Source organism: Leucopleurus acutus (assembly GCF_964270905.1).
Source record: "Leucopleurus acutus genome assembly, chromosome: 2".
Taxonomy (NCBI): Eukaryota; Metazoa; Chordata; class Mammalia; order Artiodactyla; family Delphinidae; genus Leucopleurus; species Leucopleurus acutus.
This window is the reverse complement of record NC_139143.1, coordinates 79,298,394-79,370,482: the sequence shown is the minus strand read 5'-3', so window position 1 is coordinate 79,370,482 and position 72,089 is coordinate 79,298,394. Positions and strand designations below refer to the sequence as shown.

The 72,089-nt window shown below is 45.8% G+C and overlaps 1 protein-coding gene and 1 long non-coding RNA gene across 5 annotated transcripts in view; both read right to left on the bottom strand.

Moving 5' to 3' along the window:
- Positions 1-2,297, bottom strand: part of LOC309958354 (ETS translocation variant 3) — a gene marked incomplete at its 5' end in the record, with an annotated part of 11,096 nt that extends 8,799 nt beyond the window's left edge. Inside the window, 2 exons of one of the 4 annotated variants that reach the window (XM_082834165.1) lie at positions 113-165; positions 2,119-2,297. In XM_082834165.1, coding sequence (XP_082690291.1) covers positions 113-158 — 46 coding nt within the window. Of the gene's footprint in view, positions 1-112; positions 192-2,118 lie in introns of those variants that run through there. The other 3 variants (XM_082834163.1, XM_082834164.1, XM_082834162.1) reach the window with 3 other exon arrangements.
- Positions 2,298-14,819: 12,522 nt separating this feature from the next.
- LOC309957596 lies at positions 14,820-19,840 on the bottom strand. The gene is made up of 3 exons (XR_014325981.1): positions 19,740-19,840; positions 18,546-18,613; positions 14,820-15,386 (listed from the first exon to the last, which is right to left on the bottom strand). It is a non-coding gene; the product is annotated as an uncharacterized lncRNA (long non-coding RNA).
- Between the last annotated feature and the right edge of the window lie 52,249 nt (positions 19,841-72,089).

The following is a 72,089-nucleotide window of genomic DNA, read 5'->3' as shown; positions in this document are numbered from 1 at the left end:
TCAAGAGGCTGGCAGCCATGGTCTGGCATTTGTGAACCAAACCCAAGTGGAGAGAAAAGGAACCACTGAGGGACATTCCAGGTATGTCAGAAGATGATTAACTTCTGCTCACCTCCACCTCCTTCTGGCTTTTCCACGATGCTACAGCCTGCTTTCATTTTCACCCTCCTGCTGAGAGATACAAGCCACATCAATTACTTTAAGGTGCTATTTATTTATTATCCTCCCAATGTGTTCTGGCACAGCCTTTCCCCAAACTTCTTTTTCCCTGTCTTTCCCTCCTTATGTAACCCTCTTTCTTCCAAACATGTCACCTCCAAACTGCTAATCCCCAAGTCATCAAATGATGGTGCTCAAGTCATCAGCTTCAAAGGCCATAATTATCTCCCACCTGACTTTAAGCCACAAATTGTAAACACTGTTTTTAATATTTGCTTTCTTCCCCCTGACCAGTCCTTCAAATGTAAAAAAGAAAGGGTATGGTGAAATGAGTCCAAAAACGCAGCCAAAACAAGTCAAACAGTTTGTCTTCTATTACTAGACAGGCCCAGATGCCAAGATACACAAGTCTGAGTTCACCCAGATGTACCAGTTTAAAGAAGAGTTAAAAAAAAAAATCCAAAGCCATCTGATTGCCACTCAAGAATGAACATCTGATTTTGATTTACTTTCCTGAATTATGTGAGATGGGAGACGGAAAACTTCTCCCAGTCAGAAACTGCCCCTTCCTCCTTGAAACAACACCCTGGGATACATTAAGTAAACACACCATATGTACAGTTACTCTATACAAACACACACACACACTCCCCCAATTTTCCTTTGAGAAAACATTTTACGTTTTCTCCCTTTAACAGGAAGAAAAAAAAAGCAAGCATTTCTGGGAACCTTCTGTTCAACAAGTGGAGGGAGTCTGGCTGTGATTTGAATTCATTCCACTCAGATTTACAGTTCCTTAATAAATTTCCTGTTCCTAGCAGCAAGCAGCCTGTATCAGTCCATCCTTTAACAAAAAGGAGGGAAGGGTAAAACTGCCAGAGGGATATGCGGGCAGAAGGCAGATCTACCCTCAGCCAGGCAGTTCCCCAGGGTGAATGACAGGCCCTCAGTACCAACATTAGCAGGAGTCTGGAGGCAATGTAGGTGCCTTAGTGACCCTAGGGTGGGGTGGGTACAAATTCCTAATCTTGAAATTTCATCTAACCTAGGATTCCTCTAGATCCTTTGAATCTTTTTTCTCACCATACACATTAAGAAGACCAGCAAGTTTCGGGCTATGAAACTACCAGGGAATGAGGATGAGATACATACCCCAAAGGAAGGAAAAAACAAACATAAACACAGACACAGAGTTACACACACAAGATACACAATAACAAGGCCCCAGAGCTGAGGCAGGAGTTTCCTCTCCCGGCTGCTTCCATCTCCGTGACAATGAGAGAGGAAAAACACTAATTTCCCCACGGCTCCAGGAAGCTGCCCTGGACGCTAACAACTAGATTGCTCTGTCGGATCGCGAGGTCTTTATTCTGCCACCGGAATGCCTTCACCCACCACGACTCTGCGATCCAAACCCCGCTGCAACAATGACTTGCCCAGGAAGCTCTCTCCCGACATCCCAACTCCCCGATTTCACCCATAAAGGCCTCCCTCCCAGGGGCCCGGAGGCGCCTCTCCATGCCTTAGGCAAATTCATTCCGAGGACACTCTGTCCAAGTAGGATCACTCATCTCAACTCTGCAAAGCCCGGCAGGCCTCTCGCCTCCCTCGGACCGCGACCATTCCCCAAAGAGTGAGGCTTGCAGAGTCTGGTGCCGCGGATCCCCCGCTGCAGCTCCCGGTCCCGACTTCCGCAGCCCCGGGAGCCTCCTTTCTACCTGCCTCACGGCCGGGCCTCCCTCACCCCGTGGCCTCGAAGCTCCGCGGAGCCACTGCACGAACACTGCCTGGATCCCCGTCGCCCCTCAGCCGCGGGGCCCCCTCCCTCCCCCGCCCCCCGCACTGGGGGAGGCCCGGCTGGGTTGGTACGTGGCTCGCCGGGCGGCCCCGACCGCAGGGACGCCGTCCACGCCGAAGCCGGGGGTTCTGCCCAGAGGAACCTGGTGGCGAGGCCAGGACTCACCTCTCCCCCGCACGGTCCGTCTTCGGTCCGGTCTCCTCCGCGGCGTCTCCGGCTCCTCCTCATCCACCCCAGCAGGAAGTGACCTCCTCGGCTGCTTTCGTCACTTCCATCCTCAGCGGAGAGGGCGGGGGAGGGGGCGGCGCCCTCCTGCCGGTCTCGCAGCCGCGCCGCACCGCGCCGCACCCAGCCGCGTCTCCCTTTCCTTTCTCCTTTCCGCAGACGCCGACTTCCGCCCGCACCCAGCCCTCGGCGCGCGCTCCTCCCGCTGCGCTGCCCGCGCAGCCACCCCGGCGCGGTGCGTGCGTCACGTTGCGGGGGCACGTTAGGCACGCTCGCGGCGGGCGGCAGGGCGGGATTCGGCGGGACTTGCAGGGGGTAGCGGCGGTAGAGGCCAGCGGGGCTGCTGGGGGCTTTTCCGCCGGCTTGGTGTGGGCCAGGCGCTGACGCGGGGGTCACGCCTGTCGCGGAGGGGACCTCGCAGAACTCACGGGAACGGGCCCAGCGCCGGCATAAAGCTTCCCCCAGACCGCTGAGTGGGGGTCCCCCGTTTCTCCGTAAAAGGGCCCTGCGACCTCCCAGAGAGGAGCGCCTTCACAATGGGAAGAGATACCCGCAGACCTCAGAGGTCGTTCGCTGCCATCTAAGAAAAGAGTCTTTTCAGATACTTACAAAAGAATCCGCGAGGCTTTCTGTGAAGCGCCTTGCTTAGGCATTACACCCTCCACCTCGCTCCGTTAGGGGAGTGTGACGTTTCCTCGCTGACCCCCAACCCCCTGCATTTAGTCTTCATTTGTCCACATCTAAGCAGCTTGCAAGTTTTCTCCCTAAGTCATTCAACTACATCTCTCCTCTCTTTGTCTTCCGTCTTTTGTTTGTGCTCAAGCAGTTATAAGCATGTTATCCAAAGCATTTTTTGTTCTTCCTTTAAGGTTCACTAATGGTAAAGGATCTCAAACATCTACTTTATCTCCACCCCCAGCCCCATATGCCTGAGTGATGTCCAGGCCTGGTTTCACTCCAAAAGGAGAAAAAAGGGAGGAGTGGGGATCAGTAAAGGTGAAGTAAATTAAAATGAGCAATAAGAGTACCAGAAGTGAAATGGAGTTGAAGGACAATTTGGGATAAAGGAGTAAACTTCTTTTTGTACCGCCGTTGTAACAATACCTTTATATCCTGAATGCCAGGAAGAACATGAAACATCACCGTTAGTTGTTAGAAAAGTTGGCTTCCAGTTTTGGGTTTGCCACTAGCCATTCTCCAGTTACTGTAAATTAACTAGTAAGTTGGTCCCCTCTGGGCCTAAAGTTGCCTTTCTTGTTTAAAAAGAAAGGATAATAGCATTGGTGATACAAGGTCTTTTCTAGTGAGAAAATCCTATGTAGGTGAATAAAATGAGCAAAATTTAAGTGCTCTCATAGAGAGGACCACTGTAATAGGGAAGAATACATTACTTTAACCTTTGTATCCTATTGCGTTTGCTACAAGTTAATCACTAAAGGGATGTTGCCTATAACCTTAAATTATACATAATCGACTATCTCTGGGAACTCTGCCTCCCATGTAATGAGCGTTAAGCTAAAATACCTTTCTTTGGCTCACAGGAAACCTCCTGACCAGGTCCACCTGGAAACGGCTGCAGGAAGGAAGAAAATACATCCTGGAAGCAGGACTTTACCCCCCTCCCCTTTTAGTATAAAAGAAGCATGAATTCTAACTCAGCGAAGATGGTTCTTTGGGACACTAGTCCACCATCTTCTCCATCTGCTGGCCTTCCAAATAAAGTTATTCTTCCTTGCCGCAACATCTCATCTCTCGATTTATTGCCCTGTTGTGCTGAGAGCAGTACAAACTTGGACTCGGTAACACTACCAATATTTTTAACTATACCATGAGCTCTTTGAGTGCAGGAGCTTTGCACTTCTGCAACGTTCTCCTTCACCATGGCACTGCTGCCTTCTTCAGCCACTGCAGACAGGCTTCACAACTTGGAAATTCTTGTTCCTGAAATGTGGAGAGCGTGAGCCTTCTGAAAGCTCAGGGGTGGAAATGCTCAGATACAGTCTGGGAGTCAGGACAGGTAATCTCTCTTGAATTCCCACTTGCTCAAAGCCCTCTTTGTCCACTGAATGCCTTCTACCCCCTTCCTACCCATCTTTATAATTGTTCCATATGCCTAAGGATACATTTCTGTTTTAAATCTCACACTCTTAGGTCTGCTCCTGCCACAACACAGCTAATCCACTGCTTCTTAAAAAAGAGAAAAAAAAGAACTCTTAAACATAATTTTTCTTCCAAAAAACCCTTTGTGAATTGGTGTGTGTGTGTGTGTGTGTGTGTGTGTGTGTGTGTGTGTGTGTTCCTTCCCTGGCTCGCTTTTCTTTATTTCTCCCATTTTCATTTATGCACTTACATTCTCCACATCGCAAACTTAGCTAGCCATGTATGTGATATAAATGCTTTCCTCTCTATTCTTTTCATAGATCACTATGGTAGATCTACTGTAATAGATACCATTGTATGTCACGTACATATTTGTTCTTCTTAGTGTGTTTGTCTTAGATTGCAGGCCCTCAGAAGTTAGAGCTGCAGTCAGTAGGTCCCTACAGTGCCCAGAGCAGTTCTGTGTCATCATTTGAAATGCTTAATGATGATTATTTCCTTTTCTGCGAATGTGCTTCTGAGACTGGTTTCTTCCCACCTCCCTCATACTCAAGTCTCCCAGTAAAAATCAGGTAGCCTCTTTTCCCCAAAGTGTGTCCTCACTAAACTTGGATTCAGAAGACTTGAGTTTCCATCTCAGTTCTGCTCTTTGCTAACAAACTGTTTTCTGACTAGCCTCTGAGTTTTGACCTCCTCATCTGTAAGGATATCCTTGCTGAGGACAGAGTGTAACAGCGTCTGTGGAGCGCTTGTCCACTATGAAACCATTTATAAAGGTCAAGGATCCCGATTACTCTTGCTACCACCCCATACCCTACTCTGTTCTTGGTATCAAGAACTCAAACTTTACTTATCTCCTAATTTCACAAACTTCAAGTGGATTTAATGTTTCAATCTTGGGTAGGAATCTAATGGAAAAAGAATTTTGCCTTGAGAATTAGGCTTCTTGAGTTTCTCATCTAGGCACTATTTTATGAAGGCTACACTGAGGCAATACATTTCAATCACTCTGTGCCTTGGTTTCCCCATTTATAAAATGATCATGACAAGAACTTCCAGAAAGAAAAATACTGTAACATTAAGACTATTTACATTGATGAGGTCAAAGACTGAAGGGTATATATGAAATCAACTTATTTCCACTCTGTGTGACTCAGTTTCCCCTTCAGTAAAGTGAAGATAAATGATTATAAGTGAATAAACTTTGACTACATATTATTTGCATTTACCACATTGGACTCAAGTAGCTCGTAAGATTTTGTGTTTTGGTTTATTTTTCCCATTAACTCAAAGTTGTTGTGAGGCCAGAGGAGTTAATGTCAGTAATATGAGTGGGGATCCCCAGATTAAAGGTTAAGTGAGTCCAAAGCAGAAGTAACTTTGCCCAAAGTCACAGCTCAGCCAGGAGGAGCAGAGAGCCTGACTGTTATTTAGCAGTGACTTATGGACTCAAGGACTCTCCCCGATTCCACGTCCATCACAGTCCACAAATACCCCTTTCTCTCATTTCCCTTTTTTAGGTCTTGGTTCCCTCATCTCAAATCAGCACTGTGGAGAGGGTTGTGAGAGATCACGAAGGAACAGAACAGGAGAATAGGATTAACATGAGGAAATGATCACTTAAGCTATTTTGGCTTTTTTTTTTTCCTGGCAGCCTAGGAGAAATTTTCCCCTAACCAAATGTTTGATTGCCAGAATCTTTTTCTTTCTTTCTTTCTTTCTTTCTTTCTTTCTTTCTTTTTTTCCGGGCCACGCCGCATTGCCTGGCTGTGGGGTCCTAGTTCCCGGACCAGGGATTGAACCCGTCCCCAAGACAGTGAAAGTGCGGAGTCTAACCGCTGGACCACCAGGGAATTCCTAGAATTTATTTCCTAGAATCTATTCACTTATTTCAGAAAGCCTGCCAAAGTTAATTGGAGCAGAGGCCTAGATTTCCTGGTCTTAACTTATCTAGGATGTTTTTTTCCAAGACCCTTGTGTATTTGTTCCCCACTTATAAGCCCTGAGCCTTGACCTGTTTGCCACATAAACCTTTTTGCTGTCTTCTGTATTTATTCACTGTTCATATCTGGCTCTCACTGTATTCTCTTTATGACTGTCCACATCATTTGTCATCTGAAGAGGGCAGAGACTGTGTCTATCTAATGCTCATTATATAATGGCTAATAAAAATGATAATCACTGTAATAGACTTGGGGTTCATAGTCTAACAAACACCAGTAATGGTTGTCACGAAAAATGGAGCGAGGCCTCAGATCCTATTAATTAACAGGCAATCACCTTAAGAATATTTTTAAAAGCTTTCCTTTAATAATTGTGCACACATTTTTTGAATGCGTAGAATCTTAGAGATGGAATGAATGTCAGAGGTCATCTATCCCATCCTCTCTCTAAGTGCTACCAGCCTCTCCTGGAACCCTCATGATGATGAGAAGGTCACTGCTTTGCCCAACACCTAGTCAACCTAGATTTTTAAAATATATTGTAAACTACATCATAGCCACAAAAGAGTATATGAAAATATACGTGTATCAGTTGAAGACAATAATAACACAAAGTACCTACAACCCAGGCAGAGAATAGAAATTACCATACCCTAGAAGTCTTCTTTTGTCCCTCCTGATTCATCCAAGTTCAACATTTAGATCACCCTAATTATAGAAGGTTCTTCCTTATATGGAGCTGAAATGTGTTCCACTGACATAACTACCCATGACTCCTAGTTCTGGCCACTGGGGCTACACAGATTAAATTTAATGTTTCTTCCATGTGACAGCCCATCAGCTCTTTGAAGACAGGTATTATGCCTCCCTAAGTAGTTGCTGGAAAAAAACAACCTTAGTTCCTTTTCTCTCCAAATGTGGCTTCAATAACTAAACACAGTCCTCCACAGACCTGGTCTGAGCAAAGTAGAGAGTAAAACTATTCTCCCTCCTTGAGTTGGTTGCTCTCCCTGCCCCCTCTTTTTTTTAAAGGTGGCTTTGGATAGGATTGACTTTTTCAGAGGCCGTAGTACACTGCTGAGTAGATAGTCAAAATTCTCATGGCTTTCTTTTGGGAACTGTTAACCCAGGACTCTTCTGTTAAGTAGTTTTAAAATCTAAATGCCAGACTTTACGTTACATTAATTCTTGTCAGTTTTATTTGGTTGGTTTTGGTCTGTTATTCATTCCAGCCTGTCTATATCATCTTAATTTATGAGAATGTATTATAGTGTAATTTATTGATAGATTGAATTTGGAGCAAGTGTGAAAAAAATGCAGAATACGCTGAAACGCCCATGTTAAACTACTCTAAACACAGTCAAATATTTTCTAAATGCTTCAGAAGTCACTGCAGTGTCTCCTCAATTATTATACCTTTGATCTGCGAGATGCCAGTTAGCGGAGTTGCAGGTAATGGGATTTCAAATAGCAGAGTGCTTAGTGCAGGAGACTCTGGCAGAGAGTTAAAGCCACTGTGGAAAGCAGAGAACATCAAAGCGAAGCTAGTCATTATGTTGGCAGGAGGGAGAGGGGAGTGGGAGTTCATGTACAGTAGTTGGACATCATAAGGAACTGGGAATCTATCATATTTTGGCATCAATTCAGAAGGCGGAACTTCTAGATACATGTACTGCCAGGATATTTTTCTCTCAACAATAGATAATTGTAATGGGCTTGGCTAATGTGCTTGCAATAGTGCATTAAGACCAGGTTCATTGGCACAATTAAAACAAATCACCATCATTATAATAACAGGTCTTGATTTTGCAGCAAAAATCTGGGCTGCTAATACTTTAAGGAAAGAAGAAAAAGTCAAAACTTGGAAGGAAAACACCCTAGCACGCACGTTCTTCTCCTGGCTGTCAGCAAAGCACCTGGGGCACAGAGAACAGGCACCGCAGAAGCACAAAGACACACACAAGTGCCATCTTGTCCAGCTTCTACGTTATGCGGATGCTGTTTGCAGACCAAGTCCTCTCCTGCCCCTGCATGTCAGTGTGGCCCAGAACAGTGCTAGTTTCTCTTACATCCCTTGTGGAAAATATTTTGCCCTAAGACTGCCCCTGAAACACTAATTGAACCTGAACGTTTAAATTGAACCTCATTACTTGAACTGCGTGAAGGAGATGTGGGTCCCTTGGGTCTGAAATAGGGCAAAAGGAGACTGAACTCACGGTTACACAGTCTCATGGTGCCAAACTACACACTGCCTCTGGGAACCTGGTTACTTGTGGCAACTTTGAGTTTTCGCCTCCCTTGCTCCACACACCTTAGCTGCCTGGGTCCCTTCTCCTTGTTGCAGAGAGGGAAGTTGGAATTAGATGGAAATCCTCAGAGGCTTCCTAACATTGGGGAACTGCCACTAAATCAGTCACTTATCCCCACAACTAATGCCATTCATTAGCTAGGTGCCTGGCTCTTCCCTATTCTGTAGAACATGGAAGATCAGATACTTGGGGATCAGTGCTTTGTGGGGAATTGTGACATGATTCCTGCAACTCCACAGAACCAAAATCAAACATCACATAAATAGCTCAGTCTTATATTTGTTAGTCTCTCTTTACTTCTCAGATGAAATTGGTCTAAGCATTATGGGCTCATTGGCCAATCTCAGCAGGATCATTCTCTGTTAGAATAGAATAGGTGATATAACTACCTGGTGATAAAGAACCTTTAGAAATACCAACAGAGCAGAAGGGATGCCCAGTTCTGGAAGACATTTTTCTAGAAAACATAATAACTTCTTAAGTACGTAATGATATTTTTTCAAAGCATTAAATATATTCTAATTTTTAAATATTTTAATTTTTTTATCCATCGATCATTCATTCTACAACAATTCATGCATCAGTCATTATATACCATGCACTACGTCAGACTTTGGGGAAACAAAGCTCATGGAGCTTGGTCTCTTCTGATTGAAATAACAGTTCCATTAGCCATACTCCCTACAGATACTTAAAGGTGTGAACCACAGACAAAGCAAGCCAAATATATGAACAGAGTTTAATGTTGTAATCGAATATAACATAAACAGGTTCATCTAGTTCATTAAACTCTATTTGTTCATTCCTTCAGTAGATATTGGCTGAACACCTACTATGAGCCAGGCACTGTGCTAGTCATTAGGGGTACACAGATGATTGAAACACTGGTCTCTGCTTCAAAGAGCTGAGAACCTAATGGGAGAGACAGACACATAAGCAGACAGCCGTGACACACGTGGGGGAAAAGTGCAACAGACACTTTGGTAACCTACTCAGTAATTCCCAACCTTTTCTTTCTGTCTGGCAGAGCCCTCTTCCCATTATAAAAGTGAAACTGCTTTCCTAGCCTCCCCTTGTAACTAGGAAAAGGACATGCTACCAAATCCTACTCTGTAAATCTACCGGAGGGATACTGGGAAGGATTCTTCACTTGAAAAGCGATATTCCCAGAGGGGAACTCCTATACCTGCATCTCCTTCTGTTATGGACTGAATTGTGTCCCACCCCCACCCCCCCGCCAGATTCATGTGTGGAAGTCCTAACTCCCAGTATCTCAGAATGTGACTGTATTTGGAGATAGGGTCTTTAAAGAGATAATTACATTAAAATGAGCCCATTTGGGTGGACCCTAATCTAATACGACTGGTATTCTCATAAAGAAGAAGAAATTTGAACACATGTATACACACACACACACATACACACACACGAAAGATCATGTGAGGACACAGGGAGAAGATGGCCATTTAAGATAGAAGAGAGACCTCAGAAGAAACTAACATGGCCAACACCATGATCTTGGACTTACAGCCTTCAGAACTGTGAGAAAATAAAGTCCTGTTGTTTAAGTGCTCCCACCAGTGATACTGTTATGGTAACCCTAGAAAACGAATAGATCTTCCCTGAGTTTGGATGTTGTCATAAGTTTGAATCCACTGCAGAAATCTTGCAAAAGGTCCAAAAGAATTGCAGAGATGCTAACTTAGTCCCTGATATCACTGAGCCAATTCAGGAACCATCTTCTTCTGGACTTCTTGTAAAGAGACAATAAGCCCCTATTGTTTAAGCTGCTTTAGGTGTAGGAGTTCTGTTACCTAAAACTACAAGCATTGTGATCGATACATGCAAGGGTAGAGGCATTGTGGTGTGGAGATAGGGTACTGCAGGGAAAACAAGGAGAGTTGTCTAGGTGACAACTAAGCTTGGGTCTTTAAAGATGTGCAGAAAATTAATCAAATAAATGGCCGGACAAAGGGTACTTCAGAAAGAGAGGATCATAAAAAGAGCAGAAGCCACCAGCTATGAGGGAGAAACTTAGTAGCAAGAAGCCTTTGGTGTTGTAGGAATCCAAGTGTGGAGCCAGGAGGGGCAATACTTAACCCGTGGAGGTTGGCAGGGTTTGGATCGTGGAGTGAGTCTTTGATTGCTGCTAAGAGCTATGACTTTCTTCCTGTTGGCCTGGTTAAAATGATGTAAGTGAAGGATAAATTTGAGGGATCATAACTGGAAGTGGGGATCCCAATGGAGAGTTTTATGAAAGTTCAAAAGAGAGAGGAGAAAACAGAACTAAGGTGGTAGAATCAAGATGAAGAGGAGGAACTGATGCCTGAAAGTTGAGGAGACACAGAGTGACCTGCCCATCATTGTGCTGTATGGCAACTAGGCATAGATGGTAAAAGACTAGAATTATAATGTAATGGGTGGGCCAAAACTTTCGTTCGTTTTTTTTTTCCTGTAAGATGGCTCTAGTAGCACTTAATTGTCTTTAACGTCATTCGAAACAATTTTGTTAGATTGTATGTGACAGCTGTCATATCAGCGTGCATTTAAAAAAAGACTAAACAAAATTGGTGAATTTTTGTGTAGCTATTTTAATATTGAAGATGGAAGAAAAAAAGTAACATTTTGGGCATATTATGCTTTATTATTTCAAGAAAGGTAAAAACACAACTGAAAAGCACAAAAAGTTGTGCAGTGTATGGAGAAGGTGCTGTGACTGATTGAACGCGTCAAAAGTGGTTTGTGAAGTTTTGTGCTGGAAGTTTCTTGCTGGACGATGCTCCACGGTCGGGTAGACCAGTTGAAGTCGATAGCGACCAAATCGAGACATTAATTGAGAACAATCAATGTTATACCATGTGGGAGATAGCCGACATACTCAAAATATCCAAATCAAGTGTTGAAAATCATTTGCACCAGCTTGGTTATGTGAATTACTTTGATGTTTGCGTTCCACATAATGTTTTTTTTTTCGCGGTACGCGGGCCTCTCACTGTTGTGGTCTCTCGCGTTGCGGAGCCCAGGCTCCGGACGCGCAGGCTCAGCGGCCATGGCTCACGGGCGCAGCCGCTCCGCGGCATGTGGGATCTTCCCGGATCGGGGCACGAACCCGTGTGCCCTGCATCGGCAGGCGGACTCTCAACCACTGCGCCACCAGGGAAGCCCCGTTCCACATAATTTAAGTGAAATGAACCTTCCTGACCATATTTCTTCGTGCGATTCTCTACTGAAACATAATGAAAATGTTCCGTTTTTAAAACAAATTGTGATGGGCGATGAAAAATGGATACTGTACAATAATGTGGAACAGAAGAGATCATGGGGCAAGCGAAATGAACCACCACCAATCACACCAAAGGCTCGTCTTCATCCAAAGAAGGTGATGTTGTGTATATGGTGGGACTGGAAGCGAGTCCTTTATTAAGGAGTCTCCTTCCGGAAAACCAAACAATTAGTTCCAACAAATACTGCTCCCAATTAGAGCAACTGAAATTGGCACACGAAAAGAGTCCAGAATTAGTCAACAGAAAACGCATCAGGATCTTCCATCAGGATAACGCAAGACCTCATGTTTCTTTGATGACCAGGCAAAACCGTTACAGCTTGTCTGAGAGGTTCTGATTCATCCGCCGTATTCACCAGACATTGCACCATCGGATTCCATCTATTTCGGTCTTTACAAAATTCTCTTAATGGAAAAATTTTCAGTTCCCTGGAAGACTGTAAAAGGCACCTGGAATAGTTCTTTGCTCAAAAAGATAAAAAGTTTTGGGAAGATGGAATTATAAAGTTGCCTGAAAAATGGCAGAAGGTAGTGGAACAAAAGGGTGAATAGGTTGTTCAATAAAGTTCTTGGTGAAAATGAAAAATGTGTCTTTTATTTTTACTTAAAAAACTGAAGGCACTTTTTGGCCCACCCAATAGCTGGGAAGAGAAAGCTGAACTTTATCCTAAATGCCAACCTTTGTCTATCTGTGTCATCTTTAATAAAAAAATTAAAAAAATGTATTACTTATTTCCCTGTCTCATTCAACAGAGTCTACTAGGTGTAAACTAACCTTTTCTTAATGACTCACAGCCCTCATTATGAAAAAGGAGGCATCCTGATGTAGAGGAAAAGGCTGGGTCATGGTGTAGAGAGAAAGGCCTGTGTTAGACATCATAAAACCTGGGTTTGTTCCCAGCTCCAACGCTCGCTGATCTGTGTGACCATGGAAAAGTCACTAAGCCTCTCTGTGTAATTTTTTCTCCTTGGCGCCTACTTCATAGGCTTGCTGCGGAGTTGAAATGAGATAATGTGTGTGAAAGGGCTTGATAAACCATCAGACACCAGACAATGAGGCATTATCATCCTTTTTCTAGAGTGAAGTGACATACAGCACAATGCCGCGTCTAATTTCGAGTCCTGTTGTCCTTTGCTGTTAAATGGTTTGCTGTCTCTTTGCTCTTAAAACACTTCCCTCTCAGAAGGTCTTTCACCCACACCCACCTTGTCCTCCCAGGGCCATGGGTTGGGAAGCCAGAGGTCAGCCTCTTAGAAACTTTGTTCGGTGTAACTCAGTAAGGCTCTGTGTGGAGCGCTAAGGATCTGGTGTTGGTTCAAGAGCTTTGTGTTATAGCTAATTTGGGTGCTTAAAGGCCTTTTTCACTTCTGGATTTGGGGCCTCATTCCACAGAATTGGGGTTGTCAGAGCCTGACTTCCAGCTAAGCGAGGGGTAACTCTGGTGCTTTTATACTGCCAGCTGAACTCCTCAGTTTCCCTCTTCCTGCTTAGTTCTGTTTTATCTCTCTGTAACCAGTTTTCTGTGGTATCACGTACAGATTTCTCCTCACCACTGACTCACACGCCATGGCATAAATTAAGACAGAAACCTTGACCATAACTTTTCAACAGAGAATATTCCTTGCATTCCTATCTTTAAGGATTTGGGGTCCCTGAGTTTCCTCCTCCCCTCTCTTGCCTTCTAATGGGGTCCTCGTTTTAGCATGTTGAGGGCCTTCCAACCCTCACATCCCATAAAGACACAGATGGGTCATTTAAATGGTAGACAATTGGAAGAGTAGATGTATAACCTGGTAATTAAAGGCTGCACTTTTTTTTTTTTTTTTTTTTTAAAGGCTGCACTTTTGAGTTGGAGCATACAAGCTCAGGTGTGTTGCATAATCTCTCTGGATCTCCATTTCCTTATCTGCAAAATGAGAGTAATGCCTTGTTGCAAGGAGTCAACGTAATAATGAATTTGAAGCACTTAGCACAGACTCTGGTACAAAGGAAGTGCTCATTAAATGCAAGGTGGTGATTACTGGTTAGAGAAACTAGTCCTGGGAGACAGTAAGGATAAGATGTACAGGGTCTGAATTCCTTAGGAAAAAAGGAGAAGACAGGAGGTGATAGGAGATGGGGAATAGAGGATCCTAGAAAAGGGGTAGGCGTTTGGGTAGAGTGGGTTCTAGACCATAGGCTGGGTTTTGAATTAGCCAAACTCCTGGGATCTTACCAGGATAGGCTAGGTTTGGGGTACAGAGAGAAGAGATATCCAGGAGGTTGAGGTATTTATTACCTTCTTCAGCGACCTCAGCCAAACCTGAAACTTCAATTTTTACATCAAGAAACTCTCCGTAGGCTTTTTCATCCCAGGTCCCTCACTTCCTCTCCCACACATCCTTCCTTCTAAGTCCCCATCAGCTTACTCTGGGTGGTGGATTAAAGATGGCCACAAATTCTTGGATACTCCTCCCTGGAGAGATGGGATCCATTTCCTCTTCTCCTGAATGTCGGCTGGCCTCTGATTGCTTTGACCAACAGAGTGTAGCAGAAGTGACACCGTGAGAGTTCTGGGCCTGGGCTTTGAGAGGATTTGCAGCTTCTACCTTTTTCTCTTGGAACCCTGAGCTACCATTTAAGAAGTCTGGTCCCCCTGCTAGAGAAAGCATGTGCAAAGACCCTGAAACTACATGGAAAGAGAAAGGCACCCAACTAAGATCAGTCTCTCCAGCATCTCAGGCAAGATACCACACATATGAGAAAAGTCACCTTGGACCACCCAGCTGAGCTGAGCCCCCAGCTGAATACCACTGGGTAACTCCACTCAGTGCCACGTGGTTCCTGACCCACAAAATTGTGAGATATAATAAAATGGCCCTTGTTTTAGACAGCTGAATTTGGGGGTGGTTTATTATATAGCAATAAATAACAGAACCACATAAGCACAAAATGAGGTTTATTTGCAATATTTTGATTGGGCACAAAGAATTTCAGGGATAAAGGGCTCCCTAGGATCTCTCCATCAAAATATTCTTAGAGATCATTATTGGAATATGGAATACAGTCAATCATATCATTATTACTGATTGAAGGCCTAAAGTTCAGTTGACCTGGGAAAGGCAACTGACTGAAACTCACCTCACGCTGCAAGACTCTACTACTCAAATTATTTCATGTTTAGATGGAATAAATGAGGGAAATATTTGGGAGAGGGGGTCTTGCCCTCTCCTCCCACTGACTATTGGAAGCTGGTGGAAGGGATCTGGCGTGAAAGAACAGGAAGGTCTGTAAAACATAGTTCTCAGATTTTGACAGTTTCATTTAGGGCCAGCTCTATTTTCCTACAATCATAAGTGGACAAATAAAAGTTTCGCCCAAGCTCAAGGGATCTTGGAAGGGGCAGCCATGTAAGGTCTGGGATGTATAGGCACCAGCCTCGGCACTCAGGAAAACTGAGTCATGGAGAAGTTCTTTGCTCAGGTAACCCAACATGTCGGGAGTGGAGCTGGAATCAGATCCTGGCTCTCCTGGGCTCTTTTCCAGAAGGATTTTTCTACTGCACCATGATGTTCCTTCACGCTTGTTGCTGAGGACAGAAGCACATTTAAATCATGATTATCTTGCTGTTCTCTGGATCCCTGATTCCCAGATGTTCAGCCTTCTTTTCTGAGTTACCTTCCATCACTCTGAGAAGGTGAGAAGGGGCGGGTGTGTTTCACTGTCTTTGAAAACAGAGCACGGAGAGGTGGGCTTGCACAGAGCTCATAGCTCAGAAAGAGGCATTCCGATGCAGTGGGGAGAATTTTAAAGGGGCCAGGTGTCTGCCCTCAGGCATTTACATTCAAGATGGGGGGTATGGCATCTGCTTCCTCCAGTGGGCGGGGAGGCAGGAGGCCATGACTAAGCAAGGTCTGAGCGACTGCAAGGTGAGGCTGCCCCTGGAATCAAGGAGAGGAGTAGAGAGGCCTAGTCAAGAAGGCCTCCTGGAGGAGGTGATAGGCATGTATTGGGAAGGAGTGAGGGAGAATATCTAGGAGCGAATGTTTTGTGCAAAGTTTCGGAAGCAGAGACAAGCAATGCTTATGTTGAAGACATGATAAAAAAACTACTGGAGATAGAGCACAACCCTTGCTGAGGAGGCAGGAAAGGTATGATTAGAAAAGTGGAGGGAGGGAAAGGGTAGTTAATAATGGCGGGAGGCCTGGACCCTTAGGAGCTCTTTTCTTGATCTCTGGACCCCAGGTATGAGTTGTCTGGTCCCAAGGCCAAACCTCCAGCTCTTTCCAGCTCCATGTACATTCCCAGCTCCCATCTGTGTCTCCCATCTCAGCAATAGTCACAACAGCACCCACGATGGCTGCTCTGCGTTGAGTGCTTACAATGCGACAGGCACTGCATGAAGCTCTTTACGTGCATCTTCTCACGTGGCCCTTGTGGAGACACTAAGGGGAATCTGCTCATTATACATGAGGAAACGATGGAACTGGAAGACAGACCTAAGAGCCTGTTGAGAGAGGTCAGCGAATTGCCCCAGAACTTCCGTGTCACTCATAAGTGGCAGAGCCAGGAAGGAGCCCAGGCTATGTTTTCACTTTCATTTGCGGGGACCTTCTGAGGGCTGGACCCTGTGTGCCTCTGTGTGGGTTACCAACTCACGAAACCCCGCCTGATTGTGTGGGTCACTGCAGAGACACAGGAGGGTCAGACACATTGGGCTTAAGTGCTGTCAGCGGCCCCTGTGCGCCCTCTCTGTCCCACCATTACCCCTCTCCTCCCCTCAAGTAAATCTCTTAGCATCCTCATCCAGGGAGGATAGGGAGGGAGGGAAGGACAAGGAACTGGCACTGCCAGTGGGGAGGGGACAGTAAAGCTGTCCTCTGGTTGATCTATCCTCAAAGGACCCTAGCTCCCAGAATCCTAGGGAGAAGCTTCCTTCAGGTGAGGTTTATGCCTGTCTGCCCGGGGTTACATATTGTATAGATATGCATCCGTACAGTAAGATACGAAGGTGATTAATCATCTAGGAATTCCTGCCTCTTCAATGCCTTTTATATCTCTGTTTATTTAAGGAGCACTTGCTGTGTGCCTAGCAGTCTGCGTGATGGGGGGAGGAGACAGAATAAGTGAAGGGAAAGTTAAGGTTCTTGCACTCAAGGAAGTTTTGCACTGATTGGGGATATACGATTTCTAAATATTAAATAATTAGAAGACAAAGCCAAATAATATATAATTACACTGTCATTTAAATATGATCAAGTGTCAAAATACATGCCACAAATGTGCTATGTGCTGTCTGGAAGAGACGCCAGGGTGGGCTTGAATGAATCAGTGTAGAGGGCTTCCAGAAACGCTGGGCCTTGAATGGTGGGTGGGAATCTGAGCAGTGGAGGTGGTCAGAATCAGACGTGATGTGGAGAGTTGGTGGGGGTGGACATTAACAAGCGTGGTGAACAAGCATGGTGACTGTGTGAGCTTGGGAGGTGAGCAGACAGGCTGAGCCACGGGAGGGTGCAGGGCAGAAGAGGACACTCTGGTGTTGGACAGACTTGGGGGTCAAATTTAACTCTCCAGGGACCTAGCTGCATGACCTGGGGCATTACTTAGCCTTTCTGAGCCTCCTTTTTCTTACAATACGATAATATCTGCCATTCAAGGTGGTTCTAAGGATTAAATGCAAGTAAAGTTATCAACATAGAGCCTGGCACGGAGTAGAGCTCAAAAAAAGAAAAAAGTTAGTTATTATTACAATTATTTTGAAGATAAACTTGCATAGGTGAATATGATCGTTATGAAACAATGTCTTGTATCAAATCCTGGCATCAGTCCTTTTTAGCTGGACTCACTCTGGCAATGTACTTAACCTCCCCGAGCCTCAGCTTCTTCATCTGAAAATAGGGATGACTGTATCCCATACCTCACAGGGGGCTGCAAGGACAAGATGACCTGTTACCTATAAAACACTTAGGAGAGGGTTTGGTACCTAATGAGAGCTGATAAATGTTAGCTATTATTACAGTTAATCCTCCCAAATCCTGCAAGGGTTTTTATCATTCTCCTATTGTTGTTGAGGAAACAAAGGCTCAGAGCATAAGTAACTTGTCCAAGGCCACCCAGCCAGTCACTGGTGAGTCCAGACTGTCTTCCTCATGTCCCCAGTGGAAATGCATCTCTCCAATTCCAGGGCTCTCTGTGCTTCCAGTATAAGACTTATTATAGTGCAAATAACACTGCGGTGACGCCCTCGAGGGCAAGGCCTGGACCTTACTCATCTTTGTGTATCAGCACCTGACACCAGTCAGGCCCTGGCAGGTGATCAAGAATGCTTGCTGACTTGAGATGAAGTGAGGTGACTGGGGTTGGAGCGCTGGAAAAGGCAGGGCTGGATGTGAGCCTGTATCTGGGCTGTCGGAGGAAGGAGTCAAGATAACGCCAGGTTTCCAGCCTGGGTGGGTGGGAGAAGGGTGGACCTGTTAACTGAAAACCGGAAGTTGGGAAAGGCTGATGGCTTGGGTTTGAGAAGAAAGTGGGGAAAGGGGAGATGCAAAGGTCAGGCTTAGGCAGGTTGTGATGGAGAGATGGGGACCCTTTAATTAGGATCCGGGGCTGTGAAAATCCACTGGCGGCTTCCCCACCCCCTCCCCACATGGACTGGCTTGTGACCTGACGTCAAGGTCCCTGCCCTGGACTTGTTACTAATGGGAGACCCGAGACACACCCAGGAAACCACAGGGCTTAGAACACTTACACAGCCACCTATCAGCGCCCAGGAGAGAAAAGGGTGTCTGGCCATTGTGGCCAGATTGAAGAAGAGCCCTGGAATGAGGGGGTGTGGGGAGGTCAGTCTAGGAGAGCTTCCTGGAGGAGGAGGGAGGAGAAGGCTCAGCTTTGGTCAGGAGGGCAGTTAGCTGCAAAGGAGGGAGACAGAATGTGGGATGGGGGTGCTCACTGCAGGGAAGACGAGGCTTCCCGCCCTTGGCTGGGATTCTGGGCCTGGTCCCCTAAGCCGTCAGCAGGGGAGCTGGAGGAGGAATACATCACAGCTGTTGTGAGGGGGCCCGAAGGAGATCTCTAGGGAAACAGGACAAGAATAACCATTCTAATGCCCAGCACCACCCCATGCACGCTGCCTTCTCTCCTGCGGGGGCTTCGCTTTCTGCCACGTGGACACCCCTCACTCTCACTCTCTCCTTCCTCCCTTCCCCATCTTCCCACCCCAGCCGACTGTGAGGGGGGGGAACGGCGGGACCACCAGTCCCAGCGCTTGGGGGAGAGTGGGCCTTGCCAGCTGTCTCCTCCCTCCCCTTAGCCCATCACGATCCCTTCCTCCCGGTTCTGACAGACAAATCGGGCACCCGCCCCTCCCTGTCTCCAAGCCCCCTCCCCCTCCCTCCACTGTCCGGCCAGCCCTCAGCCCCTCCCCTGAGCGGGATGTCAGTGATGCAACCCCAAACCCAGAAGTGAACGGGTGAACGAGGTCCTCTCTCCCTCCCTCTTGGGCCTCTGACCCTGCTCCCTGACGTCCCCCCAGCCCCTCTCGCACCGTGTCCCGCCCTCGCCCCTCCCCCCGTGCCCTCAGCCCCTCCCCCGGCCCCGCTCTGCTGTGGAAGGGCCCAGCAGCTCCCTGCCCTGGCCTGGCGGGTGTGAGTCCCTGGAGGGCAGGGGAAGCTCGGCTTCTGGGATTTCCCCGGCCTCTGGCCAGCAGGAAGTCTTCCTCTGGAGAGGGGAAACCTTGCTCCTGGCCTCGGGCCAGCTGCGGAGCAAGACCAAGGTTCAGGGGAGGAGCCTGTTTCCCTGGTCAGCTGGGGACTCCCGCTGACCTCTGCTCCTCAGGTTTGGGGGTTCAGGCCTCAGAGGCCCAGAGAGCGAGGTCAGGGTGGGGGAAGAGGACGAAGGAGACGCTGGGGACAGTGGGGCAGAGAGACTCGGCGCCGACCCCCACCGGCATCAGCCGTCCTGGCTTTCCCTCCCATCCCCGGCCTGTGGAGCGGTGGGGTAGGGGCTCTCTGGACGTTTCTCCTCTCCCCGCTGGGTGTGTGTGCCAGGCGGGTGTGGCCTGGGCACAGGGCGTTGATAAGGGGCCGCGGCAGCACCGCCCGCCGCAGCCCTGCAGGACCCAGGGTGGCCTAGAGCAGAGCGCTGTGCGGGCACAGTCCGCCCCGGCCTCGTCCTGACACATCCGGTAACCGGGGGCAGGGAAGGAGGGTGCCTGGAAGTCTTTCTCTGGTGCCTCGGTCTCCGCCTCTCGGAGGCTGTGGAAGGTGATAAGCCCTGCGAGTGGGGCTGGGGGGGGAGCGGCCTCCTTTCCCAGGGGCTCTGGCGGGCAGAGGCCCCCGCTCTCCTCTCCGAATCTCGCCTCTGCCCTTACTCCCCGGTTGCCCTGTTCCCGGGCTCCAAATGAGCCCCTGGGGACCCCTCAGCAGCAAACACAACAGGGAGAGAGCAGGAGCCAGCCCCCGGGGAGCAGGGCAGACAGCACCCGTGACTGTGCACATTCCACCCCGCCCCGCCCTCAGCCACCCCTCCCCATCGCCCACTCCTCCGCCCCTCAAAACCCAGGCGGGGTCCCCTTCTCAGAGATCTTCTTGGGGCTGGGCTGTCCCCCCCCCCCCCGGTAGCTTGGGAAGAGGGGGGAGGGGAGGGGGAGAAGGAGAGGCAGGGAGGTTGGTTGAGACAAAGGGGGCAAGCCTGGGTGGGAAGGAGCCGCTGCGTGGGCTGGAGTTGGGGACAGAGCCAGGTGGCGACAGCCCTGCGGAGCCGAGATCAGGGAGTTTCCGGGGATGAAGGGAGAAGCTGCGCGCTGGGCCAGCGGCCCCTGGTGGACAGTGCTGCAGCGGCAGCCACCCAGTCTCCCTGCCCTGCTGCTGTGGCCACTGGGGTGGTCTCTCCTGGACACGTGGACAGAGTGGAGAGCACACCCTGCACAGGACCCAGGCAAGGTCCTCACTAGCAAGACCTGGCTTTGAGAAACTGTACAGGAGCCAGGTTCTATACCAGTGCCCATCGACCCTGTCCACCTCATTTTCTCACCTGACCAGCAAGTGGTGTGTTATCATGCAGTCTTTGAGGGCATGTTATCATGCCCTTCTGGCATGGGCATCGCGAGATTCCAGGTCAAGATGGATCTGATCTGGCTCCTCGTCACCTGTCTGATCTCAGGATCTCCTTCCCCTCTTGCCTGCTCTCACATCTGCTCCAGCCACGCTGGCCTCCTGTTCCTGGAACACACCAGGCACGGTCCCCCCTGAGGGCCATTACAAGGGTTGTCACCTCCACCAAGGAAGCTATTCCTTGAGATGTCCACTCCGTCACCTCCTCCCAGTCTTTTCTCAAAAGTCTTTCCTTGGATGAAGCCTGTTCTGACCTTCTGATGTAAAATTACAACCACTCTCCCAGGCCTGGATCCTCCCTACCCTGCTTTTCCCAGCGCCCTTATCAGCGTCTAACACACTATACCACTTCCTTATTTATCATGACTGTGGTGTAGTGTCTTTCTCCTTCTAATGGAATGATGAGGGTAGAGGGTTTTGCTGGATTCTTTCATGGATGTATCCTAAGCACCTGGAGCAGTGACTGCAACATAGTAGAAATTTGTTCACAGTTTGTTGAAGGAATGAGTGTACCATTGAGGAGGGTCTGGGCTGGGGGCAGACAGGTTGTTATGGATTGAGTTGTGTCCCCCAAATTCATATGTTGAAGCCTTAACCCCCTATCTGATGGTTTTGGAGATGGGGCATTTGGGAGGTAATCAGGTTTAGAGGAGGTCATAAGAGTGGGGTTCTCATGATGGGATTAGTTGCCCTCATATGAGGAGAAACCAGAGAGTTGTCTCTGACTCTGCCATGTGAGGACAGAGCACAAAGGTGGCCTTCGAAAACCAGGAAGAGAGCTCTCACCAGGAAGTGTGTTTAAGCCACCCAGTCTCTGGCTGTTTTTTTTTTTTTTTGGCCATGTGGCTTGTGGGATTTTAGTTCCCCAACCAGGAATTGAACCCGGGCCCACAGCAGAGTGAGCATGGAGTCCTGACCACTGGACCGCCAGGGAATTCCCTCTGGCATTTTGTTATGGCAGCCTAAGTAGACCAAGAAGAAGTTTTGCCCTAATAGCTCCTATTTAGTGAATAGAAGCGGTTGTGCTACTAAAGTAGGGTTTCATCGAGAGGATCACATCGCTGGTGAGCTTTCACAGGTGGGGAGGGCGAGAAGAAGGCGAGGATTGTGGAGAGAATACAACATAGCCTGGCTCCTGCCCTCACTGTGTTCACAAACTGACACCCAATTTACCCGTGTCAGAGATTCTCAGTGTGCTCCATGGGACATCGGTTCTGAGAAATGCTCCTCAAGAAAGGTAGGCAGAGATCAGAGAAGTTTAGGAAATGTACAGACTGATCCCTTCTGAGATATTCATAGTCCCTACTCCAGTGGGAACATTAATTTAAATTCTTCAGTCTGGTGTTTCACAACATGTATGACCATGGGATTCACATTCCTTCTGTCTTTTACCAAGCAGAAGCCCTAACTGTTGTGCTAAATTAGCATTCTGACATCACATACTTTAGAAATGCCGACTTACAAGATAAACCTTTTTTTAAAAAAATAAATTTATTTATTTTATTTATTTATTTTTGGCTGTGTTGGGTCTTTGTTGCTGCGTGTGGGCTTTCTCTAGTTGTGGCGAGTGGGGGCTGCTCTTCGTTGCGGTGCACGGGCTTCTCATTGTGGTGACTTCTCTTGTTGCGGAGCACGGGCTTTAGGCATGCAGGCTTCAGTAGTTGTGGCTCGCGGGCTCTAGAGCACAGACTCAGTAGTTGTGGCGCACGGGCTTAATTGCTCCACGGCATGTGGGATCTTCCCGGACCAGGGTTCGAACCCGTGTCCCCTGCATTGGCAGGCAGATTCTTAACCACTGTGCCACCAGGGAAGCCCAAGATAAACCTTAACACTGTGTGTGGCATCCAAGGCCTTCGTGGTCTCTTCCAGTCTCTCCAGACTAGTCTCAAACGTGCCCGACGTTTCAGCCATTCCACACAGTTCTCTATTTGCTCACAGTTCTTTTAGCTTCCCCTGCCCCCATCCCCCCCTACACTCCTTCCTGGCCCAGCTCAAGTGCTCATTTCCCCAACCCTGCTTGTGTGTATTGTCTACCCTCCATCACTGTGTGTGTCCCATCCAGCCCTGTGTCTCAGTTGCCTTGTTTTGTTTTGTCTGCTGCCCCTCTGGACCTGCTCCTCTCAGGCAGATATGAAGTCTGCTCACTGCATCCCCAGGGCCTGTCCCATGAGCTGCTTCAGGGGACACAGGATGCGTGGAGACAAACAGAAAGGATTCTCACAGCTCTACGTCTGCAGCCTGGGGAAGGGACACCAGCTGCTCCCTCCGGTTCCCCCCCGCCCCTTTGGTATCTTTAGTATCTTCCTCTCCATGGACACCTCTCTGCCCTCAAAATGCCGAGGATTCAGCATCCCAAACAGGACTGGATTTCCCCAAAGGGTAATATTCAAAGATATGTATAGGTCATTCACAAAATAAAAAATACAACCAACTAAGAAACATTTGAGAACATGTTGTAACTTACTAGTAGTCATAGAAATGCAAATTAAACCGTGAGATCACATAGGGTCTGTGATACACATCAAGAGCTGTAAAATGTTCATACCATCTGTCTCATTACACACATCTGTGATAAATCCTAACAAAACCCCACAAATACTGGAAACACTTAATGCCCAACAGTTATCCACAATATTCTTTCTTTTCTTTTTTTTTTTTTTGCGGTACGCGGGCCTCTCACTGTTGTGGTCTCTCCCGTTGCGGAGCACAGGCTCCGGACGCGCAGGCTCAGCGGCCATGGCTCACGGGTCCAGCCTCTCCATGGCATGTGGGATCTTCCCGGACTGGGGCACGAACTCGTGTCCCCTGCATCGGCAGGCAGACTCTCAACCACTGCGCCGCCAGGGAAGCCCTAACATGATATTCTTTTGTTAAGGACTTTTTGATTGTGAAAAATAACACACACAAAGTGTATAGCAGTAAATGTATAGCTTAATGAATTATTATAAAGAAGTACTCAGTGTAAGCACCTAAGGTCACAAGATGGAACACCCCAGTGCCCCAGGAGTTGTGTGTCCCTTAAAAATCACAAGGTCCCCCTCCCCAGAGATAAGCACTTGCTTTTCTCCATAGTTTGACCACCTCAGTAGACATCCATGAACATGGTGGTTTATGCTGCCTGTTTTGGGGGTTCACACAAGTGACGGCACAGAGTTTGTGTTCTCTCCTCTCTGGTTTCTTTCACCCAACGTTACGGGATCCTTTTTTTCCCTTTCTTTCTACTTTACCCTCTTCCTGTCTTCTTTTATTTTGTTGTTGTTCATTTTTTGAAAATTGAAGTATACTTGCTTTACAATATTGTATTTGTTTCAGGTGTACAGCAAAGTGATTCCATTATTTTTTAAAGATTATATTCCATTATAGATTATTACAAGATATTGACTATAGTTCGCTGTGTTGTACAGTAAATCCTTGCTGCTTGTCTATTTTATGTGTAGCAGTTTGTATCCCTTTCCCTTTTGGTAATCGTAAGTTTGTTTTCTATGTCTGCAAGGCTGTTTCTGTTTTGTGTAGAGATTCATTTGTATTGTTTTTTAAGATTCTAGATAGAAGTGGTATTATATAATATTTGTCATTCTCTGTCTTATTTCACTTAGTATGATATTCTCTAGGGTCCAGGAGCCTTTTGCTTGTGTCACCTGGAGCCAGGTGCATACATTTCTGCTGACCAGGTAGTTAAGTTATAGGGATTATGAGGGAGAAGGTATATAAGCTCCTGTCACAGTGCCCTGCACATAGTAGGCATTTAATACTGTTTCACTCTTACCCTCCCTCTATGACACAGGCCCAGCTCCATTTCTAAGCAAGATTCTCCACGCTTCCAACCCCAGCATTGATCTGCTTCCTATCCTGCTACTACCACTTTTTACCACCCCCTGGAATCCAGATTCTATCCCCCTGGCCACCAGGGACAGAGCAGTCTCAGCATATTATCGTCTGCTGTTCACACAGCTCCCCACTCCTGTGAGGGTTCTTAGGATTTTCTTCAAGAATAAGACAGGCAGAGCCCACCCCTCTATCTCCCACCCATCATTCTTCACTAAGACCCTTCACTGACGAGGCAGGGCTGATTCACATTTCAGTAGGTGGATCTTTGCACAAGGATATGGGAAGATTTAATCTGTATTTCGGAGGAGGGTGACTACCCAGACTTTCTGAGAGTTTCTCAAAGAAGTTGAGGCACGAGAATGAAACCTGGAAAGGAGAGTCCAGATGAATGTGTGGGGCAGGAGGCAGGGAGGTGGGGAAGCAGGGAAGCTGCCTGGCTTGGAGAAGGGCAGTGGTGGGCGAAACAGGCATCTGCAGGAGCAGCTTTTAATCCCCCCTCTCTTTCATTTCATCCCCGCTTTAAAAATTACCTTTGTGTCCCCACTGCACAGTTTCCAGTGTCTTGTGCCATTTCGCAAGGTGAGTCTTTTGTGATTACCACCGTGATAGACTAGATCTCAGGCAGGATTCCTGAAAATTTGTATGGGTTAAGGGACAGGTTTTATCAGGGAAACTTACCAAGAGAAGTTGGCAAGAAGAGAAGAGAAAGTGACCCTGGCTCTCTCATCATCACATGGAAATCAGTGTCTGGGCCTCAGTGATTTGCTGGACACACAGATTGGGGCTGTGCTCCAGAGGAAGGACCCTCCTCCCTTCTTACAGGGCAAGGGGTGAGAGCAGCTTTGACAGTGAGGGGACAGGCAGTAAGAGTTAGGTGTCAGCAATTTATAATAGTTTTCTGGGGGTGCAGGCAGCCCAGCGCCAGGGACCTGGGGGACCTGGGACATTTGTAAGCCCTCTGTCCCGGGGATAGAGCTAAGGACCTCATGGGATGTTGAGGGTGGGTGCAGACTCTCCCAGGAGGAGGATGAACCCCCAATACCAGTTGGGATGGTGTCCAGGAAAACCAGAGTATTCAGTTCTGCTTCTGGCTTTCTAGGAGACCTGGGCAACAGGCAACCAGTGTTCACTGAATCCGTGGATGAAGTCCTGTGTTCAGGTTTGAGGGAAACACCAGGCTCTTAGCCCGCAATCACTGTCCCCAGTCCTGAGCCTGCACTGCTCCTGGGTCTGGGCCGTGCTGGGGCAGGGGTGCTGGGGCAGCTGGTGCTCAAGGGGTTAGGTCAGGAGAAGTGGGGCGAGGCAGCCTGGCTGTTAGGACCTCTGGGAACTGGGTGGTTGGCAGGCCGAGCAGCAGAGTTCAAAGCAGGCAGGCGCCTCTGAGCACTGACTGGAGTCAGGAATTCCTTCGGGGGAAAGACTAGCTCAGAGGCCAAGGGGCCTTTATCTTCAGTGATACCTGGTGCAAGAATTCTTTGGTGGTTTCAGGTGGAAGCTGCATCATCCTCACATCCAGGAAGCATTTATTCAGCACCCGCTACCTGAAGGGCCTGTGGGAGGCCTGAGGACACAAGTGGAAAAGGCTGTCCTGGCCTCAGGGCTCCCTTTCCCATGGAGGCCACAGACCCCGCCTGCAGCTGGACCGGGACCAAAGTCTTCTTGCTGGAAGGTATTAGTCTTGCTGCTCTCCTGTGTTTTCATCACGTGGATGTGGCTGTGACACTGGGCTCTGTCCACATTCCCTGGATCCCGCTGGCCCTGCTCTCCTGACCTCAGCCCCAATCTGCTTGGCCCGGCTCTGCTACCCTGCTTGAGGGGCTTCTCCACACCCCTCCGCGTGGCTGGTAGAGTCTTGATCTGAGTGGTGGGTTTACCGGGAACTCACTGCTGCTGGTTTTGCTCATTACCCTTGCCTTGACTCCTGCCGTGAAAGTCCATCCTCTTAGGGCCTGGCCACGCGACCCACCATCCCCCGCATTCACATCAGCCCTCTGCACACTGAGTTGTATGGCTGGAAGGGGCCGTGGAGGGAGTCATTTCTCCCCCACCCCGTACCGTTTGCTTCTCTCCCCAATGCTGAGACCCCCAACCTTACCTGAACCTTACGAGTGAGGAGGGATCTGGGGAAAACCTAGGCAGGCAATAGGCTCACTTACTCCCCTTTTGTCCTTTCCCGCTCAGACTGTCATGCTCCTGGTAAATTTTGATGCTTGAGAAGCTCATTTTTTCCTTTTTAAATTAACCGTAAGGCCATTGCTTTTGCCATTTCTCACATGCCTAAAGCACTCACATGCAGACTCAGGAGGCTGCATCCCACACACAGCACGTTGGACCAGTCTCCTCCAGTTTACATCTGCCTTGGCTTCCATCAGGAACAGAGACCTGGGCCACAGGCCCCCCCAAGCTACATTTCTTTCCATTCCTGCAGCCCCTTCCTCTCCCGGTGTCTGTGTGTGCTCCACCTGCCCCTTGCGGGTCATCCTGCATGCCTCCTCCAAGAGGCCTTCCTGCTTTATTCCAGTTTTCACCTGTTGCTTGCTACGGTCTCCTAGATGATAGAAAATGTACTGTAGCACATACAACCTGCGCTGAAATGATTTCTGCTTATACCTCCCTGCTAGACTACGGGCTCGTCTAGGACAGTGGCTTTGCTTCCTGTCTTTGTATTCAGGGTACTGCACACAATAGGCGCTCATCACGTTCTTTTTTTTGTTTTGTTTGTAGAATGTCGACGTGCTGTTGGAAGGCCTCCTTTCGGGAAATCACTAGCGGCAGTTTGACCTTCAGCCGCCAGGTGGCACTAGTGCCCAGGCGCTGCGCGGCCAGTCGGGAGGGCGGAAGGATGCTTTGAGGGAGGCTTCGGTGCTGGTTGCAGGTGGTGCTGCGAGGTCCGTGAGTCTTTTCCTTTCATTCTCAGATTGAGCACAAGGGTCGAACCAGAGAAACGGGGAAGGGGTGGCAGGTTGATAGCTGGGGCGGCAGCACAAGAGTAAACCAGGATTCAGCTATTAGGAACTAAATCCTGGGCAAAATGAGCTTATTTTGAGTGAGAGATCCGTGATCTGGGTGAGAAATCAGGGGCAAGGTCCCGATGTGGGAGAGGCCTAGGCTAGGAATCAGGGTGGGGGGACCTGGAGGTCCACGTCTCAGACTGGGCTGGGTGAGAATTATTTTGGGCTAAGAGTGGGGCGGGTTACCATTGAGAAGGGAGGACCCTTGAGGACCCTATGTTTCAGATCTGAGTTCTTGATCCAAATGAGAAACTTCTGAGGTGAAACAGCTTCAAAGAGGAGAGTGGGGGAACTTCTGCCTCACCCCTTGAGACAGACTCTGAGAGGTGAAGGCAGATTGCCTGGGGATGGGACACAGGGGCTTTCCTGGGGCTGGGGTTCATTCAGGGGGAAATGCCCAGCTCTGGAGCATTTCCCTGGAAGTAAGACTGCTTTGAAGGACTGAGAGAAGACCGCATGTCAATATCAAACCCAGCTGCCACAATTTCGTATCAGGCACCCTTTCCATCTTCACTTCTTCACCTCTCTGCGCTGGTTTTCTTCTCTGTAGAGTGGGGAATCCTCACCTCTCAGGTCAGTTTGGAGACAGCCTGAGGTGAACGATGGGCAGTGCTTTGGAACCTGTAGGGCACTTCCCACCTGGTTCTCATTTTGAGCACTCACAGCTGGACACCTGCTGGGGTTGAAATCCTGGCTTTCCCTTCCCCCACTGTGTGACGCTGGGTAAGTTACCCAACCTCTCAGTACCTCCTATTTCTCATGATCCCAATGACGAGGTTAATAAGGACAGACCTCATGAAACTGCTGTAAGGATCTTTAAAGTGGCTCCTAAAAATGGCCTTCATAGACTGTTTTCATTTCAAAGTTTCTTCATCTTGTTCTTTTGAATGTTGAAATATTACAAGTGTGCATAGGTGTGGGTACCAATCAGCACCACCTCTATGTATCTGGGAAGTTACATTTGAAAGAAATCTCCTGGAAGGCATAATTATATACTGCACACGTGGCCATGGAACACATCTAACCTTCTGGAACATACCCAGCTGACTGGTTTGGATTTAGGGGACTCTGTAGTCTGCTAGATGGAGGCCTTCAACGTCACACAGATTTCACGTTAACCGTTCCCACAGGCTGCTCATATTTTCCAAGTCATTAGAGCTGAGGCCCCTTTCTTAGGCATGATGCCACCAGACAGTAGCCTGAAGGGGATAGCCAGAAAACTGATTAGCATCATTGAAACTCCCGTGGCAACAACTTGTTTCAAATTTCTTAAAGATACCCTGGAAGAATTGCCTTCCAGAAATTAAAAAGCCCAGAGCCACAATTGGAGCTGGACCCCCCTGGAGATCTTCAGGATGTAAAGGTGGGTCTGTCATTGCAGGAGCTGAACTGAAGGTGGGGTGTTCCTTGGAGAACAGATGCAATAGGCCTCATTTTCATTTTTTGTTTGAAGCAAAAAATACCAAACAGGACTCTTGCCACCTCGGTGTGGTACCTGTCCTCCATGATGACCTTGGGGCTCCAGGAGGACTTGCCACCGTTTCTTCTGATTCTGGGGTCAGTTGGGACCATGGTCTCCTCCATGCCTCTCAGCCCCTCAGTGAACCTGTCCCAGCCTTTGGGACAATCTCCCCGTTCTTTATAAAGACCTGGCTTCTCTCTTCCTCCTGTACAGACCATCCCCAGCCCTTAGGGCTGTAGGCTGGTAGGTCTGGGACTGCCGTGGATGGGTGGTCTGCATTCAGGGAGGACCTGCATTTGGGAAAGGCCTTACGTGACCCTGAGCTGCACAGTAATCCGAGGCTCCCAGCAGCTGTGTGGTCAGCACTGCATTTTCCAGGCCAGGCTACCTGGAACACTTCTTCCTAAAGCTGTGAAATGTCACTCTCCCTATCGGCCAACAAACCCACTGACTCACCTCCATAGACTCCCTCACCCTGCTCACTGCAGAATGTCACATTTCATCACAATCATGGTTTCCCTCCCAATACGTTCCCCACACAGCTGAGCACCACAGACACTACAGTTTTCACCAGTGACCTCAGGAGCTGCAGGTGCTTAAGACTGAGACACTCTCCTACTTGATGGCTGTCTTTCCCACAAAACCTTATCCCTGCCTTAAATCAAAGACGGCTTCTAGCCATTCAGAGTCCCTGATGGGGGAGTGGGAGAGGGAATAAACAAAGACAAAGGCCTCATTGGAGAAATGTATTCCCTACACATAGAGTAGACAGATAGCTATTTTCCACAGTATACCAGGAACTCTTATAAATAAATATGAAATAGACTAACAATCCAATAGAAAAGTGTGGAGAGAATATGGAGGGTCAGAAGAATAAATACAACTGGCCATTTAACAGATGCTAGAATTTTTAAACTTGCTAATATTTAAGGCATGAAAATCAAAGCAATGCGCTATTTTCACAGAGATTGGTAAAATTAAAAAATTAACAAGGTTGATTACTGATTACTGAAGGTTGATTAGGGTTTAGGGAAACTGGCACTCTCATATGCTGTTGAGTTTTAATTTGATGCAAAATTGAGAAAAACTTGACAATATTTATTAAAATATATATGTCTATACTCTTTGCTCCAGCAATTTACCCTTTAGAAAAATTTAAGAAAGATCACAGTAATAAATACACAAATAAGTTCAGTGTAGCATTTTTTTTTTTTTTTTTGGTAATAAGAAACAATCCAAACGACCATCAATAGGGAATTATTTAAAGAAGGAAAGAATGTCATTGTTAGGACAAATGAGTAAACCTAGTTGTACCACCAAGTGAAGATGTCCAAGATAGGCTTGTCAATGGATAAATTTACAAAACTATGCATTCTATGATCTCATTTCTGCAAAAACACATAGGTAGATACACACGTGTAGATAGATACATGCACAGGAACAATCTAGACTATAATTGTAGTGGCTCATTCAAAGATAAGGAATTGATCAGGATTTGCTTTTTTCATTTTATGCAGTGTACATTTCTATGCTATTTGAATCTTTTATAGTGCTCAGTCACTTTTTGTAAAAAAATACTTAAAAAAATTTATTTATTTTTGGTTGCTTTGGGTCTTTGTTGCTGTGCGCAGTCTTTCTCTAGTTGCTGCGAGCGGGGGCTACCCTTCATTGCGGTGCGCGGGCTTTTCATTGCGGTGGCTTCTCCTGTTGCAGAGCGCAGGCTCTAGGTGTGTGGGCTTCCGTAGTTGTGGCTTGCAGGCTCTAGAGCGCAGGCTCAGTAGTTGAAGCGCACGGGCTTAGTTCCGCGGCATGTGGGATCTTCCAGGACCATGGATCGAACCCGTGTCCCCTGCATTGGCAGGCGGGTTCTTAACCACTGCACCACCAGGGAAGTCCCTACTTTTTTTTTAAAGAGCAGTTTAGGTTCATGGCAAAATGAAATGGAAGGTAGAGATTTGCCATATACCCTCTGCCCCCACCACATGCATAGCCTTCCCCATTACGACATCCCACACCAGCGTGGACATTTGTTACAACTAATAAACCTACGTGGACACTTCACAATCACCCGAATTCCATAGTTTACATTGGGTTCACTCTTGGTGTTGTCCATTCTATGGGTTTAGACGAGTGTCTAATGATTTGTCTACCATTACAGTATCATACCAAATACTTTCACTGCCCTAAAAATCCTCTGTGCTCCACCTACTCATACCTCAGTCCCTGCTAACTCCTGGCAAACACTGATCATTTTATTGTCTCCATAGAGTTTTTCATAAATGGATGTTGGTGCTTACTTTTGGGGTTAAAGAAACCAATAAAGAAGATTAATTTTGTAGAGAAATATCACTTAGGCAATTATCATTTACCTGCACAGGTGAACCCCATCTTTCTCTGCTTACAGGAACATAAAGACCAGATTCTCTTGTACCCTACACAAACACCGTATGTGCCATTCAAGTTGCCAAGAACTAACTAGAGGGAACTAGTTTAAAGCAGAATCTGTAGGCTTCAGTTTAATTTTTCTTCCTCAGAGAAGCCTCCCTGCCCTTTCACGGCCCCCCTCTCCACCCCAGCAGCCTGCACTTTCCCTTCTCTGTAAGTGTCATGATATCTGAGAGGTGACTTTTGGCATTTCCTTGTTTGGTGTCTGTTCCCCACTGTGGCGTGGACTCCATGTGGACAGGGAACAGGGAAGTTGTGTTTACCTTGAGTTATGAGCATCTGGCATGTGCCTGGCACCCAGGAGGGGCTCAGTAAACATCTACTGAATGAGTATGGAATAAACACCTGTGAAACAACCCTGGGGACAGATTCCAGTTTTCAATTCCGCTTTCATGGGATCGGCAGTGGGAACAGGGTTTATTTGGGAGCAAATGTTCCTGTGTATGTGGGGGAAGACATTCACACATAAGTCTTGTTGACCTTTGTGGAAACGGTGATGGACATGCTTGAATATCTTTCATGAGCTGTTATAACCAGAAGGGATATGAGCTCAAGGAGGGGTAGCACTTTTTAAAAAATAAACTTCATTTTATTTTTTCGGTACGCGGGCCTCGCACTGTTGTAGCCTCTCCCGTTGCGGAGCACAGGCTCCGGACGCGCAGGATCAGCGGCCATGGCTCACGGGCCCAGCCGCTCTGCGGCATGTGGGATCTTCCCGGATTGGGGCACGAACCCGTGTTCCCCGCATCGGCAGGCGGACTCTCAACCACTGCACCACCAGGGAAGCCCTAAACTTTATTTTTTAGAACAGTTTTAGATTTACAGAAAATTGGGAAGATAGTAGAGTGAGTTTCCATACACTCACATATCTTCCCCTATTATTAACATTTTACACTATTAACATTTGTTACAATTCATGAGCTGATACTGACACATTTATAGTCCCTAGTTATTCCGATGTCCTTAGTTTGCCTTGATGTGCCCTTTCTGTTCCAGGATCCCACCCAGGACACCACCTTACTTGTAGTTGTCATGTCTCTTTCGGCTGTTGTAGGCTGGGACAGTTTCTCAGACTTCTATTTTTTCGATGACCATTTTATTAAAAATTAATTTTTATTGGAGTCTAGTTGCTTTATAATGTTGTGTTAGTTTCTGCTGTACAGCAAAGTGTTGATGACCGTTTTGAATACTGACCAGGCGTTTTGTAAAATGTCCCTCAACTGAGATTTGTCTGATGTTTCTCTCGTGGTTAGACTGGTGTTCGGGTTTCTGGGAAGAAGAGCGCGGAGGTAAAGTGCCATTTTCATCACATATCAAGGGTACGTACTACCCACGTGACTTACCACTGTTGACCTTGACCTCCATCACCTGGACAAAGGGAGTGCTTGTCAGGTTCATCCACTGTGAAGTTACTCTCCCCTCCCCCCCATACTGTCCTCATTGGAAGGAGGTCATTATGTGCCGCCCACACTTAAGGGGGGGGGGTTATACTTCACTCCTTGAGGGTGGAGCACCTACACACATTATTGGAATTCTTCTGCAGGGGAGGTTGTCTCATCTCCATTTATTTATTTACACAATCATTCATTTATATCAGCAAACACTCATTGACATTTATTTTATACTTTGGGTGATAATCCAAAATCACTGTTTACATTTTTTTTTTGGTCAGCTTATTCCTAGTTTGGCCATTGGATGTTCTTTAGCTGGCTCCTGTGACCATCTGACGTGCCCCCGTCATTTCTTTTTTAAGAATTTCCTTACGTTATGGCACGGTGAGAACTTTAGGCTCATCTTGTATATTTCCTGCTTCAGTCCTAGAATCAGCCATTTCTCTAAGGATCTCTAGTTCCATTTATTGGGGAATAGTATTAGGTGTGGTGTGCTTGTTGCTACTTGGGGGTGGTAGAACTTTTTCAGGTATTGCAGATTGAGAGGGGCATTTCTTCTCTACAGGTATAGATTTTAAGTCCTAAGTCCATATAGTCTTATTATTTTCCTGCTTTGTTGGACATGAGTAGACTTTGAGTACATAGATCTGTCAGAAATTCATCACAAACATCTTTAGACGGGAATGAGACTGGCTAAAATAAGAGTCACTAAAGGAACGTCACTTGGCCATCCCTCAAATATGAAACAACTGATATATCAGGCAAAGGAAACATAACATAGAAGAGTCTGTTGTTTTGCTATTGGATAGCTGGTAATAGTTTTCATATCACAGATGTTATTGTAAAGGTCTGTGGATAAAAGCAATCAAGATTGTACTGAAAGTACTGGGCAAGAATGTTGCTTTGGGGCTGGACTGATGTGGATTTGAATCCTTTGACCGTTATCTATCAGCCTTGGATTCTGGACAAGTCATTCTACTCCTCTCAGCCTCGTTTTTCTCATCTGTAAAGGGGATATAATGATCATATCTACCTGATAGAGCTGTTTGAGGATTAATGAGATATTGCACACCAGGTGCTTAGTCTCAGTGCTTGACAAATGGTAATTACTCAGTAAATGTCAACTGCTCGAAATATTGCCGGGGAGCACCCGGTCGGGGGAAAACATGTAGAGCAGATGTCGGGTATACAAGTCCTGTTCAGACACCTGGAAATAAATTTTATTAGGACAGCAGACTTTGGCCTTTCATGTGGACAGCTTTAGGATATGGGTCAAAACTATTTCAAGGCCTAATAAAAACAAACAAATGGGACCTAATTAAACGTAAAAGCTTTTGTACAGCAAAGGAAACTAAACAAAACAAAAAGACAGCCTCCAGAAGGGGAGAAAATATTTGCAAATGATGTGACAGACAAGCGATTAATCTCCAAAATACACAAATAGCTCCTACAGCTCAATATATGTGTGTGTGTGTGTGTGTGTATGACCTAATCAAAAAATGGGCAGAAGATTTAAATAGACATATCTCCAAATAAGACATACAGATGGGGCTTCCCTGGTGGCGCAGTGGTTGGGAGTCCGCCTGCCGATGCAGGGGATACGGGTTCGTGCCCCGGTCCGGGAAGATCCCGCGTGCCGCGGAGCGGCTGGGCCCGTGAGCCATGGCCGCTGGGCCTGCGCGTCCGGAGCCTGTGCTCCGCGACGGGAGAGGCCACAACGGTGAGAGGCCCACGTACCGCAAAAAAAAAAAAAAAAAAGACATACAGATGGCAAAAGGCACATGAAAAGATGCTCAACATCACTAATTATTAGAGAAATTAAAATCAAAACTACAATGGGGTATCACCTCACACTGGTCAGAATGGCCATCATCAAAAAGTCTACAAACAAATGTTGGAGAGGGTGTGGAGAAAAGGGAACCCTCCAACACTGTGGTAGGAATGTAAATTGGTACAGCCACTATGGAGAACAGTATGGAGGTTCCTTAAAAACTAAAAATAAAGCTACCATATGATCCAGCAATCCCACTCGTGGGGATATATCCAGAGAAAACCATAATCCGAAGAGATACATGCACTCCAATGTTCATTGCAGCACTATTTACAGTAGCCAAGACATGGAAGCAACCTAAATGTCCATTGACAGAAAAATGGATAAAGAAGATGTGGGGTGTGTGTGTATATATATATATATACACACACACACACGTATATATATATATACATATATATATGAATGAGTGGAATATTACTCATTCATAAAAGAGAATGAAATAAAGCCATTTGCAGCAACATAGATGGACCTAGAGATAATCGTACTAAGTGAAGTAAGCCAGACAGAGAAAGACAAATATCACATGATATCGCTTATGTGTGGAATCTAAAAAAAAAGATACAAATGAACTTATATACAAAACAGAAATAGACCCACAGACATAGAAAACAAACTTATGGTTACTGAAGAGGAAAAGGGTGGGGAAAGGGATAAATTAGGAGTTTGGGATTAACATATACACACTACTATATATACAATAGATAACCAACAGGGACCTACTGTATAGCACAGGGAAATATACTCAATATTTTTTATTTTTTTAAAATTTTTTTATTTTTGGCCGTGTTGGGTCTTCGTTGTTGCACGTGGGCTTTCTCCAGTTGCAGAGAGCGGGGGCTACTCTTCGCTGCCGTGCACGGGCTTCTCATTGCGGTGGCTTCTCTTGTTGGGGAGCACGGGCTCTAGGTGCGCAGGCTTCAGTAGTTGTGGCTCGCAGGCTCTAGAGCACAGGCTCAGTAGTTGTGGCGCACGGGCTTAGTTGCTCTGCGGCATGTGGGATCTTCCCAGACCAGGGCTCAAACCTGTGTCCCCTGAATCGGCAGGGGGATCCTTAAACACTGCGCCACCAGGGAAGCCCTATACTCAATATTTTGTAATAACCTATAAGGGAAAAGAATCTGAAAAAGAAATATCTATATATAGTGTATATTCTATATATGTACATACTGATATATATAAAACTGAATCACTCTGTATACCTGAAACTTACACAAAATTGTAAATCAACTATACTTCAATAATAATTTAAAAAAACGATTTCAAATCCCAAAATATAGCAACATCCAGGCAGAGCAACTAATGGTAGATATTTTTCCCAGGTGGGGTGGTGGGCTCTCCCCCATTGCTCAGATTCTGATAAATGAGTCCCCCTAGATCTGCCAACCCTGCAGAGAATGGGGAGTGGACCTGCCCGCCCACCCACTGCCACATTCCCCTGGCAGATGGCCCAGGGGAAAGAAAAGGTGAACATAGCACTGGAATAGAGGCCAGCTCTCACCCCAGGTCTTGATGAGAATCAGAGGCAGATCTAAGTAGATGGATGGGTTTGGCCCCCAAGAGTGTCATTGCTAGAAGGGAGAGGTTATCCATCACCCATGTGGGGAATTTTTGAGGAGTTTGGCAACAGACACCAATATCATTTGTGGGGTCCATGACCTCTGAAGGTGAGTAGGGGAGGCGGCGTTCACTTCTTGATGGGGCCGGTGTCTCAAATGACGATTGTGGCAAGGACAGGGCTGCTCTCTCTAAACGGATCCCCAAATGGGATGGAGAGGGCCTGTCTCATTATTGCACTGGTCTTATCTCTGATTGCTATTTTGGTTGGTGAGTCATTGTGAAGATGCCACGCGCTCAAAATTCCACCCCAGAGACAGCAGCCCTAAGGGCAAACATTTACTTGATTACCCCATGTTAGGGACTGAATTGTCTTCCCCCCCAAATTCAGATGTTGAAGCCCTAATCCGCTATATGACTGTATTTGGAGAGAGGACCTTTAGGGAGGTAATGAAGGTTATCTGAGCTCAAAAGATTCGGAGCCTAAACTGATAGGACTCTTGTCTTTTTAGGAAGAGGAGGAGACACCAGAGCTCTCTCTCTCTGTCTGTACAGAGAAAAGGTCATGTGAGGACACAGTGAGAAGGTGGCCATCTACAAGGTAGGAAGAGAAGCCTTACCCAAAGCCAACTCTGATGGCATTTTTATCTTGAACTTCTAGCCTCCAAGAGTGGGAAAAAAAGTATCTGTTGTTTAAGCCACCCAGTTTGTGGTAATTTGTAATGGCAGCCTGAGCTGTCTAATATGCCCCGTATTTTTTCCACTGCATGTGTGAAACAATTGCATTTCTTGTTTTGTGATCTGTTTGCTCCTGTCCTCTGGCCACATAATAAAAGTTACTCTGTTTATCCATTTGCTTAGGTTTAATGGCATTTCTTTCTGGTGAGTGAAGAATTTAAAATCCAGAAATGAGCTGGTGAAGGAATTAGTGAGTATCTATCCTCAGTTATTTTCTATCCCCAAGGATAGTCTTAACTTTTTAAAAGAAAATTAGGAAACTGTGGTCCCATGAGGGGGTGCTCCTGGAAACCTGGTCTAGTGGTAAAGCCAACCTTTCATAAGAGGAAGTGTCTCCGGGAAAATGGATTCTGGAGAATAAGTGTGTTTATTGAGCATTTGTGGCCTCACTGGGCACATGCACAGGACCGCACTTGCTAAACCCAGAGACTCCTGAAGTAGGAACACATCCCCAGTGCTGTGACAGCTCACGGGCTCAGAAGAGTTCAGATATTTGCCCAGAGCCACTCAGGTAACAAGTAAATAAGATAAAATACAGACCTAATTTTGTTGAGTCCTAAATCTTGGGCTTTCCCAGCACTGAAGACTGTGGCACTGGCCCATCAGGGAGGGTTTATAACCTCAAGGACACTGGTCACCACTGAAACAATGCTGGTCACTGTGTGTCCTCAGCATCAGGCTCACAGCAATCTGCCCACCAGACAGGTGCTTCCGGTTGGGTCAGGAAGTTTCAGGAAGTTCCCGAATATGGGAGAAATACCTCCCCCTCCTGACCATCACAGGGTCTTTGTCCGGCAAACCCCCTTGTTGTTGGGGAGGGAACTTGTTAACGGGAAGGGGGTGTTTAGGGTCCCTGGTTTGACACCCGTCCCCAGACTGGGAGTCTTTATTACAAATAAATATATTGACATTTTACTCTATAGATCATCCTTGACATAATTTTGTTGACATGAGTATATCACCAAGTGTCTCCCTGTTATTGAATTATTGTAAAAATTTAGAGCGTTGGGACATCTCTAAGTCCATATGTGGATGACTGTGGACTTTGAGATACTTCCTCTAGGGGAAGATGAGACCAAGGAGGAACTACTGAGGGGACCTGCAGAGGCAGAAAGGTGATATTTATTGGGATCTGGAAAAGAGGGGCAGGAAGAGGGTCAAGAGCAAGGAGAAGAGCAACGAACACTTACTGAGTGCTTATCTAATGACCCAGAAATCATTATGTCCATTTTACAGATGAAGAAACTGAGGCTTAAGAGGTTAAATAACTTGCTGAAGTTCAAGCAGCTAATATCTCCAAAACTGTTTCCGGAACCTCATGCCAGTGCCCAGTGTCTTTCCATGATACCAGGCGTCCTCTCAGAAACCCTGGTCTTGATTCTCACCAGCCCCCACCAGCCCTTCCCTTCTCTAAGCAGTTTCCCTCAAATCTAGGAACAGCGGTGCAATTCTAATCTTAGCCACAGGGTGGTGACATTGTCTGACTATGGCTCAGGTCGCCTCCCCTGGGAGGATGGGAGGAGGTAAGCAGGGGCCTGTGTCTGCTGGGGTTGCCCTGCGCTGGGTGCTTTTAGCACCACATTTACTCAGTTCTCCCGACAACCCTGGGAAGTCGCTATTATCCCGTTTTACAGATGAGGCCATGGAGGAGCTGCCCACAATTACCCGGACTGTAGTAGAAGCAGGAATGGAATCAAAGTCTGCCTGTCTGTCTGCAAGTTCCCGCCTCCCAGCATGCTGGGCTCCCAGAGAAAAAGTCGTTCTGTGCCCTCAGGATACACAGTCTGGTGGGGAGGTAGACGGGGTGGGCGGGGGACCCCACTTGAGCCTGGGCCGGGGGTGTGTAGTGAAGGAGGGGTATCCAGGCCTTCGCTTTGGTTAACGAAGGGGAGAGTTAGGTTTTAAGGTGGGAATAAAGTACAGTTAGAACCACTCCTGTGAATCCCTTAGGATGCTGCTGTGTTGTAGACCGACGTACCACCCTCAGCAACTTGTCCTCCTGCTTTGGAAGAGACTGCCTTTTCCTCCTGGTAGACAGTTGGCTGTGTTCCCCAGCAAGGCTGCATGAAAATGTGTCTGCAGATTGAAATGTTAGATTCCTCCCCCAGACAGGGACGTGCTGGAAACACCTGGAGCTGGCTTGTGAGAGCTGGTGTTACGCGTCTTTTCCCGAGTCTGTGCTCAGGGTCATCATGGTGGTGGTTTGAAATGAGCCATGGAGGGAGTATCCACACCACAGGGATTGGCAAATGCTAGAGACCAGGGCCTTGTCCTCCGGAAGAGCCAGCTGTTAAACAGCTCCTGACACAGCCCTGCCCCCGGGGAAGGTGGGTGGGAGCAGAGAGATGGACCAAGGGCCCCAAGGGAACCCATGGATTTACAGCTTCCGTCTCAAGCTTCCTCCAAGCTTTCGGTTTGTGAAGAGAGTAGATTCTCCTAGAGTGGAATCGCTGCATAATTTAAGTTGCTACTTTCCTCTCTCTTCTTTGTTGCTACTGAGAGCAAGTAACAGACTTTGAGTAGAAAACATGCATAAGCTGTGTCTGCACTGGAAGCAAGATGGCTAACACGGACTGTGTCTTTGGACCCAACCCGTGATGGACTCTGCCCAGGTCCTAAAGAGGTGGGACGCCCACATGGAGCAGAGTGGCTGTGGGGTTAGCTGCGGAGGGAGGGCACACACGTGACGCTCACCTTGGGGCTCAGTGACCACAGCAGATGGTGACTGGACGGGAAAGGAGGGCCCTGGCTGTGCCGAGACACAGGCGTGCTCAGTAAATATTTGCTGAGTGGAAACCAGCCACGGCTGCCACGTGCAGCTTAGCTGAAAGCTGCCTGTCATGTTCAAGAGCATATGTGACACCCCAGCGTCCTTACAGGAGGGCTGGGACCAGGGTGAGTCAACAGGACACCCACTCTCAGATGCCGACCCTGCACTTGCACCAGCCTGAGCGTGGGGTCTCCTTGCCTCCCTGTTCACAGGGCCTGGGGCCTGCATCAGAAGAGGGGGAGGCAAGAGCCTGTGACCTGGTCACATCACAAGGGGGGCCATCTGAGCTGCATCTGGAAGGGTCTTCGGGCATTGGGCGGGAGGGAAGGTCTTACTCCAGGGGGTGGGAGCTGGTGTGCAGGCTGGAGGCTGATGGGGGTTCTTTCTTAGGCCCATAAGGGATGGGGAGTGACCCCTAAAGTGGGGAGGTTTTCCCAGTTATCTGTTCCTGCTGGGGCTCTCCCTCCCCTCTGTGCTCCCAATGGGAGGGTCTCAAAGGTCGGTGGGCACCTTCTCAGGGGTCATGAGTGGGGACCTACCTCTTCCCTGTGGGGAGGTTGGTGTACCCTGAGCCCCTGGGGCGGGTAGAAGGTTGTGCTCGATGTTTTGTTCTGTCCAAACCCTGCTGGTTGCAAGAGAGATGCTGAGAACTCGTCAGGCCAAGAACCACAAGGGAACCCTTGTGATAAAGGAAGCCCAGCAGAAAGAGGCCGACTGATGTGGCTGGGGAGAGAGTCACCCACAAACTGAGGTTGGGCAGAGCCATGCATGGGGGCTGGGCACAAGCTCAGCGTGGGGGCAGTCCCTCCACTAGGGGGGCTTCTCCCGCTTTAAAAGGTAACGTACTTGGTGTGACTGATGGGATGGTTAAGACTAAGGTGAAAAGACCCTGTGAAAGCTGGACCATGAGACTCCCTAGGAGGACACTTCAATGCCCCAGGAAGAAGGGCAGGTCCACCAGCCTGCAGCTCACAGACAGGGAAGGTCCCCGGGCCCTGCTGGGAGACCAGCTGAGGGTTGCCAGGCCAGCAGCCTTTGCAGGTCTGGGTTGCAGCCGGAGGTGCACGCCTGTTTTTGACACGCTGAGTGCAAGGGGAGGCGGCTGTGGTTGACCAAAAGTCACCTTGATCTCAGAGGCTGCTGAGATGCAGCCACAGGTCTTAGTTCCTCTCTGGGGTGATGCGAGGGAGGCAAGAGGCTGCCCTGGGACAGTCCTGGCCTCCTGCCCCCTCATGTGGCTTCTCAAGGTCTGAAACCATCTTGCGTGGGAGATAAACTGCCCTGAGAGGGGCTTGGATCCGGAAAGACCGTTGGTCTGAAAGGGCAGGGACCTGGTCTTAGGCCAGGCTCTGCCTTGTACTGACTTTCCACATCTTGCGGTTTACCAGTTAACCAACGTCTCTGGAGCCTTAGTTTACTCATCTGTAAAATGGGAAGGTAATCCCAATGGTACTTATCTGCCTCTCATAGGTGAAAGTGCTTTTGCACTGGAAAGTGCTAGACAAGTGGGGTGCGTTGATGATGGTTTAGCTCCCTGGATGCCTCAGGAGGAATGTCTGTCGTGTAGATCCAGCAGGAACAGATGCAGCGGTGCCCTGTTTATCCAGGGGTCAGACTTCTCCCATCCTCAGCCCTTTCGCCCAGGGCTGGGCTCCCACCTCATCAGCACAGGGGCCCGTCTCAGTGACCTGAGCGAGGACCTCCCACCTCCCAGCTTTGGGGGCCCCTCACCCACCAGAATGCTTTCTCTCAGGCTGCTCGGCCTTACAAAATGGAGGTATTTTCCAACTGTCTCACAGAGAACCATGCAGCTGTTTTTATTTTCTTTTTTATTCTAACGTACAGCAAATCCCATTACAGATTAAAAAAAAAAAAAAGGCCCCCTACAAGCAAAAGACTGAAACATTTGAAGTGCCATAAAACGGATTCGTCAGTGGTTCTCCTGAGACCACGCACGTATTTAGCATTTTATCTCTGCTCTGTAAGTGTGTGGTGTTGAGGTGAAGAGACAGAAGTCACCCTGAGGGGTGTCCCCATCTTCCCTGCTGCTCTGTGCCACCCTGACCCTTTTGAGGGCCTGTGAAGGGAAACTCTGAGCCCGGGTCACAGAAGCAGGTCATGCTTCCTTGAGAATGAGGTCTGTCCTGGGGTCTTTCTCTGGAAGGGCCGGAGTCCTCCTCTTCAGGTCAGCCTTGGATCCTGGACTTGCAAATGTGCCCTTAGCATCAGAGATGGAGCCAGAGCGCGGTGAGGGGTGCAGGAAAGAGGCTGCCTGAATGGCCTCAGTGTGACCCTGACAGCTGGAACCCATGTCACATGCAGGCCCCGGGCATGCTCCTGACAAGGGACAATTTTTGGTATTTGTGAGTGATGGATGGTTCCTACCTTTCGGTCACTTCCTCACTGATTTCCGCCTCTTCTGAACTCTTGGTCTGCATTACTGTGTGGGAAGAACTCATTCCTCCCCCGCCCCCCGCCACCCCCCTTGTCCCTCCTTAACTCTTACACTGCTACTACTACTAGCACTCACAGCACTTCTGACACCAGATGTGGGGTACCCCAGCACCAAGCAAGTCTGTGACACCAGCTGGTTGTCCTACAATTCAATTCAGTTCTGACACCGTCCACCTGGAGATAGGCTACAGGTTAAGGGCTCAGTCCTACAAGACTGCCCCACCCCCCATTAACATGTCAATCATAAGTCCAGGTTGTCACTCGTGCTTCTGCTGATGTTATAAGTCGGAGGTTCCCAAAACCTCCTCCCTGGTTTCAATTAATTTGCTAGAGCAGCCTGCAGGATTCAAGACAACAGTTTATTTACTGTTTACCAGTTTATTATAAAGGATACAGACGAACACGAAAAGGGAAGATACGCAGAGGGCAAGGTATGTGGGAAGGGGCGTGGAGCTTCCGTGCCCTCTCTAGGTGCCCCACTCTCCCAGCACATCCGCGTGTTCACCAACATGGAAGCTTTCCAAACTCCATACTATTGGGATTTTCGCGAAGGCTTCCCCGTGTAGGCATGATAGACTAATAACTCCATTTCCAGCCTCTCTTCCCTCTCTGGAAAAACGGGAGTGGGACTTCTAATCCTAGCCTGGTCTTTCTCGTGACCAGCCCCCGCTAAGGATCCCACCAAGAGTCACGTCATGAGAACAAAAGACTCTGCTATCAGCCCGGAAATTCCCAGGAATTTAGGAATGCTGTGTCAGAAACCAGAATCAAGGCCCAGTGTTAGAACAAAAGATGCCCTAGTCGTCTTATCACTTTCGGGAACTGCAAGGGCCTTAGGAGCTCTTTGCCGGGAACTCAGGGCAGGGACCAATATACATTTTTTCTATCATCTCAGAATTACCAAAAATAGTTGGTCCCGCAGGATCCTCACACTCAGGCCCCCCAGGCTGGGCTCCCCTTCCTCCCCTGAGTCTCTAAAGGCCCAGCACCCTCTCCACTGGACAGCTGGGTTCCTTCTTGCCTTCACCCCTCACACCCAGTCCTTTGCCAAGTGATTCTACTGCAGCCGTGTCTCTCTATCCTGTCATCTCTGCCCTCCGTCACTGCCCTGACTTAGCCCCTCATCTCTTGCCTGGATTTTACAATGTCTCCTTTCTGGCCCTGTGCCTCCAGTGTCTCCCGAGAGGCCATGCTGCCCTGATTAATCCACCTAAAGCATCTTCTGATGCTGCCTCTCCCCTGTTCAAAGAGCTTCACTGATTTCCAGTTACCCACAGAATTTATTTCAGATGCCTCAGCCTGGCTTTTAGCATCATCTATGGCCCTGCTACTCAGAGTGCGGTCCTCAGACCTGAAGCTTTAGCATCACCCAGGAGCTTGTATGAAATGCAGACTCTCAGGCCCCCCAGAGCTACTGAGTCAGAACCTGCTATTGAACAAGATTGCCAAGTGAATCGTGTGCACGTTCAAGTTGGACAAGTGCTGCCTTATGATTTGATGTCTTCCTTTAAAATATATATATAATCAGATATATAATATACATACTTATAGCATACGTATATGTGTCAGCAAGTCATACATGCATATGGTTTTAAAAAATGTACTGAAGGGGCTTCCCTGGTGGCGCAGTGGTTGAGAGTCCGCCTGCCCATGCAGGGGACGTGGGTTCGTGCCCCGGTTGGTCCGGGAGGATCCCACGTGCCGTGGAGCGGCTGGGCCCGTGGGCCGTGGCCGCTGAGCCTGCGTGTCCGGAGCCTGTGCTCCGCAACGGGACAGGCCACAACAGTGAGAGGCCCGCGTACCGCAAAAAAAAAAAAAAAAAGTACTGAAAAGTCTCAGTCCCCTCCTGGCCCCAGTTCCTCTCCCCAGAGGCAACCACTTGTATTATTTCTGGTTTTAGTTTTTCCGTGTTTACTTCTGTGTCTCTAGATAATGTGTCTGATGGTATATCTGGAGTTTTCAAACAGAAATATACCTAATGGCTTCTTGTTAATCTAGGGTGGATTTAACTCACTGATTCCCCCTCCCCTCCAACCTGCCTCCTGTTCTGCCTGCCAGTGGTTGGAATTGATCCTCTGCTGCCGGCTTTTGTCACGCGTCTGGTGGAGCCTTGGTTTTCCCCTTTTGTTTGAAAAGGATCCAGGCAGCTCTGTGGGCAATCAGGCTCCACCTTAGGGGCTGGCTTTTATGCTGGGGAACCCCTAAATTTCAGAATGAGGAGGCTTTCCTGAGGCCCCAGTACCCACACAAGCTGCTGAGTTCTCTCCAGACCATGCATGCATTCAGGGTTTTTGGGTTTTGTTTTTGTTTTAGAAGAGCCTTTATTTGTTGACATCTGAGAAGGAAATGCCTGGCTCCTTCATGGTCATGCATGGGCTGGGTGAGGGCTGGGAGTTGACTATTCCATGCCCAGACTGCCCAGCAGGCTCCCTGTTTCAGCCCTTTTCTCACTCCACCCTCTCTCCTACCCGGCCGTCTGAGTTCAGAGGCCCTGCGGTTCCTCTGGGCGGATGGCTCCGTCCTCCACGGTGCCCCTAGGTGTGTGTTCTAGGTCATTGGTTCTCAAACTTGGCTGCACGTCGGGCTCACCTGGATCATTAACAAAGTCCTGTCCCCTGGGCAAGACCCCAGAGATTCTGATGTAATTGGTCTGGGGTCTGGCTCTGCCTTACTAGGCGGTCCTCTTCCTTTTCTCTCTGAGATTCCAGGCGTCTCTGGTCTGCTGATTAGCTGCCTCCCTGTCTCTCTTTGATGCGATCGATACACTTAAACAAAATACATTTACTATAGTTTTAAGGTTCCAGGGAAGGAGAGGACACACGTGCATTTACTTCGTTCATGAACATCTTGAACAAGAAGTGCAAAACCTAATTTCAGTCCACGTGTCCAACTTCATCTGCAGCCTCTCCTTTGCACTCTGTAATTTAGCAAATACCAACAAACTCCAAAACCATTCCCTTTCGCCCATCTGCACACTGCTCTTTCCCACATCTGTGATGTCACTCACGCTGCTCCCCGGGGAACGTCTAAGCCCAGAGACGAGCTGTGGGTCAGCCTCTGCATCTCCTGACCTTCCCTCTGCTCTGAAACGGCTCCAGCAGTTTCAAGCTCCTCGCTTTCACACAGCCACAATCAGAGGCAAGAGCCAGTGGGCAGCGAGGGGCACGGGCTTCTCCTCTCCCTCCTTCATCTTGTCAGGTGGAAGTCATTCTCAGAAGCTCCCAGGAAACTTTTCTTACCTATCATTGGCCAGAATAGGGCCACGTGCCCGCCACCAGAGAGCAGGGGAGTATCCCCACCTACATCCCTGATCCAGGTATCTCGTCTTGACAGCAGAGCCAGTTAGGGCTGTTAGTAAGAAGAGGGGAGGCTCTGGAGGAGGAAGTGCATGCTGTTTGACCACAGTATTGTATTTCTCTGTTCCTTCTGTGTCTTCTTTGGGGAACTAGTTATCTACAAGTTTGGTCCCCATTGTCAGTCCATTTTGCTGTAATTGCTTCCCTCTTGTCTTCTATGTTATTTTCTCATCGTGTTTCCCATCACTGATGGAGTTTTCTGTAGTGTTGATTCTGTTCTTTGTATTTTAAGTTCTGCCAAAGAATTAATTTTCTCCTCAATTATTTTATTTGCTGCTCCATCCTCCAACCCCCTTCATATGCTGATATTTTCTTTCACCTCTGGTTTCATCAGTCTTTTGCAAACTGCTGTTTCTTTCCTTTATTTTGGAGGACCAAATATTGGTGTAGGTCTCATGTTAGGGTTTTTTTTTTCCTGCTTTTTTCATCTTTGATTGGAGTCTTTCTTTTATTTGTTCTGCTAGTTGGCTCAGCAAACCTGTGTATCTGGATTCCTTTTGACTTTGCTTTCTGTCAGGACCCTGAAGTCCGAGCACATGAGTTAGAGAACTAGATGTCATGCCTTGTATCCTTTGCTTGGCCTCACAGCTGCCTGGGGAGGCTGGGAAGAGAGCCTGGGCTCTGGGCAATGGGAGCTGGAGAGCCCTGTCTGCTCCGCCTGCCCCAGGCCTGTGAAAGCCACAGAGAAGCAGCCTCCTCTGAGTGGGGTTTTCCTGTTCCACGAGGAGCCCCCTGTGGGATTCCACTTCCTTCCCCTCCACCCCTTCTGACTGGGCCGGCCATGTGGTGTGGCATCGTGTGGTCCATGAGCTTTCCGTCCCCTCACCCCTCCTGCCCCTTTGTCTGCTGCCTTTCCCATCTGGGTCCATTGCTCCTGGAATGGTGTTTCTCAAACTGGTGTGCTTTGTAGTCTCGGGGTCCTGCAGGTGCTCTGTTAGAATGTTTACATTTCATGCTTTCATTTCAATAATAATCTGACAGTTAATAATCTGGTAGTTCATTTTGTGCATATTTGGATCCTACAGGTGCCCACCTATAACAAGGGCGTTTTCAGGACTGCGTCTGCTTTTGTGTTACAGCATCTTCACAGGGGGACCAGATAACGGCACAGAGCATCGCCCTGATGGGGACCACCTGGTGCATGGTTTATGTGGAGGAGACGGGTGGGGAACAAAGACCCCAGGGATCTGGCTTCAGACTGCCTCCCTGGCCTCAGGCCCTCTCCCTCTGCCTGTCAGTCTCTTCATCTCTCTGCCTCCCAGTCTCTCCTCTCAGGCCATCTTGTGAATTGACTTCTCTTTCTGTCTCCAGCAGGGAGCTGGGTAGAGAGACATGAAACATTGCTTTAGGTGCTCTTAGGAAGAAATAATGAAACCTGTCAACCAAAATGACAGAAATCTTTGAAATCTGTTAAACCATTTTTTCCAATATGAATTGCTTTAAGTTTTACACATAGTTTTAAAAAAAGAAGTTTCTGGTAAATGGATAGATTTGATAATTTTGATGACTTGAACATTCACTAAATTGGCATCTGACAAATTGGCTCCCTTCTGCCCCTTAGCACCTCTCCAAAAGGCTTGTCACATTAAAAAATTCCTGCCCTATAGCTGTCAGGAGCGTATCTGACTGGTAAGCTGAGGTATGGGATTCTATCTTTGTGGCACCAGCTTAGAAAAGTTCATTAGCAGTAATGTTGTAAACACCCACTACAGGTGCAAATACCCAATGAAGAACGTTCTTGTTCTATGATTCCAGTGGCAAGTAGATAGATACGTGTTGAATGAAGACTTTAATAGTGTTGTCATGTTAATTTTTTTTCAGGTGAATAATGCAATTCTACAGATCTATCAATTGTCACCTGGCAGAGTTTTGGTTAAGATGAGGTTCTGGTAAACAAAGACTTTAATCAAGTATTGGTACAATAAATGTATGTGAACTAGCATTCTTGTATTGAAGTTAAAAAAACTAAATAAAATACAGAGCCTGATGTGAGCCTGCAGTTTTTTCTTTTAATACCAACACCAATGGTTTGGTTTCAGCAAAACAAAAACATTCATCACATTACATTAATGTTGCATGTTTGAATATGTTCAAATAATCATTGCTTTATTATTTTGTTGCTTTGTATTTATTTACTTTATATACATTTTTTGTTTATAATATAAAAGCTATAAGCACCAGACATTAATACATAGTTTCATGTTTATACATCTTTAAGTAACATAATAAAAATTAAATCAACATTCAGTAATGAGAATTATTTTCTTAAAAGGAATCTTTTTTTTACTATAAAGTGAATTTTAATTGAATTATTACAAGAAATGAAAATAAAAGGGATCTCTGATAAGCATAACACAAATACCAAACTGACGAAGTAAAGCATAAAAAAAAGTACAGAATTTCATTTATAAATAATGATGCAAAAATCCCAAGTAAAAATATTATCAAACAGTAGTACATTTAAAGAATAATATACCAACTGAGATTTATCCAAATAATGGAAGAATAGTTCCATATTAAGACATCTATTAATGTATTATTAGTAGATAAAAAAGAAAAACATATGCTATGTTCACAGATGTTAAAAAGGAAACAATAAAATTGACCATTTTACTCTTGGTAAAACTCTTTTTTCTTTCTTTCTTTTTCTTTTTGCAGTACGCGGGCCTCTCACTGCTGTGGCCTCTCCCGTTGTGGAGCACAGGCTCCGGACGTGCAGGCTCAGCGGCCATGGCTCACGGGCCCAGCTGCTCCACGGCATGTGGGATCCTCCCAGACTGGGGCACGAACCCGTGTCCCCTGCATCGGCAGGCGGACTCTCAACCACTGCGCCACCAGGGAAGCCCTAAGACCCTATTTTAATAGCAGCAAAATTATGAAGCATTATCATTTTCAACAAGACATGCCTTTTGACTTTTATACTGCAGGCATGCATTATTGAATAAAAATAAAAAAGCCTGTGAATTAATTGAATTTTGAGAACCTAGATAGTACATTTCATGTGCTTAGAATTAAGCCTAGTAGGTGACAGAGCTCAAAAGAATGTTTCCTTCCCTTTCCACCCCTCTCCTCTACAACACATCTGGCCCTGAATCTTGTATCTGCAGGTCACCTTTTTCCACAGTCAAGGGCCATTCTTCCCTCTATTCACGTGTAGCGAGCTGGGCTGTGAAATCCTGAAGGTCCTCCACCCAAAGCCCATCCTTCTCAGGGCCCCCAGGACCCACCCCGTTCCAAGGAATCATCTCTCTCCCCCAGCCACCCCTGTGCAGGCCCTGCCTGGCCATGAGTGTTCCCTGATGGGGTCAAGTGGCTCACAGGTCAGAAGTGTGGCCAAAGGCTGAAGGGTTTGCTTCTCATATTTGGTTATTTGAGTAGCAGAGTCACCACCCACCATCTGTGATGTGAGAAAATTTTGATGGAGAACCCAGGAGAGCAGCTCGTGCTGCTCCGGGGTCTCGGTGAAATTGGTCAGGAAGACCTAGGCTTTAGCCCCAGCTCCACCTTAATGAGGGATCTGTGGGGACCCAGGGGAAAAGGGTGGGGTGGGGCAGATCTTGCCAAGGCCCCTCCATGCTCCAGTGTCATCGTGGTCTAGGCGTCCCCCTGGGGCTCTGGACTTCTCTGGATCTTCTCGTAGACAGTGTGGATGGCCAAAGTACACTCCGGGCTATGTGAATGGCAGGTGCCCTTCTCCCTGTCTTTCTACAATTCAAGCAGAGCTTAGGAGTGGTCTTGGTCAATTTCTAAGCATTAGACAGATGGGTCAGTCATGCTACATCTCTTCATGAGCTTCTTGTCCTCAACTAGGTATTCTGGCTCTCAAAACTGATAACTCCCCAAAATATAGCTTCAGCACAGACCTCTCTCTTGAACACTGCAGAATTTTTGCACTGCTCTGTCTTCTACCCAGGATGCTACCTCTCTCTCCCCACTCTAAGACTTCCACTTTGCTCACTCCCTCATCTCTTTCAGGGTCTGCTTTATTTTCTCATAACACTTATCATCGTCTAGCACTTCATAGTTTGCTTATTGATTCGTCATTCTCCCCTCCCTCAATCTAGAATGTATATTCTAGAGGCCAAGGACTCTTCTTGTTTTGTAGACTTCTGTAGCCCAGATCAGAACAATTCAGGGAACACAGTAGACACTCAACAAATAACTGATGAACAAATTTGTAAATCACCTTGACTGCTCTCGTTGCAAAAGTGCTTTGAAAAACTGAAAAGCATCAGATAAATGTAAGTTATTATTATCGTAATCCTCATTTCATGAAAGAAGAAACTGAGGCACAGGGAGGAAAGTGATTTTCTAGGGTTGATCAAGAAGTCTGTGTCACAAACTTATTTTACGAAATAGAAACAGACTTACAGACATAGAAAACAAATTGATGGTTACCAAAGGGAAAAGGGGGTGGGGGAGGGATAAATTAGGCATTTGGGATTAATAGATACAAACTACTATATATAGAATGGATAAACAACAAGGTCCTACTGTATAGCACAGGGGACTATATTCAATATCCTGTAATAAACCATAATAGAAAAGAATCGGAAAAAGAATCTATCACTATCTCTATCACTGTCTCTGTCTCTATCTATATATCTATATCTATATATCTATCTATATCTGAATCACTTGGCTGTATAACAGAAACTAACACAACATTGTAAATCAACTATACTTCAATTAAAAAAAAAATCTGTGTCAGAGCTGGGCCTCACATCCATTTCTGCACTTAACTCCCTGTCTCCTTGTAGGGAATTTATTTTCTCCATCAGACTGAGAGTTTCCCAAGGGCAAGGACTGATGTGGCAGGGGCTTCAGGACAAGGTTGTGTATCTGGGTCAGATGTTGCCTGATCTGTTTCTCTATCCCAAAGCCATATATTCCTCACCTCCTGTGCGTCTCTGGTAGGGGTATTAGGGTTTGGGTAACAATGACCTATTTCCTGAGTCCCCCTGAGGTCCAGGTTAGATAGGGACATAACTGAGAGGGACTGACATGGGAAGTCACAGTGTGGCAGACACTGAGGCAGTTGGGGACAGTGCAGGGAACACTAGGCTGGGAATGAGGACACCCCTATCCTGTCTTGGGCTTTGCCATGGTTCTCTGATAAGTCCAAGTGTTCCCTCTGTGTCTCACTTTCCCCCACTATAACCTGCTGGGACTGGACTGGGTCCTGATGTTTTGGGGAGCAATGATCTAGCATTGTCCCCTCTTTAGGAAAGTCAAGGACGAGAGAGGAGAGGACCTGGCCACTGGCTACTCCTGGGCATCCTGACAGCAGCTCTACTTGCTTCTCCTCTGCTCACCATTTTAGCCCAGTAGTTGTCAACGGGTGGGACCAGGAATATCAACATCACTTGGGAACTTGTTAGAAATGCAAGTTCTCAGGTCTGCCTTAGACCCACTGAATCAAAAACTCCGAGAGTGGGCCCAGCAAACTTTATCCTACCAAGCCCTTCAGGTGCTCCCGATGTGAGCTCATTTGGGAACCATTGCTTCTGGGAAGTCCCTTAGGTGTCCTCCCCTCCACCTGCGAGCCCTGTCTCCTGGTCTTCCCCCTGGTGAAATCATTCCATCTGTGACCATAGCACCAACTTCCAACTAAGGGCAAATAGCCACATGAGATGCTCTCCCAGGGACATCTCATCAGCAGAGATATCAAAGCCTTTACGCAAAGAGGTGGTATTAATGGCAGGATCTCAGGCAGGTAGGAGGGAGAGAGACTTCAGGAAGGAGAGAGGAGGAAACGAGCCTTTCCTGATGCTTCTCAGCTTCTTGGGTTTGCCCTATATCCAGGCCCTGCTAGCGTGCCCTACTTTTTATTTCCTTGGGTCTTGTATAGATGACAGGGTCTACCAGACACCTGGCCATTTACACTTTTGCTTCTTTCGCTTTGCCATCCCTCCTCCTTGGGTGGTAGCAAGGATCTGATGAAGCTGTGGACGTATGAGTGGGGTATGTTCCCCATCAGTGGTTTCCTCCTTTTGCCCCTCAGCTCCCAGCATGTTGTGGGCACCCAGGCACAGCAACCATATTGTCCAAACCAAGGACTGGACCCAGAACTTGATGGGAAGCAGAATACTCTGGACTTCCCAGCACTCACTGTCTCTGAGCACATATCAGTTGACCCTAATTTGCTTCCCTTAGACCCACCTTAGGGTGTCTCAGGAAGCTGATCTCTTCATAGGGAGGGTCATGGCTGTTGGCCACACCAGTCTGAAGGTTAGCAGATTCCACTGCGAGAAGGGCCTGGGGAGTAGCTGCTGAGCCTGGCACCACTGGCAGGAGAGTGGACCCACCTATATATAGCAGATGCTAATGAGAATGGATGAAACTCGAGGTGACCCCTCATCAGTCCTTGGGTGAGAGTAGCCATTGCCCTCTGGTTCATAGGATCAGGTCCCAGAGCCCTGTCCTGTCCCTGCCTTCCTCCACCCTTCCTTTCTGGGCATGCACACAGCTCCCACCTCCAGCATTGCTCTCCCCCAGGCTTCTACCAGGAATGATTCACAAGAGAGGTCAGTGAGCTTCTATCTGATCATTGCCCTGCCACCTTCCCTGGGGTCTCCATCTTCTCCTTTCTCCCAGATCCACCCCTATCCCAGGGCTCCCCTCAGGGTCTACCCAGCACCTGCCTCTCCCAGTCTGCATCTTCTTTCTCATCCAGATCCACACTCCAGCCATTAGGCTCACGTCAGAACCATGAGAAGGATGCCTCTCCAAAGCCATTTGCTCTGAAGAGAACCTGGAGTCAAAGGCTAGTGTCAGATCTGCCTCAGTCAGGCCTGTTGGGTAGGCAATTGGGAGGAGGTGGGGCCACCCTGGCTCAGAGCCTGTATCCCAAGTGTACATCCTTGATGCAACCCTGACAGGTTTCCTCCTTTCTAGTCTCTCTACACACTAGCTGCTGTTACTTTAATGTTTCTTCACTAGGCTTTCTGTCCCATTTCTGCACAGGAAACTCAGAGGCTCCCATTAGCTGCGTGTGCCGTTGCTCATCCCCTCAGCCTGCTTCTTTTCTCAGACTCCCAGAAGATAAATATATTCTAAGAAGAGGAAGGGATAAAAAACTCTGGGGTCACCAGACCTCAGGGTATGTCCTTTTCTCTGTTTGGGATGTCTTTTCCACTACGCCACAAGAAAACTCCTATTCATCCTTCAAGGCCCATCTCAAGTATTCCCTTATCTGTGATGCCTTTCTCAACTCGGGCAGCAGTTACTTAACATTTTTCTTCCTTCCATCCTTTCTCCCTCCCTCCCTTCCTTCTTTCTTTCATACCCAAACCATATATTTTGTATTTGCTCCAACTTTAGCATTTAACATCTGCTTTTATGTTTAGAAATTTACTCCTCCCCTTCTTTGAGCTATTTCAAATACTGACATTTTATGTGTCATGTACTGTGTTGATAGCTCTATGTAGATTATTTCTTTTCATTATCACAACAGCCCTATGAAGTAGATACAATTATTATCCATATTATGGAAAAGCCACAAAAATTAAGTAATTTGTGCAGGGTCCCACAGCCAGTGTGTGGTGAAGCCCCCATTGCAATAAGCTCCTTGAGGGCAGGGGCTTATCTTATGTTTCACTGAGCCTTTTCCCCATCACCAGCACCTAGTAGGCACTCAGTGTGAGGGCTGAATGCTGAGTGAGTGAAGAAATGAGAAGAAAGAGATTGTTCAGATGAGAGCCCCACCTGAGCGAGCAGAGGTCAGGAAGGCATTGGTGGGATGGGGCAGCTGAACTGGTAATTACACCTCTTTTTTAACATCAGTTGTTCCTGCTCTGTAGCCCTCAGGATAGTAGGGGATTTGGTATTTTATGACACCAGGGCCTGAAGTTCTTTCATAAGGGTTCCCACCCCCGTAACCTACCCAGTACAGTCCCTTTATGTAGCTGAGGTGATGCTCCGGGCTGATGGGGGAAGGGTGGTAGCTGGGTGTAGTGACCACAGGTGCTCACACTGCTCAGAGGAGGGCTGAACTGTGGTTTATGTACTCAGAGGTAGTAGCCATCCTTTGAACGGGCAAGTCTGGGATGCAGCAAAAAACGGGCATCTATCTGCCTGAACGTGCTATGCAAGTGCCGCCCATCCAGGGTTGGAGCCAGAGTCTGGGGCACGGGAGCGTTCCAGGGCTGGGGGCAGGGTGACCTGAGTTCCTCAGTCCTTACTCCTCAAATCCTTCTCCTCCCCTGCTTGGATTCTTGTTTTTTTTTTTTTTTTGCGATACTGGGGCCTCTCACTGTTGTGGCCTCTCCCGTTGCGGAGCAACAGGCTCCGGATGCGCAGGCTCAGCGGCCATGGCTCACGGGCGCAGCAGCTCCGCGACATGTGGGATCTTCCCGGACCGCGGCATGAACCCGTGTCCCCTGCATGGGCAGGCGGACTCTCAACCACTGCGCCACCAGGGAAGCCCTCCCGATTGGATTCTTATGTGTAATTCAGCCTCCCAGGCTCCTTGATGCTGGGAAAGGGGGTGCACACAAGCCAGTCCCACATTTATGCTCTGGGTGATGCATTAGTCTCCATATATTGGTCCAACTTCTGGACTTGCAGGTTTGAAGACGACAATGAGACTATGGCCATTCACTGAGGTGGGGACTTTTTGTTTGCATCACATAAACTGCCTTAAAATGTCCCTCAGTCCCCCCATTTTCCCCAAGTCCTCCCAGCCTTGCCCTCCCCTGGTCTCTACTGGCCCATTTTCATCACCTTCCTAGCAGATGGCCATCACCCCTCCATGGACAGATGTCCTCCAGGTGTAAGGCTGCTTTCTTCTCATCCGCAGGGCTGCTGACCACACAGGTGAGGCAGCTGTTGAAGTAGCCGAGGGGCAGGCTCAGGCTCAGCTTCCGGGAGCTGGGGGCTGGCCCCAGTGTCCCTCTCTGCTCCAGCTCCCTGGGGAGACCCTGGCTCAGCCAGCTCACTGTCGGGTTCCCTGTGTTTCCTGGGGTCCCTCACTCTAGACTGACGTTGCAGCAGCCTGATGTGTTAGATGATGAATGAATCTGGATCCTGGGGTGGGGGATGCGCTCTGCGGTGAGAGGGGACAGAAGAGGAACTGAGCTTCAGGGTTAGAGACTCATCCAAGTATATCACCTCTCTCACCTATGTGATGCATCTGTGTAGGTTTCTAACTATAGGCCTGGGGAAGGAACCTACTCTCCCTGAACTGAGGTTCTGATTCCCAGCCCACAGCCAGATGGTTGAGTCCCTTCCATGCTCAGTTAAGTCTAGATAACTAAATTATCATGATGTATATGATAATTATATAATTATATGTATACATGATAATATATATGATCACCATATATTATTGTATATATAATAAATAAAACATGCGAGGCATTGAGAATACAGTGTAAAAACATGATAACGTTCTTGTTTTGTTCAAGGAATAAAAACATACTGATTATCTTTAAATGCTGAAGTAAAAATGTAAGTTTAGTCATCAGTGGGATAAAAGTACAATGTTGGGGCTTCCCTGGTGGCGCAGTGGTTGAGAGTCCGCCTGCCGATGCAGGGGACATGGGTTCATGTTCCGGTCCGGGAAGATCCCACATGCCGCGGAGCGGCTGGGCCCATGAGCCATGGCCGCTGAGCCTGCGCGTCCGGAGCCTGTGCTCCACAACGGGAGAGGCCACAACAGTGAGAGGCCCGAGTACCGCAAAAAAAAAAAAAAAAAAAAAAAAAGTACAATGTTGTATAATTTCCTAACTACTAGAGAAGTTTGGATCAAAGAAAACTGTATTAATTAAACAAAAGGCAAAAAAAAAAAAAGAGAAAAAGATGATAAAAAACATTAAATAGGATGTCTGGAGTAGGTCCATACATGTAAAAAATTAAAGTGCCTTTGAATGTGTTATATCCCCCTATTAAAAAGCCAAGACCCAGATTAGGTAAAACCAGATGTATGCTATTTACATTACCTAATGAAACAGAAAGATTAAAAAGAAAGAGATGAAAAACAGTAGATGTGGAAAATGTCAACAAAATGATTGCAGGTGTGGCAACAGTCACTACAGACTAAATAAAATTTGAGATAAAAAACATTAAGCAGGTCAAACAGAGATATTTTAGATTACTATGTACCTAACAACATGGTTTGGAAATGTATAAATCAAATTCACTATTACTACAATAGATGAGTTTACTACAGCAGGTGGACCTGAAAGGACTAGAGGACAGGATATAATATAGGTAAATACAGATGTTAGAGGCCAGGTGTCCAATCTGGTAGGTAGCTCACCATAGGCTCAATCCCGCTTCCCTCACTGTCCTTGACTTCGTCTCTTGAAGGATCTAGAAAGCTAAATTCTCAATTTCAGTCTTTCTTACAGTTGCATTGGTTCTGACCAGTGACTTAGGGGAAATCTGCTGTGTGAGAGGAAAGGTCTTCACTCCTGAAAAGAGAAAGCCTCAACACAAGAAAGATTTTTTTCCCCTGTCTTTCTCTCTTTTGCTCTTTATGCTAGAATGATGTCTGGAGCAGCAGCTATCTTGGACCAAAAGGCAACAAGCATGAGGACAGAAGCCCATGTGCCAAGGATAGCAGAGCAGGAAGATAGAGTGAGCCTCCTTCCCAGGAGACAGTGTGGAGCAGATGGATGGGTACCAGCAAAAGCTATCTCTTGACTTCTGGTTATGTGAGAAAAATAGATCCCCATTTGCTTAAGCCTTTAAAAATCAAGTTTAATGCTAATCGCTGTCAAACATATCCCTGACTTATGTGCATAGATAACAATAAAAAAGATTTGATCAGCAAAATCAAAGTTGGTTAAAAAAAAGGCCAAGCAAAAGAAAAAATATTGATGTCTGACTAAAAAATTAAAGCTATAAGTAAATGTCACTAAGAATGAGAATCGGGCATAACTACAGATGAGAAGAAATTAAAAATTATAAGAAAACACTGTGTACAACTGCATGTCAATATATTTGAAAATATAAGTGAAATAATGTTTTTCTAGGAAAGTGTAAATGACCAAAATCCCATTAAGAAGTGGCAGCAAACCTGAATACACCCACAGTCTTAGAAGAAATTAGAAACGTGGCCAAAGATCTGTCCTTACAAAGGTCACGAAGTGTATGTGGTTTTAGGGGTGAGTGCTACCAAATGGCCAAAGAAAAAAACTCCTGTGTTATATACACTGTTCCAGAGTTTAAAAAGGCAAAATATTTCTGAGGTCATTCTGAAAGTATAGTTTAACTATAATACTCGCGTCAGACAAGAATACCAAAACCAAAACAAGACAAAACACACAAATCCATGGGTTGATGACAGTTACAGAGAATTTAAAATTCCTAAATTAAATATTAGCAAATATAATCACACAATACATCATGATCAAGTTGGGTTTATTATAGGGATGCAAGGATAGTATAATTAGGAAATTTATTAATGTAATTTACACCACTAGCAGATGAAAAGAAAACCATACCTAGCATTTATTGAGCAGGTATATATTTCCAGGCATAGCTCCTAAGGCTTTACATTAACTCATCTAATCCTCATAATAACCCTATAAAGTTACATGGACTAGCTGTGTCAGTAGAGTCACCTAAGGCAGGGGTAAGCAAAGGGTAAAAGGTCAGGTGGTAAATATGACAGGTGGTCTCTGTCACAACTACGCAACTTTGCCATTATGGGGAGAAAGCAGCCGAATACAACATGTCAAAGAATGGACGTGGCTGTGTTCCAATAAAACTTTATTTATAATATCAGACATTGGGCTGGATTTACCAGTGGCTATAGTTTGCCAACCCTTCATCTGGGGCAGTTGTTGAAAATGCAAATTTGTGGGCCCTTCCCAAAACTCATTGAACATTCATCTGGGGAAAATGATATTTTTACATCACTTCTTTAAAAGATCTGATTTAATGAACAGATACTTTAAATATAAAACCAAATGGAATGTCTATTACAAAGTGTCATGAAGCTCAGACAGGTGTTTAGGAAGTTTATGTTCTTAGGCATTTAAAGTATTCACTCAGCAAGTGGTTTTTATGAATTTTTATTAAGCTCTTTTCAATAGGTAAAGGAATATTAATCAGGCTTGAATAATAAAATTCCTAGAAATCAGACTTCCCTGGTGGTGCAGTGGTTAAGAATCTACCTGCCAGTGCAGGGGACACAGGTTCAATCCCTGATCCAGGAAGATCTCACATGCCGTGGAGCAACTAGCCCCAATGTGCCACAACTACTGAGCCTGTACTCTAGAGCCTGTGAGCCACAACTACTGAGCCTGCACACCACAACTACTGAAGCCCGTGCACCTAGAGCCCGTGCTCCGCAACAAGAGAAGCCACCACGATGAGAAGCCCACTCACTGCAACAGAGTAGCCCCTGTTCGCCACAACTAAAGAAAGCCCACACACAGCAACGAAGACCCAACACAGCCAAAAATAAAGAAATAAAATAAATAAATTTATTTTTAAAAAATCCTAGAAAAATTAGGTGCATTTCTGTAGGTAGCCTTTAAAAATTGCTTAAATCTATTTGGTTAAAGGAATACTTCCTGAATGCCTCCTGGGAGCTGTGTAAAACACTGGGCAGATGCCAAGAAGAGTAGGGTATGGACACTGATCTCAAGTGGACAGCAGACCACACGCAAATAACTGTAGTCCAAGGCAGAGAGAAACATTACTCATAAATGAATTAGGAAAAAGAACTTTCAGACTTCAAAATGGAAATACTCATTCAACAGGGATCAGAAAAGCCTTTACAGGACATGGCAGTTCTGAAAACCATGAGGTAACAGAGAGAGAGAGGCTATATTTGAGGAACAGTGTGTTTGGCTAGAAACAAGGCTGGAACACTGGTGTCAATTGATGGAGGATCTCTGATGCTGTGATGAGTACTTAGTGCTACAGGCGATGGGGTGTGAGCAGGTATGGCTGGAGGATTTAATATGGACACTGGTGGATTATCAGAAAATGGAAAGCAAGACAAAGGGAAACCAGCTAGCAGCACTTGTACTTTTTCTAGCAACTCTTCTTTTGCTCCAGCCTCGTGGTTTTGATATGATTTGTTAGTCAAATCACCCTGACCCTGGTCACAGGGGAGGGCACAAGTCCCAGGCGTTGACAATCAGAAGGTTATTTCCCTGGCCAGTGACCCATCTAGGGGTTATCTTGGGACCCAAGCCCAAACAGAAAGTGCCTTCCCTAGAATTTTGGAAACTCCCTTTGCCCTCTGGCTGAGTGGGATCCACAGCTGTACAAGGCCATACTCCCAACCACGTGGAGAAGCCCAGGAGAATAAAGCTGACAGGAAAGGGAGAGGGAAACAATGGAAAAAAAGATGAGAGAGTACATGGTCCCTGACAGAGAGGAGAGAGTGCCCTTCAGCTTTCCAGTTCCTGTGAGCATGAGGGCCAGAGGAACTCCTTTACTGCTCCTAGAGACCTGTGTATCTTTATCATGAAAACACTCTTTATTGATCTAATTTGAGTAGGCTTTCATTTTCTGCTGTCAAAAGAGATAGGGTGAGACTGTACTGGTGGGCTGTTACTCAGAAAGTTATGCCAGGAATTTATCAGCCAAGGAGGAGAGAGAGACAAGTTCAGGAATGAGAAGCTGGAGGCCAGGGAGGCAGCTGCTATGTTCTCCATCCTTTACGGACTGGAAACCCCAGCTTGGATAGTCAACCCAGCCTCTTCTTAAAAGCTTTCCAACCTCCTGTGTTAGAGACCCTCACCCCTCCCCTGCTCCCACGAGGTGAAGTATGCAGGGAATGTGTGGGATATGGATATTCCCTGGAGAGCCACCACCATATGTCAAGAAGGAAGGGGCCGGGTGGCGAGGTGAAGGGTACAAAATTTGGAGCATGGCACATGGAGGAAAGTGTCAGGAAGCAAGGCTGAATAAGCCGTCAAGGACTTGATCCTGTGCAGAGTTAAACTTCTTCTCCTGAGAGCCATTTATCCTGTGGGGGATGGGAACAGGGAACATTGTTTGGTTTCAAGCTGGTAAATTATAGGAAGAGCACTACATTTAAAAAAGATCCAGATATCAGCGTCATGGAGGATAATTTGGAAGGGAGAAGAGACCGGAGGCAGGGAAGCCAGTTAGGAGGCTGCTGTGATAACCCAAGCAGAGGTGATGGAACGGGACAGGGGCTGGGTCTCTTTCTGTATCTCTGACTTGTGTCTAGGACAGAGTTTTGTCCTAATCTCTCCAGCTGGACTTCAGATCAACTGGTTTGAAAGCATTTTACCTAATGACGAGTTCTAACATTCAGTCTCTTACTTAGTGTTTTTTCTTCATCCAGTTTTGTTGTTTTGGTTTTGCCAAGTGTTTTGTCACTTAAGAATGTTTTAAATCAGTTTTTGAACCAACCGGTTAAGGATATTTCTGATATAACTGTGTATTTCTAATAATCAACTTTGTAGTATTCTACAATTGAAAGGAGAACTGTTTTGATATTTGTGGGTGGACCTCTATACTCCTGGGGTTGCTGGGGGCTCTCAGGTGATCCCTCTGCTTTACAACTTTTATGTGCTGCCTCTCATGAGATGTGGAGCTCTGGAACCCACCCTGTACCCTGTACCTTCCCTCTGCCAGCTGTGTGTGGGCCCCCGAGAGTGGGCAGTGGGATTTGGATGAGGGCCCAGGCCAGGAGGGGAGGATGGTGGTGGTCAGGCCTTACCATGGTTCTGCTAGGGGTGGATTAACTGGGAGGTGATGAAGCTTAAGCCCCTTTCTGTTCCTGTTATAAATACTTTTAAACAAACAAACAAACAAAAAGAAATTGTAAGAAATTGTAGCTAGTTTTTCCTAAGACGTAATTTTTTATTTTTATTTTTTTTTCAGTACGCGGGCCTCTCACTGCTGTGGCCTCTCCCGTTGTGGAGCACAGGCTCCGGACGCGCAGGCTTAGCAACCATGGCTCACGGGCCCAGCCGCTCCGCTGCATGTGGGATCCTCCTGGACCGGGGCATGAACCCGCGTCCCCTGCATCAGCAGGCGGACTCTCAACCGCTGCGCCACCAGGGAAGCCCTAAGGTGTAATTTTTAAAATTTAGTTTTATTTTTAGGACATCAGAAGAGATGTAAAAACTCCTAAAAAAGAGTTTTTTTGTTTGTTTGTTTGTTTTTAAGTAAAACTGATTTCTAACTTACTTTAGATAAAGTGGTTGTTGGAATGCCTGCTTGGGGCACGGTCTCATACCTTACCATATAAACAGAGTCTAAAGACTTCCTCCTGGGATTTTCCTGAGTGGAATTTGATTTTCGCTGTACATAGTCCACTCATTTCCAGAGTGAGATTCCTGATGCTCGAGAAAGCCATCTCTGTTATGTTGAATCTGTGCTTGTGTTTTTCTTCAAGGTCATACCAATCAGGATTAGGGGTATTGGGCCTCCAGGACACCAGCAGTGGTGGTTTCTCATCATCCTCAGAATCCCAATTCCACTCAATTTCTTGGATGTTAGGACCCAAAGAGGAGTTCAGTCGCAGCTGGACAGATCCCCCTAAAATCCTTTTCAATGTGCAGGAAGAGCTGGGGTCTTTGTCTGGGAATCTGGTGAAGGAATAGCTCAGACTGGAGGAAGAAAGAAGCAGAGCAAACATTGTGCTGTATCTACCGTCTGCCTCCACATCACACTAATTTTATATCTATAAAAAGAGAATTATCTCCATTTTTACAGACAAGGAAACAAAGCTGCAGAGGTAACTTGCTTAGGCATTGGTCTTACTTAGAAGCTGGCAGCTTTGATTCAAGCGCATGTCTGTCACCCTCCTAGACTCATGCTCTTTCCTTTTCTTGCAGCTTGTACCCAACATGGCCTTTGGTTTAATTCCAGGAAATAGAAACTGAAACTATTGAAGATGATAAATCATAATACAATTTCCCCATTTGTTTGTATATACCAGGAGAAAATCATTTCAGCTTTCCCTGCTGCCACCATTTTTTCACTCAACCCACTGCATTACAGTTTCTGGTCACCACTCCTCTGAATCTGCTCTTGAATGAGTTACTAATAACTCCCTAAAATTAACAAATCCATATGTCACTGGTCAATCATCAATCCTAGTCTTTTGGGACCATCTTGTCACATTTGACATATGACTATTCTCTCTTTCTTGAAACTCCACTTATTTGATACAAATTTTTACTCCTTCGGGCCCTCAGCCCACCTTCATTCAATAAATGCTTAATGAGCTAGGCACCATTGAAGTTGCCAGAGATACAGTGGTGAACAAGCAGACCAGGTCTCTGCTTTCATGGAACTTCCATCCTAGTGAGAGAGACTGCTGAGAAAAGCAGGGGAAAACAAATGACTTCAGATAATTATAAGCGCTGTAAAAAAAAAAGGATGTGACACAGATTTCATATCTGTGTCCTGGTATCTGAACTCCCTTCTCGTATTTATGGCATTTTCTATCTTATGAGGCAAGCCCATATCCCGCTATAGAAGGTGAAAATGCCTGATACTTTCCCAGCCACCTTTGCAGCTGAGACAGCACATAACCTGGGCTCCTGCAATCAGATGCACCTACCCAGACTTTCAAACAGAAGCTAGTGTCATGATGAGAGGAGGACAATAATATATGTGCTATTGAGAGTGGCAGTTATGGCAGCAGCCACCTGATTGCCTAAGGCAATGGAGGCAGCAGTTCTGGGGCAAGTCAAGTGTCCAGAGTCAGTGGTGTTGGGATGTAAGCTGTGGTGTCTGTGTCAGGAGTGACAGACCAACTTCTACTGGACCAGTTCCTGGATGAGTCATCTCAAAGCCTGGTCACCTGGATCCTTCAAAGTTTTGTGGGCCACCTACTCTCCTTTAGTATACATATTTATCTAGTCAGTTGATTTCTGTTGCTTGTAGCCAAGAACATAGGATAATGTGATAGAATACTGGTGGTTTGATGGAAGTGTGAGGTGTGGGTGGTTCATCAAGAAAGTCCTCAAAGAGGGTGTGACAACTAAAGTGAGTCCTGAATGATGACAGGACAGAATGAATTATTCCAGGTAGCGGAAAGAGCATGTGCAAAGTTTCCAGTGCAGAAATGACCTTGGCTTCCCTGTGGGATGGAGTGAGAGCTATGGCTGGAACAGAGTAAGTGAAGAAGAGAGCTGAAAACAGATAGCCGAGGCAGGCAAGGATTTGTAGGGTGGGTAGGGGTGTTGGACGGATTCGGAGCGCAACAGGAAGCTGCCAGCTGGTGTTTAGCAGAGTAATATGTAATTTACATTTTTATTGATCACTTTAGAATAGATACTGTGTGCAGAATGGTCTATAGGAAGGCAAGAGGAGGAAAAGGGATTCCATCCAGTTCAGAAGCTTTTACAATAGGTTAAGTGAGAGAAGGATGGTGGTAGGGGATGAGGAGAAATGGGGAGATTCAGGAAAAATTTGGAGGTAGAATGATAGAGGTTGCTGATGGACTGGATGTCAGAGAGAAGGAAAAGAAGAATCAGAGATGATTTCTAGGTTTTTGGCTTAAGCAACTGGGTAGATGGAGTGACATTTATTGAGCTGTAAATACCAGAAAAGCCTGGGGAGGAGCAGGTTTGGGGTGAAGATAAGCATAACACAAGAATTCAGTTTTAGACATGTTAGCTTTGGCTTCCCAGAATGGATGTTAAATGGGCCATAGGGAAGGGTCTGAGGTCCAGGGGGAGATGTCAAGGCTGGAAATGTGGCCTTCAGCACAGTAATGCTACTTACAACCAAGGGATTAGCTAAAATCACCTAGGGACTAGGTGATTATAGCTAGGGAAGAAAAGAGGGCGTAGCACTGACCACCGGAGGATTCAGCTCCATTGAGAGAGGTGGAGAAGGAGCAGTCAGTGGGGAAGACCCGGTGAGTGCAGGGTCAGAAAAGCTAAAAAAGGAAAGTGGTTCAAGAAAGAGGGTTGGGGCTTCCCTGGTGGCGCAGTGGTTGAGAGTCCGCCTGACGATGCAGGGGACACGGGTTCGTGCCCCGGTCCGGGAAGATCCCACATGCCGCGGAGCGGCTGGGCCCGTGAGCCATGGCCACTGAGCCTGCGCGTCCGGAGCCTGTGCTCCGCAACGGGAGAGGCCGCAGCAGTGAGAGGCCTGCGTACCGCAAAAAAAAAAAAAAAAAAAAAAAAAAAGGAGGGTTGGATGACTAGGGCAGCGCTACTGAGAGGTGAGGTGAGACTTCCTTGCATTCTATTCTTTTTCTCCTTAGTACTTCCAAAATTCTTTTGTGTTTCTCATTCCATTAGTACTCACCTTCTTAATATGTATATTTCTTCACTATTATATTAAAAGATTCAAATGATGCCTGTCCTGCTCTTTATTCCACAATGCTCACCGTCACCCCAAGTAGAATGAAAATGCAGAACATTCACTAGCCCACATTCTCTGCTCACTACACAGCCTTATAATATTCTTACACCTCTCCATGCAACATCCTTCCAACTTGGAGGTTTCACTGACATAGTCAAGTGTTCTATTTCTAGACATTTATTAGATTTTCTCTGAAAATACGACTCTCTCTTTTTTTTTTTTTTTTTTTTTTTGCGGTACGCGGGCCTCTCCCGTTGCGGAGCACAGGCTCCGGACGCACAGGCTCAGCGGCCATGGCTCACGGGCCCAGCCGCTACGCGGCATGTGGGATCTTCTCGGACCAGGGCACGAACCCGTGTCCCCTGCATCGGCAGGCGAACTCTCAACCACTGCGCCACCAGGGAAGCTCAATACGACTCTATTTCAAGAATCTTTACCTACCACTTAAATCACAAATTCCAGGCAGTTTAATTACAACTGTTGTATGGTTTTCCGCTTACCTCTGCTTATTCTTTATCTTTCCCTACTGTTATGATTAACTGCTTGTTTGATGGACAGCTTTTTTGAGGATTTTCCTTAAATAGGCTCTGTGAGTGATATATTCTCTGAACCCTTACTTAAGTGCTAATGTCTTTTCTTACCATGCTAGTAAGTGGCATTGAGGCTGAATAGCAAGGATTGCTATCCTTTCCTTTAAGTAGCCCGTAGATGTCTTTTCACTGTCATCAAGCTTCCTGTATTGCAGATAAGAAGTCTGATTATTTTTCATTTCAAAGTATTTTCCCTTTGGAAGCTTTCTAAGTTTTTTTTTTTTTGTTGTTGTTGTTGTATTTCAAAAATTGTACCAGCATACTCTTAGGTGCATGTCTTTTTTTTCATTGAGGTGAAATTCTCATACGATTAACACTGTGAAGTATACAATTCAGTGGCATTTTGTGTATTCCCAATGTGCAACTGCTACCTCTCTCTAGGTTTAAAACATTTTCATCATCCCAGAAAAACACCTGGTACCCAGTAAGTTATCATTCTCCCCCTGGTAACCACTAATCTATTTTCTACCTGTTCTGGATATATCACATAAAAGGAATCATACAGTATGTAACCTTTTGTGTCTGGCTTCGTGTACTTAATATAATGTTTTCAAGGATCACCCAAGCTGTAGTTTGTACCAGTATTTTGTCCCTTTTTATGGCTGAATATTCCATTGTACATATATACCACAATTTGTTTATCCCTGCATTCATTGATGGACACGGGCTGTTTATACCTTTTGGATACTATGAATAATGCTGTTACAAACATCTGTGTACAAGTTTCTGTGTGGACGTATGGTTTATTTTCTCTTGGCTATATAGCTAGGAGTGGAATTTCTGGGTCATACAGTAATTCTAAGTTTAATTTTTTGAGGAAATGCCTGTTTTCTACAGTTGCTACACCATTCTGCAGTCCCAACAACGCACATGGGGTCCTATTTATCCACATCTTCACTAGCACCTCTTATTTTCCTATTAAAGCCATCCTAGTAGGTGTAAAGTGGTATCTCACTGTGGCTTTGATTTGCATTTCCTAAATGGTCAGTGATGTTGAGCATCATTTCTTGCACTTGTTGGTCATTTATATATCTTCTTCAGAGAAATATCTATTTAAATCTTTTGCCCATCATTAGTGTATAGGAATGCAAGAGATTTCTGTGCATTAATTTTGCATCCTGCTACTTTACCAAATTCATTGATGAAAAATCTGAAAGAGAAATTAAGGAAACACTCCCATTTACCACTGCAACAAAAAGAATAAAATACCTAGGAATAAACCTACCTAAGGAGATGGAAGACCTGTATGCAGAAAACTATAAGACACTGGTGAAAGAAATTAAAGATGATACAAACAGATGGAGAGATATACCATGTTCTTGGATTGGAAGAGTCAACATTGTGAAAATGACTATACTACCCAAAGCAATCTACAGATTCAATGAAATCCCTATCAAACTACCAATGGCATTTTTCACAGAACTAGAACAAAAATTTCACAATTTGTATGGAAACACAAAAGACCCCAAATAGCCAAAGCAATCTTGAGAAGGAAAAATGGAGCTGGAGGAATCAGGCTCCCTGACTTCAGACTATACTACAAAGCTACAGTAATCAAGACATTATGGTACTGGCACAAAAACAGAAATATAGATCAATGGAACAAGGTAGAAAGCCCAGAGATAAACCCACGCACATATGGTCACCTTATCTTTGATAAAGGAGGCAAGAATATACAATGGAGAAGAGATAGCCTCTTCGATAAGTGGTGCTGGGAAAACTGGATAGCTACATGTAAAAGAATGAAATTAGAACACTACCTAACACCATACACAAAAATAAACTCAAAAGGAATTAAAGACCTAAATGTAAGGCCAGACACTATAAAAGTCTTAGAGGAAAACATAGGCAGAACACTCTATGACATAAATCACAGCAACATCCTTTTTGAGCCACTTCCTAGAGAAATGGAAGTAAAAACAAAAGTAAACAAATGGGACCTAATGAAGTTCCAAAGCTTTTGCACAGCAAAGAAAACCATAAACAAGACGAAAAGACTACCCTCAGAATCAGAGAAAATATTTGCAAATGAAGCAACTGATAAAGGATTAATCTCCAAAATTTACAAGCAGCTCATGCAGCTCAATATTAAAAAAACAAACAACCCAATCCAAAAATGGGAAGAAGACCTAAATAGACATTTCTCCAAAGAAGATATACAGATTGCCAACAAACACATGAAAGGATGCTCAACATCATTAATCATTAGAGAAATGCAAATCAAAACTACAATGAGGTATCACCTCACACCAATCAGAATGGCCATCATCAAAAAATCTACAAACAATAAATGCTGGAGAGGGTGTGAAGAAAACGGAACCCTCTTGCACTGTTGGTGGGAATGTAAATTGATACAGCCACTATGGAGAACAGTATTGAGGTTCCTTAGAAAACTAAACATAGAACTACCATATGACCCAGCAATCCTACTACAGGGCATATACCCTGAGAAAATGATAATTCAAAAAGAGTCATGTACCACAATGTTCATTGCAGCTCTATTTACAATAGCCAGGACATGAAAGCAACCTAAGTGTCCATCGACAGATGAATGGATAAAGAAGATGTGGCACATATATACAATGGAATATCAGTCAGCCATAAGAAGAAACGAAATTGAGTTATATGTAGTGAAGTGGATGGACCTAGAGTCTGTCATACAGAATGAAGTAAGTCAGAAAGAGTAAAACAAATACCGTATGCTAACACATACATATGGAAACTGAAAATAAAAATGATTCTGAAGAACCTCGGGGCAGGACAGGAATAAAGATGCAGATGTAGAGAAATGACTTGAGGACACGGGGAGGGGGAAGGGTAAACTGGGACAAAGTGAGAGAGTGGCAATGACATATATACACTACCAAATGTAAAATAGATAGTGGGAAGCAGCCATTTAACACAGGGAGATCAGCTCGGTGTTTTGTGTCCACCTAGAGGGGTGGGCTAGGGAGGGTGGGAGGGAGACGCAAGAGGGAAGGATATGGGGATATATGTATACGTAGAGCTGATTCACTTTGTTATACAGCAGAAACTAACACACCATTGTAAAGCAATTATACTCCAATAAAGATGTTTAAAAAAGGTAAAAAAAACCAAACAAAACCTTATGTAAAGCAGTGTCTGCTTACAAGTAAATGAATACCTTAATGTACCCATCGTTTTTTAATGCATTCTGTTTGGAATGGAAAAAAAAATCATTTTTAAACAATCTTGGGACTTATCTAAACTTTTTTTTTCCCCAGCTAGACCAGTTAAATAAATGATCCAATGTATTAAAAAAAATCCTTTGCCCATTTTTAAAAATTGTATTGTTTGTCTTTTTGTTGTTGAGTTGTAAGAGTTTTTTATATATTCTGGATACCAGATCCTTATCAGACATATGATTTTGCAAACATTTTTTCCTATTCTGCAGAATGTCTTTTCATATTTTTAATAATATATTTTGATGCACGAAAGTATTTAATTTTGATGAAGTCCACTTTATCTATTTTTCTTTTGTTGTTCATGCATTTGATGTCAAATCTAAGAATCCTTTGCCAAATCTGAGGTTATGAAGATTTACCCTAATGTTTCTTCTAATAGTTTTATAGTTTCAATGGGTTGTTGACCCATTTTGAGTTCATTTTTGTATATGATATTTGTAGGGGTACAAGTTTATTGTTTTGCATGGGTTATCCAGTTATCCCAGTACCGTTTGTTGAAAAGACTATTCTTTCCCCTCATTGAATGATCTTGACATCCTCACTGAAGATCAATTGGCAATAGATGTTTGGGTTTATTTAAGGACTCTTTATTTTTTTAATTTTTTTGCGGTACGTGGGCTTCTCACTGTTGTGGCCTCTCCCGTTGTGGAGCACAGGCTCTGGATGCGCAGGCTCAGCAGCCATGGCTCACGGGCCCAGCTGCTTCACGGCATGTGGGATCTTCCCGGACTGGGGCACGAACCCGTGTCCCCTGCATCAGCAGACGGACTCTCAACCACTGTGCCACCATGGAAGCCCCTAGGGACTCTTAATTCTATTCCACTGGTCTATAGATCTATCCTTATGTCAGTAGCATACTGTTTTGATTACTGTAGTTTTGTAGCAAGTTTTCAAATGGGAAACATGTGTTCTCCATACGAATTTGAAGACCATCTTTTCCACTTCTGAAAAAAAGAACGGTTATTGGAATTTGGTAGGCATTACATTGAATCTGTAAATTTATTTGGGGAGTATTGCCATCTTAACAATATTGTCTTATATTCCATGAACATGGGATGTCTTTCATCCATTTAGGTATTCTTTAATTTATGTCAGCTCTATTTTGTAGTTTTCAGTGTACAAGTCTTTCACCTTCTCAACTAAATTTATCCCTACCTATTTTTTTTCCAGTCATAAGTGGAAGTGTTTTCCTAATGCCCATTTCAGAGTTTTAATTGCTGGTGTATAGAAACAAAACAGATTTTTGTGTGTTGGTTTTTTACCCTACAACTGTTTTGAAGTTATTAGCTCTAGTAGTTTGTGTGTGTGTGGATTCTATAGGATTTTCTATATATAGAATCATGTCAGCTGCAAATAGATATAGTATTACTTCTTCCTTTCCAATTTGAATGCCTTTCACTTCTTTTTCTTGCCCCAGTGCTCTGGCTAGGAATTCCTGTACAATGTTGAATAGCACTGGTGAAAGCAAGCATCTTGTCCTTGTTCAAGATCTTCAACTGAAAGCTTTCAGTCTTTCACCATTGAATATGATGTTCACTGTGGGTTTTTCATAAATGCCCTTTGTCATGTTAGGGAAGTTCCCTTCTATTCCTATTTTGCTGAGAATTTTTGTCATGAAAGAGTGTTAAATTTTATCAAATGCTATTTCTGCATCTATTAAGATGATCATGTATTTTTTTTTCTTCATCCATCAGTATGATGTGTTACACTGGCTGATTTTCTTATGTTAAATCACCATTGCATTCCTGGGATTAATCCCACTTGTAATGGTGTATGTAATCCTTTTAATGTGTTGTTGGATTCTATTTGCTAGTAGTTTGTTGTGGATTTTACATGTATATCCATCTTCATTGGTCTATATTTTTTGTGGTATCTTTGTCTGGCTTTGGTATCAGGGTACTGCTGGCTTCATAGAATGTGTTGAATGTAATACAACATATAGAATGTAATGTACAACAGGGTAACTATAGTTAACACTATTTTATGGTATATTTAAAAGTTGTTAAGAGAGTAGATCCTAACAGTTCTCATCAAAAGGAAAAAAAAACATTTTTTATATCTATATGAGATGACAGATGTTACCTAAACTTATTGTGGTAATCATTTCACAATATACGTAAGTCAAGTCTCTATGTTGTACACCTTAAACTTATACAGTGCTGTATGTCAATTATATCTCAATAAAACTGAAAAAAAAAAAGAATGCATTGGGAATTTCCTGGCAGTCCAGTGGGACTCCGGGCTTTCACTGCCAAGGGCCTGGGTTCAAACCCTGGTTGGGGAACTAAGAACCCACAAGCCATGTGACATGGACAAAAACAAAACCAAAAAGAATGTATTGAGAAGTGTTCCCCCCTCTTTTATCTTTTGAAAGAGTTTAAGTCGGATTGGTTTAATTTTTCTTTAAATGTTTAGTAAAATTCAGCAGTGAAGCCATCCAGTTCTGATCTTGTCATTTTGGGGAAGTTTTTGATTACTAATTAAATTCCTTGTTATATGTCTGTTGAGATTTTCTATTTCTTCTTTAGACAATTTTGATAATTTATGTATTTCTAGGAGTTTGTCCTTTTCACATAGATTATTTAATTGGTTAGCATAAATTCTTCATAAGATTCTCTTATAATCTTTGTAATTTTTAAAAGGTCGTAATACCTTAGCTTTAATATTTGACCTTAGTTAACTGCAATCTTCTCACTTTTTTTCTCAGATTAGGTAGAGGTTTGTCAATTTTGTTGAACTTTTCGAAAAACTAACTTGAGGTTTCACTGATTTCACTGATTCTATTATTTTTCTACTTTCTATTTCATTTATTTCTGCACTAAGCTTTATTATTTCCTTCCTTCTTCTGGTTTTGGGTTTAGTTTGCTCTTCTTTTTATAGTTCCTTAAGGTATAAATTTAGGTTGTTGATTTGAGATCTTTTTTATTTGTTAATGTAGGCATTTATAACCATAAAGTAATCTCTGAGCAGTACTTTTAATACATTTATACATTTTTGTATGTTTTGTTTCAATTTAATTCATCACAAAATATTTTCTAATTTCTTTTGTGATTTCTTCTTTGGTCCATTAATTGTGTAAGAGTATGTTGTTTAATATCCATGTAATTACAGAATTTCCAGCTCTCTTTTGGTTACTGATTTCTACCTTCATTCCATTGTGGTCCAAGAAGATAGTTTCTATAATTCTGAAGTTTTATAATTTATGGAGAATTGTTTTATGGCCTAACATGGTTTATCTTAGAGAATGTCCATGTGTAATTGAGAAAAATGTGCATTCTTCTGTTGCTGGGTAGAGTGTTCTATATATGTATTTTAGATCTAGTTGGTTTATAGTATTGCCCAAGTTCTCTATGACTTACTGATTTTCTGTTTAGATGTTTTATTTGTTATTGAAAATAATGCATTGGAGTCTTCAATTATTATTGTAGGACTGTCTATTTTCCCCTTCAATTCTGTCAATATTTGTTTCAAAATTGCAGACTGTGTTGTTTGACATGAGTATTGCATACTTATTATATCTTCTTGATGAATTGACCCTTTATCAGTATAAAATGTCCCACTTTGTCTCATACCACTTTTTTTAACTTAAAATCTATTTTTCTGATATTAGAATAGTCACCCCAGCTCTCTTTTCTTTTTCTTTTTTTATAGATATGGTTCCTGTCTTTATGGAATTAATTAATTAATTAATTAATTTTTGCTGTGTTGCGTCTTCGTTTCTGTGCGAGGGCTTTCTCTAGTTGTGGCAAGCGGGGGCCACTCTTCATCGCAGTGCACGGGCCTCTCACTATAGCGGCCTCTCTTGTTGCGGAGCACAGGCTCCAGACACGCAGGCTCAGTAGTTGTGGCTCACGGGCCTAGTTGCTCCGTGGCATGTGGGATATTCCCAGACCAGGGCTCAAACCTGTGTCCCCTGCATTAGCAGGCAGATTCTCAACCACTGCGCCACCAGGGAAGCCCTGCGCCACCAGGGAAACCCCCAGCTCTCTTTTCAATATGACTTACGTAGATCTTTTTCTACTCTTTCCCTTTCAACATATTTGTGTCTTTAGGTCTACAGTGAGTCAGGACAGTTTATTTTTTTAAACTTTATTAAGCTTTTGAATAGCCAGTAAAGTCACAAGGCTCAAAATTTAAAAGGTATAGAATGATAAACTGTGAAAAGACTCTCATGCTTTTTTCCTTTTCCCTGTACCTTTTCAGAGATATTCTACCCATATGCATCCATATGCATAGAAAACACATACATAATTCCCCTTCTTTTTTACGCAAA